General features: G+C 41.5%; 1 protein-coding gene across 2 annotated transcripts; it reads right to left on the bottom strand.

Annotated features, from left to right (window-relative positions):
• Nucleotides 1-7,815: 7,815 nt before the first annotated feature.
• LMAN1 (lectin, mannose binding 1) lies at nucleotides 7,816-39,224 on the bottom strand. 2 transcript variants are annotated; one of them, XM_061615600.1, is made up of 14 exons: nucleotides 38,823-39,224; nucleotides 34,437-34,591; nucleotides 34,246-34,353; nucleotides 32,558-32,619; nucleotides 31,215-31,314; nucleotides 30,240-30,363; nucleotides 26,466-26,524; nucleotides 26,147-26,167; nucleotides 25,287-25,419; nucleotides 24,065-24,258; nucleotides 23,898-23,968; nucleotides 15,469-15,622; nucleotides 13,026-13,147; nucleotides 7,816-10,650 (listed from the first exon to the last, which is right to left on the bottom strand). In XM_061615600.1, the coding sequence occupies exons 1-14, from the start codon at nucleotides 39,058-39,060 to the stop codon at nucleotides 10,614-10,616; spliced, it is 1,578 nt and encodes a 525-aa protein (XP_061471584.1). In that variant the 5' UTR covers nucleotides 39,061-39,224; the 3' UTR covers nucleotides 7,816-10,613. The 2 variants fall into 2 exon arrangements, with proteins under 2 accessions (XP_061471584.1, XP_061471594.1); XM_061615610.1 differs by lacking the exon at nucleotides 26,147-26,167 and having other exon boundaries at nucleotides 38,823-39,223.
• Between the last annotated feature and the right edge of the window lie 32,865 nt (nucleotides 39,225-72,089).

The following is a 72,089-nucleotide window of genomic DNA, read 5'->3' on the forward strand; positions in this document are numbered from 1 at the left end:
CGACAAACAAATTAAATATATTATTATTATTATATTATATATTATTATGTTAGACAAAGATGGACCAAAGAGATTTGTAGTGGTGGTGGTGGTGGTGCAAAGGGGGAGGTGAATAGGAGTCATCACTAAATGTGAATCAATCCTTTTATCCATTAATATTGTTTTATCCCATTGGACTCTGGATTTTAGTCTACTCTGCTCTTTCAGATTCCTCAGTGGTTTATGGTTGGCTGTTGGAACATTGTGCCAAACTTACAATGGATTCTCTCTATATATTAAAGAACAAATTTCCTGACATTCAATCATACTCTGGCATGTAGAATCATGTAAATCAGATGTGAGGAACCTTTGGCCCCCCAGATGTCGTTGAACTACTGCTCCCATCGTTCCTGGCTATTGGCCATGCTTGCTGGTGCTGATGGGAGCTGCAGTTCAGCAACATCGGGAGGGCCCAAGACAGTGGTCGACCAGTGCTCATTGTGATTACTGAGGCGGAAGGCAGGGAGCCCAGACAGTAGGTGGAGCCAGAGCCAATCAGAAGTAGAGACAACTAATTCTAGTTTTGCCCCCAATCCTCTTTCCTGATGAGTTTTACAAAGGTAACATTGAGACTAAGGAGGAGGAATCTGACACTCAGTGCCATCCCCTGGAATGGTTAGAAGTAGGAAGGAAAGGAGGCGAGGGCTGGCTGAAGGCAGACTATGGTTGGTGGGGCACTCCCCCATTTACCCAAATGGACCAGCCTCCACTGGCCAAACAGTCCCCACACCTGATGCAAATAAAGGGGGAAATGAATGCAACCTATGCTGACATTAGCATGTGATGTGGATTCTGGCCGCCATTCCTTCTAAGCAGGGGAGCCACATAGGCAATAGTGAGTAGAGCTGCTGTAGCAGACTGAACATGCGCGAAGACACAGGTCTCGCAAGAATGCATAGAGGGGTGTAGCTAGTATGTGTACAGAGCATCACAGTGGCATAGAATAATTGGATGAGACTGTTGCTATGGCTATGACAAATGTAGGAGTATATATGACTGTATCCAACTGCCATTTTTTAGTCAAGTTTGCTCCAGTGAAGTGCTTTGCTGAATAAATAACCTAAAAACAGGCTTTGGCTTCGTTATTGAATCTCCTCCAAAAAGAACCTAGTTGTAAATTTCACAACACACGACTTTGACCTATTTCTCACTGAGGTGGTAAACCTGTCTCTGGGCTGTACCAACCTCAGAGCAATCATCTGCAGCTCACATGGTTGAATGGCTCTTCATTCAAAACATAATCCTGCCTACCACACTGAAAACTCCATGTCAGGGAGAAGCTGTGGTTCTTTATCAGAAGGAAGATTCAGCCATGATGTAAGCCCCTCTCTTTTAGTCTGAAGTGATACAGTCCAGACCCAATAATATTCCTTTAGTCAGAACTAAGCCTCTCTCAGATTTAGGGAAACGCAAAAATATGCATAACTAGCTGGTGAGCCAATCTCAGAGAGAAGCTGGAAATCATTTGGCAGTGGTCTAGCTTCCTCCAAGTGATGCAATCTGCATGTTAGATACACCATCTACCAGGCTGAACAGCGAGGCATCTATCAATCTTGTCCTCCCTGCCATTTATTTGTGATCCCTTGGGTGAATGCCACTGGGTCCAGTTGAGTAATAACTCCATAAAATCTGATTACTTCCAAACTGGGACCACCACCCCATCAAGACCAGGGCCAAGTGATACACAAAACCTGGCCTGGTAGTGGCCAAGGCTTCCTCCCCTGTAGTCATGGCAGTTGCTGCTTATCACCAAACCCAGATCTTTGTGTACTGATGCAAGCTGATGACATGAAAGGGAAAGTGGCAAAAAGACAAGCTATGAAGGAAATGATTTTGACAATACAGGAGAAAAAGAAATATGCCAGAAGTGAAATAGTCAACAAGAGGAATGGGGACATCTGTGCACCTCCAGATGTTGCTGGTCTCCAACTCCTGTCAGTCACAGCCAAGGCGGCTAACAGGTGGGTGGAAAAGATCCATTTCCATTGCACCCAGGGACAGTAGGGGACACAGACTCTTAGCTTTCTTTTCTTCTTTTTTAAGAAGTTTCTAAGTGTTCTGGAAAAAACTTTTTAGACCAAAGTTTGATCCACCGCCCTCCCACAATTTATGTGAAATGAGCTACCTAGCTGCTCCAATATCTGCCCTTTTAGGTTTTTAACCAATGAGTGAAGTCAAAGCTGTGGTTGACAAGTGATTTGTTGAACACCTGGCAATAGCTAGAAACCTTTGCAAGTGCTAAAAAGAGCTGCCTTTTCCTGATTGCATATTGATTAATGGTGTGCATGTGCACATCACCTGAGTTGAGTAAGCTTATGGCTTGCAGCAGCAGCACATGTTGCCTGCCTGCCCACTTTTCTCTGTGCATTTCTAGCACAGGGTCCAGAAAATCAAAGACGTACCCACAGCACAGAAGGATCCTGGTAGGCATGCACAGTCAACAACTTCAGTAGTGATGATGATAATAAAAGTGTATATGAAGGGTTTTTCTAATTATTTGCAAAAAAAGCATATTATACATTTTATTTATCAAATCATTTTTGTACAGAAATAAAAACTGTACATGTACTTTATGGTGCCATTACAATGTGTTATAGATTTCTAAACATAAGGAGTCATGCAAGTTTAAATTTTCCTGGGCTGCTGAACAGGGCAGTTTGTCTAATTCAGAAATGTTCTGCAATGACCAACTGGTTTTGACAATAAACTAGTATATGGGGTGTATCTGTTTTTACATCTCCAGTGTATGTGTATGGAACATATCCAACACCTGTGAAATAGATTAGGCTGATCATTGGCTCAGTCGAGCTGCACATTCTTAATGGTGTGTGTGTGTAAGCTTTTTTAATTTGCTGTAAAATATCAGGACTGTGGAATGTTGCAGTTAAAGCAAGTGGGGGGCTGCCTTTCTGCATGTTTTCCCCTCTCACTGCAGAGTTTGTGAATATGACATATGTTTGCACCTCTCTTTTCTTCCTGCGTCCTCCCTTCCCTTTCTATCTTTGCAACAATACTGTGCAGTTGATTAGGCTGAGAGTTGGTTCAGTCAAGCTGCACATGCTTAGAGTCTGGGTGTGTTATTTTTATTTATCAGGGTTGGCAAGATGTTTTGTTGTTGGTATTTTGCTTTAAAATATCAGGAATATGGAATGTTGCAGTTAAAGCAATGTGGGGTGCATTGTGCATGCTTTCCCCCCTCACTGCATGGTTTGTGAACATGACATGATATATTTGCACCTTGCTTTTCTTTCTGGGTCCTCCCTCTCACTCTTTTATCTTTGTAATCACCCTGTGTGATAGGTTAGGCTGACAGTTGGTTCAGTCAAGCTGCACAAATTGGAGACATTTTACGCAGAAGTACAGGAAGAAATTGATCACACAGCAAAACAAGATGTGCTGATAATCATGGGGGACTGGAATGCAAACGTAGGAAACAGAGAAGAACTAGAAATTGTGGGGAAATGGGGTTTAGGAGATAGAAATGAAGCAGCAGAAAGACTTATTGAATTTTGTGAAGCCAATGATTTGTTTCTTGCAAACACATTTTTTGAGCAACTGAAAAGATGACTGTACACATGGACATCACCAAATGGTCAATATAGGACTCAAATTGATTATATAATTGGTAGCAGAAGATGGAGAAGTTCCATACTTTCTGCAAAAACAAGACCAGGAGCAGACTGTGGTACAGATCATGAACTGGTAATATCGAAAATCGGAGTAAAGCTAAAGAACAACAACAATGGAATCGTAATGCCAAAATACAATTTAAATAACATCGCAGAAGAATATAAAAATCAAATGAGGAACAAACTATGGATTGAAGTCATAGACATGATCAGGGAAGAATGCAAAAAGACAATACCTCTAGTTAAAAAGAGAGAAAGACCTCAATGGATGACTGAAGAAACTCTTAAAATGGTTAAAGAGAGAAGGAAAACAAAAACAAAAGGAGATAGAAACATGGTTAGAACCCTAAATGCTACAATACAGTGACTAGTATGTAGGTACAAAACTATTACAATAGTTATTATATAGAAATAGAAGAGGACAACAAAAAGAGTAGAACAGGAGCCCTATTCCAAAATATTAGAGAAATTAAAGGGAAATTTGAACCAAGAGTAGCGATTTTGAACAATCAAGAGGGGAACACACTGACTGACTGAGATGAAATTAAAGGAAGATGGAAGCAACACACTGAAGAACTCTGTAAAAGAGATGCCAGGATGACAGATTCATTCACGGAGGAACCATATGATGAAGAACCAGAAATTTTAGAATGTGAGGTGAAGGCTGCTCTTAAAATACTTGGAAGAAACAAATCACCAGGAACAGATGGCATACCAATAGAGTTGCTACAAGCTACTGAGACTGAATCTGTCCAAATTTTGACAAAAAATTGTCAACAAATATGAAAACTAAACAATGGTCCACAGACTGGAAGCGTTCAATTCCAAAGAAAGGGGATCCCAGAGAATGCAGTAATTATTGAACTATTGCCTTAACATCCCATGCAAGTAAAGTAATGCTCAAGATTCTACAACAAAGGCTCTTACCATATATGGAGCGAGAAATGCCAGATGTCCAAGCTGGATTGAGAAAGGGAAGAGGCACCAGAGATCATATTGCAAACATACATTGGATAATGGAATGAACCAAGGAATTTCAGAAGGAAATCACCCTGTGCTTTATAGATTACAGCAAAACCTTTGATTGTGTAGATCATAAAAACCTATGGAATGCTTTAAAAGAAATGGGGGTGCCACAGCATCTGATTGTCCTGATGCACAACCTATACACTGGACAAGAGGCTACTGTAAGGACAGAATATGGAGAAACTGATTGGTTCCCAATCGGAAAGAGTGCAAGACAGGGGTGTGTTTTTATCACCCTATTGGTTTAATCTATACTCAGAGCATATCATACAGAAAGTAGGATTGGACCAAGATGAAGAAGGTCTGAAAATTGGAGGGAGAAATATCAATAATTTAAGATATGCAGACGATACCATACTACTAGCAGAAACCAGGAATGATTTGAAACGAATGCTGATAAAAGTTAAAAAGAAAAGCAGAAAAGCACAAAAGCAGGACTACAGCTGAACCTCAAGAAGACTAAAGTAATGACTACAGAAGATTTATGTAACTTTAAAGTTGACAACGAGGACATTGAACTTGTCAAGGATTATCAATACCTTGGTAGATTCATTAACCAAAAGGGAGACAATAGTCAAGAAATCAGAAGGTGGCTAGGACTGGGGAGGGCAGCTGTGAGAGAACTAGAAAAGGTCCTCAAATGCAAAGATGTATCACTGAACACTAAAGTCAGGATCATTCAGACCATGGTATTCCCAATCTCTATGTATGGATGTGAAAGTTGGACAGTGAAAAAACCTGATAAGAGAAAAATCAACTCATGTGAAATGTGTTGCAAGAGAGCTTTGCGCATACCATAGACTGCAAAAAAGACAAATAATTGGGTGTTAGAACAAATTAAACCAGAACTATCATTAGAAGCTAAAATGATGAAACTGAGGTTATCATACTTTGGACACATAATGAGAAGGCAGGATTCACTAGAAAAGACAACAATGCTGGGAAAAACAGAAGGGAGTAGAAAAAAAGGAAGACCAAACAAGAGATGGATTGATTCCATAAAGGAAGCCACAGATCTGAACTTACAAGATCTGAACAGGGTGGTTCACGACAGATGCTATTGGAGGTAGTTGATTCATAGGGTCGCCATAACTTGTAATTGACTTGAAGGTACATAACAATAAATTTTTAAATGTTATTTTAATGTTTAAATGTTATTTAATAATTATATGAAAATTATGCTTTATGAGGGCACAAACTTTTAAAGGCAGATTAAAAGTTTGTTAAGTACATCTTAAATCCAGACTGTGGATTCAAAATAACTGTTCATATTGGTAATATATGTACCTAAACTGCAGTTCTTGCCAATTGCCAGGGGATGGGGGTGGGCAGGAATGGGGCAATCTATATACTGTGTACCAGGTCCAGGAAATCCTGCTGGCACCTCTGGTCACAGCCAGCACAGCCAGCAATCAGGGATTATGGGGCGATATACTCTCGCAACATCTTGCTCCCCCTTCCCTGGGAAAAGTGACTGATAAAATTGTTTGGAATCACTGGATGATGTTCAATGGCCAAGTAAGTAGTTCATGTTACTACTATCCTTGTATCCTTGCTGCTTTTTATCTGTACATCTTCAAAGGGGTGGATATATATAATTTGAGTTAAACTTTAATGCAAGATTAATTAACATATGGTTTTGCAGCATATGCAATTTTCTTGGAGCAGGGACATTTATTTATTTATTTATATCCCACCCTTCCTTCCAGCAGGAGCCTAGAGTAGTAAATAAAAGCACTAAAAACACTTAAATTATAAAAACAGACTTTAAAATACATTAAAACAAAACCTCTTTAAAAACATTTTTTAAAAGCTTTCAAACATTTAAAAACATTTTTAAAAAGTGTTAAAAACATATTAAAAAGCAATTCCAACACAAGATGCAGACTAGGACACGGTCTCAGTTTAAAAGGCTTGTTGAAAGAGGAAGGTCTTCAATAGGCACTGAAAAGATAGAGAAGGTGCCTGTCTAATATTTAAGGGGAAGAAATTCCACAGGGTAAGTGCTGCCACACTACAGGTCCATTTCCTATGTTGTGCAGAACAGGGCAAGGCATTTGTGTTATAACCCACACTTGAGGAACAGCACATAAATGTGCCAGCTTTTGGGGATAGTTTTAATAACTGCTTGCCTCATTTCCATGCGAACAAGCCTCCCACCAGAGCCACCCTTTTCATTGAGACATGTGGAAGGAGTCATTTTTAGCTAATCCCTTAATCCACTTTAGTACTTTTCTAATTAAAGCACACCCAATTTCTTACCCAAAAAAAAGTACAGGATGTTCAGTAATCCAAGCTTATCACTTGTTAATCAGCATGCTATAAGACAACATCTTGGAGAAGGCTGTCATAAAATGGTTTTGATTTGCTTAAACATACTGATCTGGCCTCCCTATCTTCATTTTAAACGCAGTGCAATAACCTCTGCCTGTCTAGGTTGACATCTACCATATATAGCACTGGGCTAGACAGACTAATGGTCTGAAAAAAGCAGCTTAATGTGGAACGTACTCCTCACATTTGTATCTCATACACTGAATGCTGCCACTAACAAAGAGGGCATTGCTAATTTGGCTACCACTTTTGAAATTTGCAGAAATAATTGACTCCTACAAAAGAGTGGGGGACCTTTTCCAAACTGAGGGTCACATTCCCTCATGGCCAACCTTCCAGGGGTCATATAGCAGAGGCAGAGTGGGCAGCATAGATGCGACTCTTATCTTTGTACACTAGGCTACATTCCTGCCTCCGGAAAGCCAGGTTTCTGTACACCCACATTACAACATGTCTCTGTCCAGGCAAGAAGCACTGTTACAATTCAAGGACATTCCAGCCATGCAAAAGCACCCAAGGACAGCCAGTGAGAAGCATGGCCTGGGGAGAGTCACAAGGGATGGACAAAGAGATCTGAAGATTTCATTCAGCTCACAGGCTGCAGATTCCACTGCTGACCTACATCTTGAAGGCTTTTGTGGCGACTTGGGACAAACAAATTAAATATTATTATTATATTTTACTTTTTATGCAGATAATTCAACACCTAATATGAAGACTATGCTAAGGATCTTGCTTCCCCTTCCCACCGCCAATAAATCTTTGCCAAATTAAAATGTCAACAAAATTTGCTAAAAATATGTATTTTATTCAAATACATTTCCAATTTCCTTAAGTGCTTGAATTTTGAGACAACAGGACAGCTTTTCTTTTTAGCATACAGGAGTTGACAATACAAGTTATCTTCAGCAGCGTTTCCATAAAACAGTAGATTTCACCTACAGAAGGTGGCCTGTACAGTCAGAGCATTCTGCACTTACTTGAACTTTCCCCATCACATTACCGTGTGCAACAGTGATTAATATAGCACCAATTGGATGCGAGTTGCTTTTTAAATTGGGTTTGAACGTTCATAATATATTCTGCAGTCTAAGAAATAGTATATACACCAATCAGAAATGCAAACACAAATATCCTTTTAGAAAATGTGCTTGCATTAGACTACATGCCAGAACAAGGAGAAGTATGACTGAGACGAAAATGTGCTTGATCTATATCCCATTGAACTTCAAGTGGGACTAAGTTCATTTTGAAGTAAGCGTGCCAGGCAGGTGTGCAGAAGTGGCAAGGATTATCTAGCAAATTGCTACTTTTTTGTTGTTGCTAGAGCAAAGTCAAGATGCATCAGTTTGGAACACCACCTTGTGAAAGGGGGTTTATTTTGGGCGCCTTTTTACTCCCCATTCAAGACAAAGGTCAAAATGCTGCAGCTTTAAAAAAAAAAAAGGAAAAAAGCATTGCTCTGGTATTAATCGCCAGGCTACATGTTACTTCAAGTTCTGGTTTTATCCCATCTGGACACAAGATTACAACACCACCGGTTGCTTCAATATTTTAATTCTCAAATTGAATGCATCACAGCTGGGAGTCACATTATATTGAAACAAGAAACAGATGCAATGTACAAGCAGATTCTCATTTCTTTAGCTATACTTTAAAAAGAAACATTCCACTGGAATAAGTTCTTTCAGCATAAAAAGCACTGAAAAGTCTTTCTGCAGTAGAAGCTGTACCTCCTTTGGTGCTGGTGGGAGCAAACCTTGAGAAGATCACACTTTTTAAAAATGGTAGTTTTCATGTATTCATTTAGTCCAAGGCACCTGTAAAAATACTTGCTGGTGTGAATCTGAGCAGGCTCAATGCCCTCTTGTATGGTTTTGGTTGGCTTAAAGCGATGCTGCTGTTTATATGTCTTTGTTTGCAAATTGTGTATTGAAGTTTTGAGCAGCAGGCTGTTCAACAAGCTGTAAATAAAAACTTGATAAGAAACCGCTACCATTTACAATTCATCACATAATGCTGCCAATGTCATGACAGAGAGAAGGGAGGTTATATTTGAGAAGGAGAGTACTATTGCATAGATTTGTTCAATTCTTCAAAGTTGACATGGGTAATGCCTTTAACACATGTAATACTGAATATGGTAGACTGTTGCTGCCTTTTGGGAAAAAATATGTTCAGGTCGGTTCCGAAACTGTTCTTCTGTTTGCAGCCTTCTGTGAAAGGAAGGGAAATTTTGCCAATCCCTCGTTCACTCTGCTGCCTGTAGTGCCTATCTCCCCACCCCTGCCCCCCCAAAAAACCTCCTCCAGAAGGTTGGGAAATCCTCCAGAAAAGTGTGGGAAGTGATGTAAAGGGAGAAAGGGGAAATTTGCAAAAATCACCCCCTTGCCCTTCTGTAGACAGCAACTTCTGCTGGATCAAAGACCTTACCACAACTAGAATAGGATTGGTCACAATTCTCAGTTTAAAGTCCAGTATTGTTAGAAATACAGTAATTTAAAGGATATTAGAGGTCTACAATTTCTCCTGGCCATTTAAAAATAACTTGAAGGCAACATGGGCAAATTATAAGATGTAAACAAGGCAGAATAAATCCATATTTTCCTTTGGCGGGATTCCCAAATAATGTTTACACAATAAGGCTGAGAGGCACAAAATACTTTAGGTGCATTATAAACAAGACTGCTTTAGTAAAAATAGAAAGTATTAACTATGTGTCAGCATGTAAGAACACAGTTATTGTGTATGCACAATGCTCCCAGGTGAAGACATGCAACAGTTTGGAGAACAATCTGAAGGGGCCACTGCAAGATCTGCATGGTTTTCAATACTGCTCAGTGACTATTTTAAAAGGAGACCATCACAATATCATGTGCTTTGAATGAGATGATTTTTTAGAAGTCATGCAAGCTAAGTTCTCTTCGCTGAAGAGAGGTTAAAGAATACTTTTACGAAAGTATGGTCGGTGTCAGAAGAACTGTACCAAAACATGCTTGAAAGGACCACAATTTTCAGTAGATTCATTTTCTCTGGTTGTCTCCTCACAAGAAAATTCTACCCAGCATTGGTTCATGGGGTCATTGTTCTAGAGACTTCTTAATTAAATGCCTCCACTGATCACTATCTCTGCACAGTGCAACATACTAGGCTGATATTGTCCACACTATGAAAGAAAGTTTTGCAACCTCTTTCCATAAAACAGAAGCGGAATGCAATTTTAAGTTTTCCAACCCCAAATAATTCTGATATGTAACAAATATTTTACAGCATGTACTCCTGTTCCCTCCCCCCCTCCCTCAAATCGGATAATGTAATCATCAGTGTGAACAGGACCATGGCTCCAGTTCTGCCTGGGAAGTATCCTGACATCAGAGTTAAGGGGCTTATTTCAGCTTCTATTGGAAACCCAAGGCCTCATTTCTGCTTCAGCATTATTGCCAATTTTACATTTTATCTGGAATTCAGTGTATTCAGTAAAACACTCAATTTAAAATATTGAAGCATTTTAAACACTAAAGCTTCCCTCATTTGCAACTCATGTAAAAGTCTGGATGCACACACTGAATGCACACTGACTGGCCATCAAAAGAACTTCTTAGCTGCCGCTTCTTGCTGACTCCTGCATACAGAACCAAAAAAAAAAAAGGGGGGGGGGAAGAGAAATCAATTAGCTAAGCTGAACACAGGATGCTTTTTGCTAGTTTTTCAAGTATACAAGTTACGCACTGAACCAAAAATTAAATTGGCACACCCTTCCTCCAAATCCCTCTCCTATCCTTAACTTCCTAGTCTTCTTGTTGCCTGAATTAAGGTAGGTACAAATTCCATACTTATTAGAATGTTCACACAATATGACATAACTTGATCTTTCTTTATTTTAACAGATCTACCTATAATTGTCCGTGCATTGCCTCTGAATTCAGAATTTGAATTCAGAGCAGAAGCGCAAAGATCCGCCAGAGTGTTATGGCACCAGTTTGAGTTCCCTCTTTTATGGGTTAAGTCAAGAACCAGACTCTTTGCAAAATAGGCATGAACTACCTCCAGCTTAATCTGAAAAAATTAAGGCATCTCTTCAGACCTGCAGGCCAAGTGCAGGTAGGTCAAGACCCATTTTCAAGTTGGTTTCAAAATAAAATTTGTGGAAACGTGGCCATTTCCCACTAACATCTTGGGTTTTTTAAGAGCAAACTAGTTGTCACGCTATAGCTGTAAGTAGAGACTGTTTTTCTGTTGCAGAGCATCCTTGGAAAGTGGAACTTTCCAGCAGAGGAGGGATATGTGTGAACGTGTGCTGGGAGGGGTGGTGCTGGAGGTTGTGTTAACTCTTCCTCTGCCAGCCATTTTTCTCCTGAAACACCCCAGCTGCCATGCAACATGTTGTTTAGACCTTAAGACTCTTATCCACTCATGCTCTACAGCACTTGGCAGTTTCGGCAAACATAATCTCTGTGTTATGTTGCGTACCCTCAGAATCAGGCCTGCAAAGCCATTTGAAGTGGCCCACCAACCTCCATCTTCCTCCCCATTGCAGCAGTCGACTGGGAGAGCCTCTCGTTTCCTCCCTATGCAAGTAAATGGAGGGATCACACCATTAACTTGCATGGGAAGTGGCAGGAAAGGGCACACCTCAGAAAGAGTTGGTGATGGAGAAATCTCACACCCCCTTCCAGTAAGGGCCCTGTTAGTCCAAGGGTCTGTGATGGGATTGAGGTTCTCCACCATCCCAGCCATTGGCTATAGCCTGTTCCTGCCTCCCCCCCCACAAGTATGAATGGTGAAGGTCTATGTGTGGTTTAGTGGGGTATGTGTGGGAAAACAGTGGCAGGTTCAGTGGCTACTTTGGCCTCCATCACTGCTGGCATGTGGCCCTCAGAGAGTTGGCCAATCCTCAATGCAGCTCTCAGGCCAAACAGTGTTGCCATCCTTGCCCCAGGGCAAGAAAAAGTATAGGCAGTGCCAGTCTTAAATTCTGACATGAAAGATCAAAGCAATTGCTTCTTTGTTTTGAGGCAGCTTACTTTGAACTTTTGGGAACCCTTGATTTTGAGAGGTGTGTTATTTGCAGCAGCTATGCTTGTGTTGCAGATGAGATGTCATTTCCTCTTTCCTCAACCTGAAGATTCCAACAGTGGACACCTTTGCATATTTTTATTCTTTACTACAGAATTGGTTTATATTTTCTGATATAGGCAGACTGGGGGAAAAGATAAACAAGACTCCTGAAATATGGAAACACAAATATTATGTAATACTAAGGAGCCTGGAAATGAGGGCCACGGAGAGGATCTGTGCACACACAAACTGAAGACTTCTTACTATCTGAAGTCCCGCTCAGGACGTCAACACTTGCCAAAAAAAGTTTCTAAACATTTATGAGCAATCATGAGAACAGAAACTCTTCTTTAAACATTGTAAAGTCAGGAATCCACTCAGGTATGATTGCTGCTCGTAAGTGCACCTTTAAACCTGGCAAAAGCCCACTCCTGTCAAAGCTCTGGAGACGTATGGGGCTCTCCTTGACATCACAGTGAGCTTCAGAGAGATTTCAAAAGCAGCAAGAGGTGCCTCACTTTCAGAGTTTCTGAAACTCAGCAGAACTTTAGGATGATCTGTCTTCTCATTGAGCTCATAACTGGGGGAATATGGGCTTGCCCCCTGCAGTTGTGCTGGACGTCTGAGGAACTCCCAGCACTAACAAAACTCACTGTAACATTGCAGAGAAGACCTGGAGGGCAAGGTTGAAAGAGGCAAGTTTGGCTGGCTACTGTGGAGCTACAGCACTGATGACAGGGCAAACCAGCCCTCTATCTCATTGACTGGGAGAGCCTATTGGTTCAGAGCAGAGATGCTTCTACACATCCCTTCCTGCAGTTACTAGTGCCTGCTTGGGGTGGGCAGGATTGTTTTACCCTTTTGAGCTACTGGTTCAATATGATTCTGGCACCATGTCATCAGTGATGTTTGCGAAATACATTTCAAAAAGTCACTTACCTATACATGATGTAACCAATGAACAGTAATGTTTGGACTACTACAAATATAAGGAAGTGTGTTGTTGATAAACATGACGGAAACTGTGGCAACTCTGGGCATTTGGGTTTTTCATTTGATGGCTAGAAAGCAAGATAGTAGAGAACAATTTTTCAGCAAGTGTAATAAGCAGGAATATACTCAAATATGCATTCTTTGTTTTGGTAGGGAAGGTTTCCTCAGTCTGCTGAAGAAAAGCCAAGTAACACTTAAAGCTGCAGTGCAGTATATGCAGATGCACAGGAGGGAGCCAGCCTTAAAACAGGCAGAGAGATTCTGGGCACCGTTACAGTACTGACTTCTGGGTTTGGGCATAACATTCTCTCCTCCTCACTATTGCTGCCAGATGCGGCTGTTTCTCCGGTTATCTGTTATCTCCTTGCTCACTGGGAAATAGGCAAGAGAGCAGGCCTGTGATAGATAACATCTTTTCACAGCCACAGTTTGCTCCTTGGGGGGGGGGCATGGGCAAACAAAGCAACAGGAAGCCAAAAGGAAGGAGCAACAGGGAACCAGGGGGCCTTGGCAGTGTGCCTTCTGCAGAGGTGTGAGCGTGGGCAGATGTCCAATTATGCCAACACACGACACTATTCAAGGGTGGTTATATGTGCTGGCAAATGTTGCCGTTTGGATTTTTAGCCTCCGATCTCAAAATGACTCAAGACAGCCCTACCACAGGAAAGCAGTGAATATCTAAAAATTGTTTTAAAATAAAAGTTTAGCAAAGCCTGCGATGCCTCAAGTATCTGATGTTATATACTCAATTACATCCCCACTGACCCTTTCAAGAAATATGCAAAAATGACTGGATAAGAAACCAGGTGAAAAAAAGCAGACAGGCATAGTCATTTTATGCATGCTTACTTGGAAGCCTAAATGAGATTAATGGAAATTGCTTCTAGGTAAAAGTGTGTACAGGCTCAATGCCCAAGTCTGCAGATCAGCTGAAACACAATGAAGCCATTTATCAAATGGCCTGAATAATTGCCACATGAAAGGTAGCTCTGCTAAAAGAACTAGTCAAGTCACATTAACTTCTGCTCTCCCTGTGCCAACTCAATGTATGCTTCAGGAGGATTTATTAGCAGTTTTCTGCTAAAGTTACATCCTGGAATCAAGACTGGATTAGGGACTGTGTTGAGTTGTCCCTCTAAAGGCAAAATCCAATTTATGTCCTGAATGCATTGATCCTCATCTCGACTTTCCAAAAGACAGAAACATCTGTACCAAGTGCTTCTGTGTGGATGATTTTGAGGACAGCTATATAGATCTCATGGAAGATTTAGGACAGGCTGCAGAATCTGCCTTTCATATGAGTTACCGGCATATCCAAATGGCTTCCACATGTTTAAAGCATGCTAACATCATCAGACAGTATGGATGAAGGTCAAATAATCCCTTGTCAATGCTAAGAATGACCAACAGGTATACATTTGTGTATGGCAAGAGGTTTTCCCAACCTTTTTTCAGGTCATTGGTGCATGTGACAAATGGACAGCGTACCCCCACAAAAATTGGGCCCGGAGATAATTATTTGGTTACCCTCACATAAATACCAATTGTGATGCTAGTTTTATCTGACTGGCTTAAGTGAAAGAGTTAATTTGTCCAAGACATGTCTTGCAGGGCTATGCACAAAAATATCTGCCTTGGAACTTGCCTCAGTGGCTCAGGTGAGGGTTGCCTCAGCTTAATCTAACATGATCCGAGGTGAAGCATGGCCTTCTCTTGCTTCCCATAGCATCAGATGTCTTCCCCAATGACTTACAATGGGAAAATCATGAACACCTGTATACTTTTTTTTATTCTTTAGCAGAATTGGATAAAATCGGCAGGCATAGTAGCCCTTTTGAGATAATTAAACCCTGTCTAAGTTCAGAAAAATAGGTGTAGGGCATTTTGTACTAGACACTTTTAGATTTGTGAGGCATGCTTTAAAGGTTTGATTCCTTGTGGTCTTATGGGCCATTTGCACGATTAGCATGATATACAAGGTAGAAGTGTCCCTAGGTATATTTCAGAAAAATAGGTGCACGTGTTAAGAAAATATCATAAAAGCATTGTTTTCTGCTCAATTTGCACCAAAGTCAAAGTCTTTCTACATTCTTCCCAAAGCTGATTGGAAATAAAAGGAAAGCCCTAGTAAAATCATTCTCAAAGGTAACCTAGAGATGCCACTCATAGAACACCCCATTTTGGATCCTTGGAGCCAATCTGCTTTGCCTCAGATCCAAGCCTCTTCAGATTCCGAGGCGGTCCAAATCTGAGGCAGGACCTTTGTCCAAGTCAAATGCACAGCCCTAACATTTTGCCAGCCCTTTTCAAGATTACAACACTCCCTTGGTGGCAGCATGCAGACCTAAGTGGAGCAAACAGCTTGAAGGTGCAACACAGACTGCCGTACCACGTTCCTCTGGACTAGATGTTCAATGTCTCTTTTCACTACATGGAGATGCTCCTTGATATCATTGAAGTGCTGGGTTGTTTCATAGATTCCACCAGCAGAACCAGGATGCTGAATGCTGCTGGCTAGCCTCAGTGTTTCGCCCATAGAGTTTCTGAAAAGAGAAAAATCCATTCTCAGTGGTGGTATTTCCCCTCCCAAACAGAGGTTCTTTATCTTTACTACAGTAAGTAATTAAGTATCAAAAGCTTCTTAAGCCTGCCCATGACTGCAAGGCTAACAAAGGCAAACAGCTCTCCTAGCACCATTCGTTTTGTCCACTACCTAATAGGGCCAAGGACAAGAGGGGGAGCAGAGGGCCAAGCCAAGAGTTGCTTTCCCCCAGCAGCAAGCACTCTGTTCAAATCATCCTCTTATCTACCTCAGATGCTTATTCTCACGTAGAGAGCTAAGCTGCAGCAAATGGGAGTGAGAAGCTCAGGGCCAAATTCTACCAGGACCACCACTGCTGCCAAACCTGATGAAAACGTGGTTGAAGGATCCTTTTGCCTATGCCGCCTGTGCAAACCTCACTGGCTGATCAAGACTGCTCAATTCAAGATCCAGTTTAAAAGTCAGTTGCCATCCAGGGGTGCACACAAAGCCTCTTGTGTTGACTGGGTGTAGAAAGATTTGGTCAAACACCTGCTCCACATCAAGGTATACTAGAACAGGTGTTAGAAAAGACCTCAAACCAGCCCATATCATCTGCATCTCTAACACAGGAATGGGGACACTCCAGATGTTGTTGGAGTCCAGCACCGAGATTAGCGTGTCCAACGGTCAGGAATGACGCAAGTTCAAGTTCAGCAACATCTAGAGGAGCACAGGTTCTCCATCCCTGCTCTAGCAGGACACAATTCACTTTTGAGAGCTACAGCTTTAAAAACAGATAGCTTTCCCGGAGTACAGTCATAGCCTAACCAAATTGGCTTCATTCACCACCCACCCACCTTCTAATCTGCTGAATTCTATCAGCTCTCTTCCAGTGCAATCCTACAGATGTCTGTTCAGAAGTCCCAGTGAGCTCAATGGGGCTTACTCCTAGGTAAGTGGATTACAGTCTTGATCAGAAGGCACAGTTGATTGGGAGGTATAAAAAGGCCTAAATAAAATAAAATTAAATCACTCTTAAGTTTTCAAAATTCTTTTGTCCTACAAATGACCATGTAGCTGTGGAATGAATGTTCCAGTGTAAGCTTTGAACTACCGAGCTCTGAACAAAAAATATTTTGTAGTATCTCAAGGCTTATACTGAACCAAAGTATCCCAAAGCTTTAGATAATGTCATAACTAAAGAAGCTACAATCTGTCTAAAGCAATAAAATATGCTTTAGGGATAACTGAAGATTTAAAGCCATGGCCCATGATTACCTTTGTGACAAATTTCATTTCCCACATGCATCAGTGCAATACACAGAATTATCTTGGAATACATTCCATTTTTCCTGTTACAGGAAAGAAAATTAAAGCCATAAAAAGTGCAGATGCTGTAACGTGATATTAGACATCTAAACTGATTGGATAAGGGAGGCAAGCATGTTCTTTAATCAATATGTTCATAGAAGTTTTTCTTGTTGCAATGCCTCTTTCCAGTTGCAGACAGGATTAATGTCTACAGCTACATAACATCATATGAATGATAATCCCTTTCATTGTTAACAGAATAATCAAAGTCTATGTCCTGAATGTGCTTCTATTAATTTACTTGAACATTTACATTTTCTTGGACAAAAGATTTTACAGCAACTCTCCGTTCAGCAACTTAGTCTGCTCTCTTTAGTAAAGCTCTTTATTCAGCCGTATAGTAAAAGTGATTGCAACTTTTAAGTAATTAGCATGGATTGAAATCACTGCTTTGTGTAAACATCCAAATGTACTACAAAGCTTAGCTTCATTTAAGTATTGCTCTGTGCTGAAGTTATATTCAACATAAATGCTTCATGCTTTAAGCAAGCATTAAGATACAACAATCTCAGCTGTTACCAGTTGTGTAAGATTTAAATTTGCAGAACATTGATCTGATCTGCCTCTTGAACCCTCCTAGAGTCCAGAACCTTATGTGTAGAACATGGGTTGGGAACTATGATCCCCCAGATGTTGCTGGACTCCAGCTTCCATCAGCCCCAGCCAGCATAGTCAATATTCAGGGCCACAGGTTCAGAGGAAGCTCTGGCATAGCAAATAGGATTTAACTTTTTTTTTGGGGGGGGGGGCTCAAACCTGATTTAGCCACCAAGATCACTAGATGAAAAATTTCTCTTGGTCTCATTTACTCCACACTATTATTCCAAAGGTAGGTGTTTACTTGCCATAAGTACATATAGTTCAGGAACAATATTTGTTTCATACTTAACAGGAAATTCCCAAACTAAAAATATGTTCTAAGATTAAAATCAAGTACCTCATCTTCTTGTCAGCTACCAAGACTAAAACTTTGAAATATAACCACTTGAGATAAGGCAGTAAAAATGTAAATGTTATGGATCAAAAATCCCAGTAAGCAATGGGCCACTTTCTCTGTTCAAAAGGGAGGTGGACCAATCTCTTCTACTGGCTACCTATGCCAGAAGTCTTTTCTAATGAAGAGATTGGGAAATATACAAATCTTGATATGAAAATTACATGGACAAGCAAGTCTTTTCCCTCTGGTGATGAGCGCAAAGGCGGGGATGTTTATTTGTTTTTGTTCTTGATCCACAAGACATTCTTTAATCTCAAGATGAAAATATTAAGATGAAGTTGCACAAAACCTTTCTTAATAAGTAGTCACTGAAAGGGCAGGCTTCTGATGTTAAGAAGGAAATTTAAATTACCTGTCCAGTATAAAGACTTGTCAAGAATATTAAAACGAAAGCTGTCCCCAGAAAACAAGGGTGAATATAGAAGTACATTCTATAATCTTTATTCTATAAAAGCTGACCTACTTAAGTACACTAAAGGAGACATCCTTGAACTATTAATTCACTAATAGGCAAAAACCCTTGGGTTTAAGAACATACCTATAGTCAACAGATATCAAACTTTAAAAAGCAGGGAAATTGGGCAGCTATCGTGAATGCACTATACCTGACCTCCTCTCTATTGTACTGCCCTACAATTAGCACGGAAGAATTTGGTAAGACGTGCCTCTGAACATACGGTGAGTGGTGGCAACACCTGCCACCTCCAAAGAATTACATTTTTGTATGTTTGTTGGTGTTCTCCTTACTTTGCTTCTTTTCTGTGTTACTACTGTTTCTACAGAGATTCTAAACTAGAAAATTGTATTTCTCTCACTATTCATCTCAGAAATCTGTGTCAAATTTATTTTTATTAATTTCAAAGCCTTTTTATTGGTCGATGTCATATGATGGTGAAGACAGCCTTTTTGTGTTTCAAACTGGAGGTTATGCTCTATTTCTATTTTGGGTGCATTAACAGTTGGATCTGAAACCACAGTTTGATGTAGAATCACACTGATTACACTATGTTGCTACTTAAGCAATGACTGTAGCTGTTGGAAAAACACAAACTTGGCCTGCCCAAGATGCATGTTTTCAGCCTGCTATGCTTAAACTATTCCACTTAAGGAAAGGAGGGCATGGCCAACTAAAAACATAGAGCACACCTAGAATTTTGCTAGAATATATTTCACCTCCCACTGTTTTAACTTGTGCAAACTGAGAAGCTCATGTCCATTGGAGATTATTCTGCAGAACAGTCAGTGCCATTATTCCACAATTGTTTTGGGGGCTTTTTTAAATGTTTCAAAGTGTTGCTGTACTTCACATATTCACAGAAACAGAAGCAAAAGAGAATGGTTTACTATAGGAAGGAAATGGACTGCCTTCAAGTCAATTGCGATTTATGGCGACCCTATGAATAGGGTTTCATGGTTTTACCATTACCTTCCTCTGAGGCTGAGAGGCAGTGACTGGCCCAAGGTCACCCAGTGAGCTTCATGGCTATGTGGGGATTCAAACCCTGGTCTCCCAGGGCGTAGTCCAACACCACACTGGCTCTCAATATACTATTTTAGTACTCAATACTATTATAATAGAGTAGGGCCCCACTCATACAGCAGGTTACGTTCCAGGCCCCCGCCAAAAACCAAAAACTGCCAGAAAGTGGGGCCCTACTGTATTCCAGCTGACAGTGATCAGTTGTAGCGCGCGGCCTCCCCGCACTGATCAGCTCTAGCACACAAGCTCCCTGCACTACAGCTGATCGCACGCTACAGCTCATCAGCCAGAGCACAGGGAGCTCGCACACTACAGCTGATCGCTGTCATCTGGAGCTCCCCACACTACAGCTGATTGCCCCGCTGGCGCTGCCATATTAGCAGAATGCCGAAAAGCGGGGCCCTACTGTACTCAATATACTACTATACATTACTACAGGAAATGTCATAAAATTGCAAAGTAAATCAAACATATATAAAGTGACTACATGAACGATATCAACTGTTTTAATATTGTTGCTTCCTCCCTGCTAAAACAAGATCAGCACAGCACATTGTTTCTGTTATCTAGGCTGATTGCAGGTGTTGCTACCACTCACAATATGCTCAGAGGCACATGTTACCAAATTCTTCCAAGCTGCACAGGAAGTGGACTGAACTGTGAAAGACCAACCCAAATTGTGTATGTAATTTGACAAATTTGTAGGGCAGTACAATATCTCAGACAGGTCAGGTCTGCTGCTCCCCCGGTGCATTCACCATAGCTGCCCAATTTCCCAGCTTTTAAAAGTTTGATAGAAATATCTGTTGGCTATAGGTAAGTTCTTAAACCGCAAGGTTTTTTGCCTATTAGTGAATTTCTCTGCTTTTTAATCCGGGAGGTAACAAATGGGATCCTGTGCAAGTTTGCTGAGAACGGATTGATCATTTGCATGCTTATTGAATTTAGTGGGATTTATTCCCATGCAATCATAGCTAGGATAGCTAAAACTGACCATGGGAGAGGAGGAGGGGGAAGGGACAGTAGAGGGAAGGAGGAAGGGGAGAGAGGGGAGTAAGAGGAGAAGGAGGGAATTGGAAGGGGAGGAGGGAAGGGGGAGGGAATTGGAAGGGGAGGAGGGAAGGGGGAGGGAAGAGGCAATAGGGAGGTGATGGGAGGGAGGGGGAGGGGAGGGCAGGTTTGATTGTTTGCATGCTTATTGAGTTCAATGGGATTTACTCCCGTGCAATCATGCTTGAAAATGAAATGGACTGCCTTCAACTCGATTCTGACTTATGGCGACCCTATGAACAGGGTTTTCATGGTAAGCGGTATTCAGAGGTGGTTTACCACTGCCTTCCTCTGAGGCTAAGGCAGTGACTGGCCCAAGGTCACCCAGTGAGCTTCATGGCTGTGTGGGGATTCAAACCCTGGTCTCCCAGGTCATAGTCCTAGGACAGGTAAAATTGGCCTAGGGGGAGGGGAAGGTGGAGGAGGGGGAAGGAGGGGACTGGAGGGGGAGATGGGGAGGGGATAGGAAGGAGGAGGGCAGGTTTGGTCATTTGTATGCTTTTTCAGTTCAGTGGGATTTACTCCTGTGCAATCATGCTTAGAATAGGTGAAACTGACCTAGGGGAGGAACAGAGAGGGGAGGAGAAGGGCAGAAAGGGGGAGGAAGGGGGAGGGAGGAGATTGGATGGGTGGGCACTGGGCAGAGGGGAAGATTGTGAACAGTATCATTCTTTTTTCAGGGTTTCTACAGCAGGCACATGTAGCCTCGCACCCAAATTTAAACCAAAGCTATCCCTGGCCACATCCTCACCAGGCCTTTATTTCACTTTGGACAGTCATGGCTTCTTTCAAAGAATACTGGGAAGTGTAGTTAGTGAAGGGTGCTGAGAGTTGCTAGGAGATGCCCTGTTTCCCTCACAGAGCTTCAATCAGAGTTGCTGACTGTTAAACCCCTCTGGCCACTGGAGCTCTATCAGGGGAATAGGAGTCTCCTCTCAGCACCCTTCACAAAGTACACTTTCCAGGATCCTTTGGGGGAAGCCATGACTGTCTAAAGTGAAATAAATGTCTGGAGTGGATGTGGCCCCCTGATTAGCCAAGCCAAGCAGCTGTGAGTATGGCTTTTAGAACACTGACAGTTAGTTCTTACTGAGCATGCCTGACATTATCATTCAGTTCAATGTTAAATTTTTTAAATTAAAAATCAGCCAGGCATTTTTTTTAACTTTTATAAACTGCAGAACATGAAGGTCAGACTATGGGGCAAGGTCAGTAATAGGATTACACATACTCTGTGAACATGGCTGATTTTTAATTAATTTCAACAAATTATGAGAACTCTGACAGAAAAAAGTCCAACAGTGGTCTGGGTTTTCTCTCTCTCTCTTTTTACACCTTGAACTCTTGATTCTTGTGTATCACCATGAATATTGAGAGGATTGTTAACCAAGCGTTTCTGAGTTCAGGACTATAAGTTTTGTAAGGTTTTGTTTTGAAATGAGCTTATGGGAAGCATCAGAATGGCATGAGGGTATTTTCAATTTAACATTGTAGAATGCGAAAAATCCATGCTGGCTATAGTATACAGCCACTCTTGAACATTTCTTACAGTATACAGCCCAAGAACATTTCTTACAAAATATATTCTCTCCCCACTCCTCCCATTTTAAGAACTGAATACAGGGGAAACACAACAAGCTCGCAGCCATTCTGAGCCTAAGCTCCTTGCTGTGAGCAGCCTCCACCAATGCAGCTGTCAGAAAATAACTGCTTGGGTAGGTGCTCACCCTGTCCCCAGGAACGTGCGCCTGCACTTGGTCCTTCCCCTTTTGGAAGTAAGGGGCGAGCACCAGCTTCCTGGCTGAAGCTTTACAGTGGGGTAACCAACTTGGTGCCCTCTTTGAACTACTAATTCCAAGCATCCCTGACCATTGGTCATGCTGGCTGATGGGGGTTGGGAGTTCAGCAATATCTGGAGGGCACCAAGCCAGACACCCTTGGTTTAGAATGCTTCCTATGTGGAACTATACAGAGGCCACAAACAGTAGCAGATGAGAACCACCTTTTGTTCAGCAAAGTAGGTGGGACTCATTCAGATGCTCTTCTATAACCATCAACCCCAAAGCCCTCTTTTTGCACCAGTGAAAGATATTCACAATGCTGCTGCCAAAACTGTTGGTTTTGCAGGCTCACATCTGGTACCTCTACTGCTGTGTCCCAGAGAATTTACCTGATTTCAGTTTACCTAAACATGTGCTATTTAAATGGTAAACTCTACAATCTTACTGAAGCATGTTTGCTAGCATTTTAAGAGTGCCCTGGTAGTCTGTAATAACATACAACTCTATATTGTATAAAATGCTTAAACAGAAGAAATGATGAACAGAAAGAATATAGATAGAATGGAGTCATATAAAAATAAAAAGTTATGAAGCTTGATAGGCAGCATAAAAATACTTTCAAGTCAGGGCTAGTCAATGCAGTGCCCTCCAGATGATGTTGGACTACGACTCCCATCAACCCCAGCCAAACATCTGGAGAGCATCAGCTTGGCTACCCCTCCTTTAAGTATATATATAAAAAATTAGCAAGTCTAGCAAAAATTCTTATACCCATAGATAAAACTTTATGGAGTGACTTTATGGAAGATGTATCTCTTGATTTCATTGCCCTATTTTTTCTGCAGTTCATTCAAAATTCCTCAATCCGGTTCTTGAGGGGGAGAGGTAGTCAGTTTGAAATGCAGAAAATCTATTTTCTGTTCACTTCTTGCAATAAGGTGACCTTGTGGCAGTATTCACCTTGGCAGCTTCTAAAGGGGAAGTACTTCCACTGCCCTCAGAAGCTAATGAGGGTGGTGTCCCAGGAGAGGGCATTTTCTGTTGCAGCCCCTAAGCTGTGGAACTCCCTCCTTAAGAGGTGCATCTGGCAACTTAGCTATACAGCATATGGCAAACTATGAAGATATACCTTTTTACCCTTGCCTTTGATACTTTAAATGTATATTTTTAGGACCCACCCTATTTTTTGTGATGCTGTGCTTTTAGTTGCTTTTAATGAGGTATTTTAAACAACTGTAACCCGCCCAGGGACCTCAGAGTGTAAGACAGGTAATAAATTAAAATAATAATAGTAATTTCCTACCTTCTCAGTATATGATAAATAAGCTAGATTTTATTGCTATTGTGCATATTTTGTTTTAGCATAATTACTACTTTCTTTCTTCTCTGGTGACTCATGGTTGCAACAACAAAGATTAACTGACCAAAGATAACATTTAGCTGTTTCTCAAGTATGTTATGAAGAGTAAGGAAATTGATGTCACCCTGTTTATCTATATAGTTCCCACCAGAACATCAGTTCTGTATCTACCCCAGACAATATGAAACCTGAAGCAGAAACAAACTGGGGTTGTTATATCCTTCCGCACATGTGTGTGTGTGTTCATTCTCTTACTTCATTTCATTGACTTGTCTCAGAACCTCCTCTTGAGTTCTCACGACATTCTCAAGCCCTTGTTGGGAGACCTTAAGTGTGAAAAAGAAAAGACACAAACCCAAGAGCGTTAGTGAAGAACAACATGGAGAATGGAGTCACATATTGTCAGCAGTGCACTTTGCTACCTGCCCTTGCTGGCCTGGGACACCAGCTCCTCTTTTGGAAATCTCTTCTGTCACCGCAGAGACATATCTCCTCTGCTCATCCAGAATCATGTCCAACTGTCTGTTGAGTTGCTTTATTTCAAGATGAATCCGATTTTGGCCTTCAAAGATTTGCCTAAGCTCACGATCGCTCACTGTCTCGTAGAGATCATCCGCTTAATAAAGAAACAAACAAACAAACAGAAAGGTCATTCTAGTTATACATTATCAAAGGGTCACAACTACAGCTATCACTTTCCCTTTCAAACCATTTCCAAAGAATTTTTCTCTACCCAAGTACTAGATAGAATTCCTAGTATTCCAATAGTATTTTACACATTTTCTTCCCACTTCATAAGAATAACTACTATTTAGAAGGCAAGGTGGAGAGGACACACCGAATGGGATGTTTTCCCAACAGCAAAGAAGTTTCTTCCAAATTTTTAATATTATATAGCACTCCAAAAAACCATTAGCCATATACGTTGGACAAGAGAGGGAATAAAACCACCTACTGGGGCAAGGGATGCCACAGGGACACGATCAACTCTATCTGGACTCCAAATGAAGGAAATATGCAAAATTTTGTTCACTGCAAAATGAAGCAATGTAACTGGACACCTCTTCAAATTTCATACAGCTCCATGTGTGATAACTCTGGAGCTACAGCAATTTCAACCCAATTTTCATGCAGACAATGGCCTGGTCTGTAAATCACATTAAATCATAGTTAAAATCATTTAAAGTAAATTAAATCATAAGTCATAATCAACTTGAAGGCACATAACAAAAAAAAATTAAATCACAGGGACGTTATTCTTCTCTGCTGTTCTCCAAATCCAGCTTGTGGCTTGTTCCCTCCAAACCAACCATGAGTGGAAGCCAAGGTTTGTTCTTGGCTTCTGCTCATGGTCGGTCTGGAGAGAAACAAGCATCAAACCCAGATTAGATGACACACGCCAGTCTATGGCTTGCTTCCTAGCAGCAGCAGAAGTGAAATTAAGTGCCCGAGATTTCACCAGCACACTGCTTGTTCACATTAAACCATAGTTTACTTTAACTATGGTTTACTGTGATGTGTGAACCAAGCCACTATAGCAGAGAATCATGTTTTTTTAAAAAACAAATCAAGATTAATGCATCACTAAGAAGGCAAATGCTGAACTTGAGTCATGCCTCTTCCCCCATCAAACCAGCCACTTACTAGGCTGCCCTTGCATGTCAGGATGCTCCTTCTGAAACTCCTCCTTCTTTTTGTCCAGCTCTTGTTGGAAATGCTGAAACTCTTCTTGGTATTTCTCTTTATCCTTTTCAGGAATTTCGGTATCAGGGGGAGGCTATAAAATCAAGTTAAGAGAAAATTATTTAGAATGACATCCTAAATAATTTCTGGCAAGATGTTTGGTACTTTGCTCTCCGAGCTACACACCCCTACCACTGATTGCCAGAAAAGTCAGTGTCTGTTCACATGTTTTTCTTATAAACTAAGAAATCTCCAACATATCACTTCCCTCTGGTTTGTTCTCACATGCTAATACACAACCATGGATTAATCAGCAATCCACACAAATGCACTTACCATCATTTAATCATGCCAATTGTGTGGACAGAAGGCGCATGTAGGAGACCATATCCTTAAAACACTGCATCATATCAGTTCAGAGCAGGTGCCACACCCAGTTTTGCATCCCGTTCTCATGAGCATTGCTCTGGGCAAGCAATTCCATCCCAACTACAAAGGACTCTATGCATGCATTAGAGCTCTGGATTCGTGCAACTGTGTTTTTCAAACCTCCCAAAGTGTGTGTTTTTGTCCAGGCCAAATCAAAACTCTAGAAACCTTGGGAAAAGGATTTCCAAACCAGCATGCCACCAGCTATTACTTGGAATCCATCATATTCATGAATATGATATTTAAGTCTTGTCGTCAGTGACATGCAACTAAAAAATTATGGACAGCTTCCCAATTCATTAAAGCTTAAGGACATCCATCTTAAAGAACCAATGTGAAAGTGACTTCCCAACTAAAATATGTCACCTTTACAGCAATGCTTTCCTCCTTACCCAAAGATTCAGCATCAATGACTGAAAGTAAAATTTAAAGTAATACATTAGAATTGAACCACAAATAGGCAAATAAAGCCTACTGCAAGGAGATGGCTCTCAAAATCCCAACTTATGTTTTTTAAAAAAGCATCCCCAGTTGCAAACAAAACATTCAACTTTTGTTCCTTTAAATATTGGGAAATGATCACTCTGCACACTGAGTGAAGTATTATCCACTGCTGGCATGAAACGGAAAAACTCACTTCCCACAAAGCCCCCCTGAGCACGCACACACACATCTCATGGGATGGAGTTTTTATTGTCCAAGGATACCTACCGCTACTTTGCCAGGCTCTGTCAACTGGAAAGTCAGGAAAGATAAGACATCATGGTCATCTGGACAAAAAAAAAAAGCACCCCAAACATATTAGCTCCAATTGTTCCAGCACAGTAGAATGAAGTCAATATAAAGGAAAGTCCTTCCTTCATCGGACCCATGGCACATCCAGCAGCACTGCACATTCAGACTGCTGGGATGCATGTGCATATATGTATTGAGGGCTTCAGCATCAGCATTTGGCATGGTGGAGTAAGTGCTAGAGCCCCATGGTGGAGTATACCACCACTGTATTTTTAAAAAATACTTTAAAGACCCAACAGTAAGCAGGGAAGTGGTGGCCCAGGCCGCTACATTTAGGGTAGAGGCCCAGAGGCACTGGGGGAAGAGGGAAAGCCACCCAGCCCAGAGCTTCTCCACTCAATACTGGGCCCAACCTTAAAAGATGGCATGGATGGCAGGTGCCATCTGGTTGTGTGGACAGGGAAGCAGGCCCTCTCAAATCTGGTGCCAGGTTTGTGTATAACCACCACACTTACCACAACTGCTGCAGACACCAGTACAGGGTCAGCAAGCACAGTGCCCTCTGGATTTTCTTGGACTACAGCTCTTAGAATCCTTAGCTGGTGGCCATGCTGACTAGAGTTAGTGGGAGTTATAGTTCACAGAACATCTGGAGGGAACCACCTGCACTACTGCAATACATCAACCTCAGTGACCATGGCCAATGGTCAGGCACAAAGAGAGTGGTAGTCCAATGACATCTGGAGGACCATGGGTTCTCCACCCACGTCAAGCACACCATGGAGCATGACAGTGCTTCCCTATGATGCATGCCCTACATCACTGGGAGTATGAGTACATATTCCAATCGTGGGAGAAAGGGCAATCATGTAGGCATTTCTGGTTTGAATACTCACATATTGCACCCAGTAGCATAGAATCACACACCACTGAGTGAGGGGAGAAAAGTGGGAGTAGAGCCTTTCACATCTACAACCTATGCCCCTTCCATGAGGGAGAAAGTTTAGGACTTGGGGGGGAAAAAACTCTGCATAAACTGGTCATGTGAATTTGTCCCCGGCTACATTGGGCAAGGGTGACAGAGAAGTTTGACAGAACTATACAGCTTTAATAAATTATAAATGAAGTTTCTAGATTTGCTAGGTGCTACCATCCAGTGGGAAGACAGACCCAGTCCTCAGAGTAGGTGATTTTAAGTATGCATTCACTGCACATTTAAAAAGGGCAGTGTGGTATAATTGTTAGAATGTTGGATTAAGACTTGAAGGACCAAGGTTCAAATCCCCACTCAGCCATGAAGCTAGCTGGGTGACCTTGGGCCTTACCTCACAGCGTTGTTGTGAGAATAAGATGGGGAGGGAGAGAAGCATGTACCTTACCTTGAGCTCCTGAGACAGAAAAGTAATTCACTAATAGGCAAAAAAAACCCTTGCGGTTTAAGAACGTACCTACAGCCAACAGATATTTCTATCAAACTTTAAAAAGCAAGGAAATTGGGCAGTTATATGAATGCACCAGGGGAGCAGGAGACCTGACCTCCTCTCTGACATATTGTACTGCCCTACAAATTTGTCAAAATGCAAACACAATTTGGGTTAATAACAGTAACAAGTCCAACAGGGGTCTGGATTTTCCCCCACTCATTTTACATTTTGACCTCTCAATTCTCTGAGCGTTTTGTGTATCGCCATGAAAACTTAGAGAGTTGTTAAGGAAGCATTTCTGAGTTCAGGACTGTAATATTTGTGAGGTTTTGTTTTGAAATGAGCTTATGGGAAGCAGTAGAAAGGCATGGGGGTATTTTTAATTTAACATGCGGAATGCAAAAAATCCATGCTTGCTATAGTATACAGCCACTCTTGTGGCTGTATAATAAATTAATATTTAATAAATAAAAGCTAAACAAACTCTTGGGCATGCAGAACTTATTGTGTTTTGGATCCCCGCCACGGTGTTAATTCCAGTAGTTCAGTCCATGTTTAACCAGCACAGCCATTGGCTGAAATAATAACACTATGGCTGGGATCCAAAGCACAACTAGTCCTGCATACATAAGAAAGTTTTCGGATTGCCATTTCCTCAAACAGCAACCCTGTGCCACATGGCAAAATGATTTTGAAGCCTATATAAAGGGAACTTTTGGTGGTAACTAACTCATAATTTATTATGTACGTGTTTGATTTTATTTTTGTAAGCCGCCCTGAGTGCCCTATTATAGAGTAGAAGTGCGGGATAGAAATATTTTAAAACAAATAAATAAATTAAAAAAATAAAACAAGGAACTTACAAGCACATCCCAGGGAGCCTCCTTAAAGTTAAGACCTGCATCCTATTACCTTGTGCAGAGTGTTATACATATGCCTTCTTCCTGGAGCTGATGCTATTGATTCCTTCCTCTCAATCTTGAAGAAAAGCTCACAAAGGAGTCACTCCCCCCTTCCAACATGGAACTGGTATGTACAAGTGCCAAGAACCAAAAGCCATTCAACTGAAATGAACACAACGACTTGAACTTGTATGCCCTTGTCCGTTTAATTCCTTCCTTCCGCAGCCTTCCAAAAATCTAGTGCGAGTTATGGTTGTGGCTTCTCCTTTTACTAAGTTTGCAGACATTCCACATTTTATCAAACATTAATTAATAGTTGTCATGCCAGCTTGATCCCCTTAATTATTTTCCTGGGTCACTTGTAGCAAACAGTTAAACTTTTTGTATATTTTCCCATCTCGGTGACCTGGTGATTTTACAGCCCAGCTGTATCAGCTTGCAGCAATTTGGCACCTCTCTATCAGTAAGAGGGGCCTGGTTCCGCCAAGGCCGTAAAACTCCTTCGGCTTGTTATGAGAAACCAAGAGGAACGGCGCCAGGTGCTGTGGGAACATCATTTCATCATTCCTTTGATGAAAATGTTAATTAAGTGATTGTCTTCGGCTGAGGCAGGAATTTTCTCCATAAGAGGAGGCCTCGGACTCTGGGCTGTGTTCCACTTGTGGGCACCACCTTGCTTATGGTGATGCTCTGCGGTGGCTCCATTATCCAACCTGACTGGCAGACCCTGAGGGGAAGAACGCTAACTTCAGAAAGATCTGAAGCTTTGTAAGTATAGCTGAGGCAGTTAGCTTTGTTATTTTTATTTTGTGCCCAGAACCTTTTGTAGACTGTTTTGTTATATACCTTGCCCCTTTGGGTGTATGGTCCTAGGATTTGATTTGCTGCTCAAAAATCATTTGTATGTACCTTTTTATCTTTTGTACCCTTTTATCCCTTTTCTTATTTTTTTCTTTTAATAAACTTTACTTATTTTAAAGCAACGTGTGTTTATTCCAGAGAAGGGGCTCAGTTCCTAATTTCAGTCCTGGCTACTTGACCAAACTACCGTGTACTAGAGGAACGTTTTCACCTAAGGCTTCTGAAGGGGCCAGGAGGGTATCTAGCCTCTGGTCCTGAGAGGCTCAGGTGTTCAGTGGGCTCTGGGGGTCCCTTCACCCCAGAGTAGTTAACCAATAGAAGGGTGGTGGCAGTACTACCGTGCAGGGTTGGTGTAAGCATACACAACCTTAGCATACCAGGATTGCTAGGATCAATTGCCCGAGGCTGGGGATTGATTCCTGGGACAGTAAAAGTAGGAGGAGTGGAACTCCCTGCTTTCACTACAATAGTAATATTAATTAATATATTAATATAAATATTAATTAATATTAATTTACCCCAGACAATTTTTGCTAAAAAGGAAAGGAAGTACTAAAAATCACCTGCAAGTCCACCAGTTGCTGCAGAGATCCCAAAGTATCCCTGTGAAGGAAGCACCATATCTTCCACCTTGGCACAAAACTCATAATCGTCTCTGTCTGGAGTAAAGCCATTGTTGATCAACACCTAAAGAAAAGGAGATGTGAAGTTGGGAAGCTGCCTTATACAGAGTTAGGCTGATAATCTTTCTAGCCCAAATATGTCTGCCTGGAGGGCCAGAAACACTACAAAGCTTTCCCCCAGTCTTACCATCTGAGACGCTAAATGTATGTCCATTACAGACATAATTCCTCCATTACTCACTCTTAAACATATGGCACTATACGACTGTGGCACCAGAGGCCAACCAGCTTGTTCCTACATCTTAATGTCTCTGTAAATTCTGTGATAAAATTGTAGTTTAAAACATTATCTAAGTTTCCATTAATTTGCAGCATCAACATAATGTGCTACTTCAAAGCTCTAGTGCAGCCTATTTGTTGAAAACTCCACATCATAAACCTAGAGGCATGATCAATTATAAGAACATGGAGCTTTTTCCTTAAATTGTTCTGCAAGATGTGATAAGCCAGACTAGCAGAAAGCAAACTAATGGAATACAAACTCTGATAGTACAAACTACTTGGCCCCTTCTAACATCGACACATCTCACTTTCATAACAATCTTTTCCAGCTTTTATAGCTATAAGAAAGCATGCAGGACCAGAGATTCCAGCGTTAAGAAGAACAGAGAGAAGAGTATACAGGCGGGCCCAGCTTATACGGCAGGTTCCGTTCCAGACCCCCACCGTAAAGCGGAAATCGCCGTAAAGCGGAACCCCATTGAGTATAATGGGGTGCGTTGCGCAAAAATGCTGCAAAATGCTTTAAAACGGGGAATGAAAGCCACTGCATTAGCGGAACGCCAGGAAGCGAAGCACCAGTAAGCGGGGCCGTACTGTAATGAGAGGAATATAGGAAGAATTCAGAGTACATACGGTCAGTGTCTTTTGGTAGTATGTGATCTTTGCTCGGACAGGGTAAGGCTTGTTCCGAAAATCTCTTTGACATGACGCCAATGCTTGCGTGGAACCATCACTTTAAGAGAGAACATACAAACGTAAGAGCCTGAAATGTAGCAGAATATGTTGACATAGTGACTAGAACAAAGTTTAAGCAATCTAATCAAGACATGAAATGTGTATAACTACCATTAACATATACTGTAAAAACAGACCACATGCACAGAAAAAAACCCTCATATCCAGGAATTAAAATGGGCTTGCAAAACCTGGTTAAGACTCTGAGAAGCCTGAGATTGTATTCAGCTAAGCGCTACTCAGAGTAGATCCATTGATATTAATGAACCTTAGTCGTGTCTATTAACTTCAATGGGTCTACTGTGAGTAGGACTAACACTCAACACCACCCCTGGTTATTGTTAGCCATGATTTGCATCAGTGCACATGCAACCATAAAACACGGACGGAATGGGGAACCCCATCCACAGTTCCCCAATGTCAGCAATAGTGGGCAAACACTCTTGAAAAATGACAGGCCTGTAGCTGGGCATAGCAGGCTGCTTTAAACCGAGTCAGACCTTTGGTCCACCTAGTTCAGTATTGTCCATTATTATTATATTTAGTGCCTTCCCTCACCAGCAGGTCCCAGGACAGATTACAACAGTCTAAAATTCAGTATTAAAACAAATTACATTCACAAAAATAGGGAAAGTCCTGAAAACCTGTAACAGGCGGTAGCAGCTCTCCAGCGTTTCAGGCAAGGACCACTGCCATAACTGGAGATCCTGGGGATTGAACCTGGGACCTTCTGCATGCAAAGCACTGCATGAACTGAGAACTGGGTGTGCTCTAGGTCATCCTCTCAGTTTGTACAGTGTAATGCTAAGGGCAGAAAAAGACCAAGAAGAGAAGTTAATCTATACTGTGTACTGTGACTAAGCGCAAAGTATGTGGGGAAGCAGTGAGCAAGAGCACAGGGTGTGGAAGGGGAAAGGGACTATTCTGTGCCAGTATGTTAAAAAGTCAACTGGGAAGGCTGATGATCTCTCGGGTGGGGGGCAAGTGGTATCCTGGTGACCAGGAAAGAGGCCAACTGAAGGACTGATCTGCCATGTCTGCATTGGGACCAGGGAAGAGCTTCTCAAGCCAGTTTGGCACATGGTAATCTTGTAACTTCACTCACTGCATTTTAGAACACACTGCAACCCTCTGACTAGCTGAGATAAAATAAAAATGAACAGACAGAATTTGCTTAACATAGTTTTGTCCTAATTTATAAACCTTCCAAATATGTTTCTGCAGACAAACACACAACTTACTTTTGATGGTCATAATGGAGCTTGCCATTGTTGCCAACAATAACAATTGCCGGGTTGTTTTTCTGAGGGGAAATGCACATCAATATAAAAGTCTCTCTCAAAAGTCATTTTAAGTCTAATCTGGAGCTTTTGTGGCTTGAAATGTTAGGTGACTCTTCTCAACAATGTCCAGAAAACTAACAGAAAAGTACAATCCTTTGTGAAGCTCAGACTCCAAGATAAAGTACTAGTCATAGTTCAGTACATTAATGAACACCTGATGTAGACTTTTCATATCTTATCAGTGAATACACAATGGCAACTTGAAGCATTAGTATTCACTCTTCACTAGTAAGCAAACTAACAGTAAAATACATTGTTCAGAAATATGTGAACAGCCAAGTAAAGCTAAACAGCTTAACACATGGCTAGAAAAATCAAAACCAAAGTCTTAAGAATTTAGTGCAACAGCACTATTTCTAATGAAGTAACTCAAACATTAGAGATGATTTTTTTAAAAACCACAGACAAAATCTACCTATCAAGTAACTGTGCCACACCTCTCTGGCAATATTAACACCAAAATTTACCAACATGAGGAATCTGGTAAATCCCACATCAGGGTGGCTGGTCAAGGCCCTTAAGCTTTTTAAGAAAAGCCAGCTAATTTTCATATAGAAGTTTCCACACTTCATCAAGAGGCAGGATGGCTGATTCAGAGGCTCATTAAGAGAAGCTGCTCTCCATCCAACCCCAATTTCATGATTTTTAACTGAATTATGATTATGTTTGAAAATAAAATCCAAACGTTATTGCAATGAGCATCATCAGCCTTATTAAAATGAACCTCTACAATTCAAAGGTAGTATTCCTCTGAATATCAGTTGCTGGGGAGCAACAGGGAGAGAGATAAAGAGAGCGGTACTGCCTTCACCCCACTTGTGCGCTGCCCACGTACCTGGTGACCAATGTGGGAAGCAGAAAGGTGAACGACATGGACATTTAGCCTGATCCAGCAGGACTTTTCCTTTAATACTAGCTCAGTAGGGAAGATGCATGAATTCATTCCCTTTCAACGAGTTCATATGCAAAGTTACTTTTACATTATCACAGTTGGGCTGGAAGCATCTCGCACATACTTAACTGCATGCACTTCACTCTATCTGCACAGATGATGGAAATTATGCATGTTAACTACTGAGCCTTGTACGTTTCCCTAGTGGTGCTAAACAAGTCCCTACTCTGGCTATGACAAGCAAAAGGGTCACTTTGTTTAATGCAACACTATCATTACAAAAAAAATTCATTTTTTCTTTTCTATCTTTTTTCCAACATACCACCCACCCTACGTAGAATACCAACGTAAATAATCAAATTATCTTCAAGGAATCCAAGCATCGCTTGCCTCCTAATCCTCTGAACAACTGTACCAAGACAGATATTCACAGGATCCTGTGCTAAGGTTTAACTGCTGGCGACAAGACACAATTTATGCACCTGCTCCGCAAAATATATTTTAGATGGCAATCCTATGGAAGATGGCATATTAATTTCAGTAGGATTTGCTTCTGGATGGAAACAGGCTGTAAATTCATACAACTTTACTATCCAGGTGCCCATTTCTTAAGAATGTCAAACAAAATAGGGCTACCATATGAACTACTGTCTATATTATTTGCTGTACATATTCTGTATGACTTTCCACTAACCTTTGCATCATTGTCAAAGGAATCAAAGAAGATGCCAACACCATTCCAGTTATCCGCTGCTCCAAAAACAGGACCATCTAAGCCTTGGTCTTCTGTAAACCACACTGCCTATTTAGAGAAATTCAAATCTAAATTTTAGGTGCTCAGGTATATGCAAATTATTTGCCTTCAAAGGCAACCATTCTACATACCAGTCCATCAGCTCCTACTCGCCCTCTCCCTGTCACTCGGAAAGTCACTTCAATCTCCCAGTATTCAAATATAGACTTGCTTTTTGTCCATACTGATCCCCTCTGACTTTTTAATGATGGAGTTATTCTTATTTGATCAGCACTGGGTATAGCATCTAAAAGAAAAGAAACAGATTATTTTTAAAAAGTCGTAACTGTTTCAAGAATGACTGTACCAAAAAAACCAAAACCCCACCATCTCCATATGCAGAACTGTGTGCACTCAGTTGATGACCATATGGGGGAAAACAGCATGTCTTCCATTCACAGTGCCTTGTACAAGAAACAACCACCAGTAACCAGAATAAGGTGATTTTAAAGCCTTCTGATTTCTAAATATTGCTATTCACATGGATACTGTCCTCCCATGTCACAAATTTAAGACTTGGAAGGTCTTAACTCTTGTCAGAAAGTTTTTGAGAACATCTACTTTGAAGTGAGTTACACATATGGCAAGACTTAATGGCCTTGCAGGCCCCTTCCAACTCTATGATTCTATGACTCTTGCCTCAATATTCAGCCTGTGCTGTATGCGAGGACGAGGGATGTTGGACACATTTTAAAATTGTGAAGAGGGAAGAAAAAGGGACACGCACAGCCATCTACATTAAAACAAAAAAAGTATTTTTATTATTTTTTTTAAAAGAGGGGTCTGCTATGCCATTACAATTAAGAAAACTTTGAAAACATTGTGGAACTGCTTGACATAATTTATTTGTAGGAGCATACACAACCATTCAAAGGAGAGCATATTCATTTCTTATCTGTCACTGTGGCTCTGAGGCAACATCCAATAGGCAAAGAGAGTGCACACAGTTTATTTTCGTTCTAGGATAACATACTTAGCCTCAAGACTAGTGGGCCAGAGTCACACAGGCCAAAGGAATCTAGACCCTAATACAAAACAAACTAGCAAGTTTGCAATATATGGTGAATGAGGACATTGCTGTGCAGTAAGGACTGAACTACACCATTTTAAGCATCAGGTGCTAAAAAGACAGCATTGCCTTATACATGACCACAGCAGAGATCATGCTCTGGAAAATAAAACAAACATGCACTAACATCCCTTCCCACCCCCAGTATTATATTCCACTACAGAAATAAGTACTTTGCAATACACTAAACAGATTGTGTTAGTTGTAAACCAGTCTCCTTTGTGTCCTGGAAAGCTAAGAAAATAGTGTGTGTTTTGTTTAATTATTTTCCCCAATTCATGAATTTTATTTAATTCATTTTCTCCAATTACAAGCCTATTGCGCTAAATGTGAACTTTTGCTCAGTGCTCACTAAATCAAACGATCAAATGCTGTCCTGGGCCCCTACTGGGAAGAAGGGCAGGATATAAATTAAATAGTAAATAAATAATTAAAAATGATCGGAATATCAGGAGTTATTTGCCTCATGTTTCAAATGCTGGTTTAATCAATGACAGAATAGTCAACATGGTGTTCTAAAACACTGCAGGCTGGTCCATTAGAAATACAGACAAAAAGCAACCATAGCAATAGCGTAACACACTCACTAGGACCAACTAAAGAGTGAATCTAAACTCTTCTTAGGATAATTTTTTTAAATTTTAATATATTTTATTAACATAAAATGAAATAATTGGGAGTGGGGTGGAAGAAATAGGACTTGCTGGGCACAGAATGAATTATGAGCAGGCCTTTAATTTCTGTTAGTTGTGACACTTCACCGTAAAGATATAATTGTTTCACATAAGGTATTTCCATAAGATGATTTGACTAAAATAAACAAATCAAGCAACTGCATGAGAAATTTCAGTTTAAAGTGATGTCACATGTTAAAAGAATATATTCACTCTTAAACAGTATAGTTTGGTAATTCTTTTAGCACCTGCATCATGTACCGAGTTAGCACACGTCAACTCACACTTTGAAATCTGATCTTGTAACCTCAAGTTCAAATATATGTTAGCTACAGAAAGTCAAGGCATGGTATCAAGTTGTTAAAGCAAGTACTGATTTTCCCTCTCAACAAATTGTCACTTTTGCCACAGGCTGAGAAGTTTGGCAATCCACTAATAGCAGATACCAAGTCCTCTGTTAATTAGTATGCAGTAAGGAATAACCACCATCATACAGTCACGAATCAAGATTACAAACATGAATTACAACTCTTTCTATTAGACAGACTGTTTAAAGGAAAACAGTAGGTTCCTCATTATAATAAAGAGGCACAGGGGGTAATGAAATGACCTTGACTCTCTGAACAAACAAGGGACAAAAATAAAAGTTTGCTTTTATTTACATTTAAAGAAACCTGTTCCAGGGACACCTTTGTGGTTTATCTAAGCACCATATGGCATGATGTATCTCAAGGGAATGAAAGATGCTACTAATCACCTACCTTGAAAAAGCAACACAACACAGTAAACAGCTCTTTAATGAGTATGCTGCTCCATCAGCAAGCAATGAACACTAAAGTTCTTAAGGTAGATTGTGCAGATAGCACTCAGGAGCTTACAATAAAATATGACTACTTGTGCCTATAAAGGGAGAGGCTAATAAAATCATGCCCCAGTATAACGGAAAGCTGGCAATAAAGATTTGGAGCTTCTTCTGGGAGACGGAGAAGAGAAGCTGTGCTCAGTAGTCCCATTAGCAAGCCTATCCTCTTGGTTACCAAGGATTTGGAGAAGGGGTGGGAAACAGGCATGGACCTGTACCAATAATCCTATAAAATTATTATTATTTATATCCCACTTTTCCTCCCACTATACACTTATAAAGCAAAAGGGGTAGGTGATAGATACTTGCTGACACAGAGATGGGGCAGCAGTGGGATGTGTCTGCCTGTAAAGCCATGCCTCTCGCCCCAAACCCTATAATTCCTCTAAGCAGAAGCCAAGTCACTTTTATATTCTACAGAACACACAGCACAATGGTGATGCTAAATAAATGGAAAACAGCAGTAGCAACAGGCTGAGGTATCCGATTCTAGGATATAGGAAGTAGAAAAGGCATGCATCTAGAGTGAATAATATTATCTAGGGCAGGAGCGGGGAAGCTGAAGCCCTCCAGATGTTTGTTTATTTATTTATATCCTGCCTTTCCTCCCAGTAGGAGCCCAGGGCAGCAGGATCACAATGCCTATCATCTCTGGCCATCAGCTATGCTGGCTCCAGATGGTTAGAGTTGTAGTCCAACAACATCTGGAGGGCTACAGGTTCCCCACCCCTGCTCTAATATGCAACAGGTCTGAAAATAGTGGCACCAGGCCTCCCATACTCATCTCATTCACCTAATAGAAGACACGAGGATGTCTATGGCAGCCTTGGATATTATCACTAGCCTGGTAGCACTAGCAGACCAGGACATGCATGCGGGTGAATAAATGGAATTCCAAGCAGATGAATGAATAGGCTGGTAGAGAAAAGAAAGAATATGCCATCCTTCCTCTGCAACCAGCTATGAAATAAAGCCCATGAAGTCCCCTCTACTGAAGTGCAGTACAGAAATGTCCCTCCTCTGCAAGCCTCCAACAGGCAACTATATCTTTTGTATATTAGCAATTTTAGAGGGGCTTATTTACAAGGCAAATAAACTAACCATCACTCTGAGCACCAAAATTTTTGTGTGCACACAGAAAACTTAAGCAATGCGATTTAAGATTGGAAAAAAAGCATTCTTAGCAGCACTTAACATTTAAGATATAAGTGATGCATGCCAATTGCTCCCAAATATGCACTCTTAAAAGCAGTGGGTCAGAATAGGGTTTAATATTCTTTGCAACGATCTCAGCACTTGGAGGTGAACCGCCGTCTTCCTTCAGCCCACTTGACATACAGCTGATAATGAAGGAGCAGCACACAAGCAAATCCCAAAATACCTGGGAGGTGGGGGGCGAGGAAGAATACATATAGGTAGATATATACAACTAATTATTCCATCTCATACGCTGGAAGCCTCTCTATGTCTACTATTGAGAACAAGAGGAGAAAGTCCAGAAGGGCCACGTGGCAGACCTACAGATAAAAGAGAATAGGATAGGAAATGAACCTAAACGCCAGAGAGGCTCTTAAGTTTCCTCCCTATTCGTCGCCCAGGGCGTCTTAATTGAGTTTCTACCGGAGCATGTCAGCTGAGGGGGAGGGGGGGAACCAAACGGTCCTCGACCTGCAAGCCCTGCCACGTGTCCCAGGTGCATGGAGATAGGCTGTGGATACTCGAAAGCGAAACAGCTGCACTCTGCACATGCTCAGAGGCCCCACCGCTTTTGTTATTACTTGATACGATTCAGGTTCAGAAGCCGAGACTTGCATGAAGCGTTGGTCATGGTGCACCCTTCCCCACCCGCGGACCTCTGCCCACTGGTACTTACTGCCCGTGTGCATCCAGAAAGGCACCGACCCGTCCCCCTGCACCAAGTGCGGTCCCTTGAAACTGTATTTATACTCGAACCGCCGATGAGGCGCCGTAGAACCAGCAGCTCCGCTTTCCATCTGGCCGGTAGCATCTGTAGCGGGAAGCCAGCAGCTACCCATACAGAGCAACGCCGCGAGAAACAACCTCCCACCGGCCCCCACCAGGCTATCCTTCTGCATCCAGACCGCCGCCATCTTGGTCTCAGCTGCGTGCAAACCGGCTCGGCCAACAGGGCGCTACCTGATTGGCCGAAACACCGGAGGGGAGGGACCTAACCACGGCCAAAGGGCAAAGAACGCAGCTGCTTGTGTGGGGCGTGGTCTCGTTTTCCTCGTCCCTCTCAACCGCAACTCAGCCCCTCCCATAAGAGGAGAGAATTGTGCGGGGGCGGGGGCGGGGGACGCAATTTCAGAGCGGTAATTTCAATAGTGGTTCCGCCCACTTTTTCCTCGCGTCCTTTAAATATGCACCAACTGTCACCTCATCATCACCTCATGAACATAAGAACACAAGAAGAGGCCCATCTAGTCCAGCATCCTGTTCTCACAGTGGCCAACCAGGTGCCTGGGGGAAGCCCGCAAGCAGGACCCGAGTGCAAGAACACTCTCCCCTCCTGAGGCTTCCAGCAACTGGTTTTCAGAAGCATGCTGCCTCTGACTAGGGTGGCAGAGCACAGCCATCATGGCTAGTAGCCATTGATAGCCCTGTCCTCCATGAATTTGTCTAATCTTCTTTTAAAGCCATCCAAGCTGGTGGCCATTACTGCATCTTGTGGGAGCAAATTCCATAGTTTGACTATGTGCTGAGTAAAGAAGTACTTCCTTTTGTCTGTCCTGAATCATCTAACATTCAGCTTCTTTGAATGTCCACGAGTTCTAGTATTATGAGAGAGGGAGAAGAACTTTTCTCTATCCACTTTCTCAATGCCATGCATAATTTTATACACTTCTATCATGTCTCCTCTGACCCGCCTTTTCTCTAAACTAAAAAGCCCCAAATGCTGCAACCTTTCCTCGTAAGGGAGTCGCTCCATCCCCTTGATCATTCTGGTTGCCCTCTTCTGAACCTTTTCCAGCTCTATAATATCCTTTTTGAGATGAGGCAACCAGAACTGTACACAGTATTCCAAATGCGGCCGCACCATAGATTTATACAATGGCATTATGATATCGGCTGTTTTATTTTCAATACCTTTCCTAATTATTCCTAGCATGGAATTTGCCTTTTCACAGCTGCCGCACACTGGGTCGACATTTTCATCGTGCTGTCCACTACAACCCCGAGGTCTCTCTCCTAGTCGGTCACCACCAGTTCAGACCCCATGAGCGTATATGTGAAATTAAGATGTTTTGCTCCAATATGCATAATTTTACACTTGTTTATATTGAATTGCATTTGCCATTTTTTCGCCCATGGCACGCTCTTCCCTTATATAAGTCCCTTGTGGATGATTTCTGATAGGGGTGGGTAAATAACAGAAACTCTGCAAAATATATCCCAGGTCTAAATAAAAGTAATCACACAGAAAGGTTGATCTGATGATATCAATAAATTCAGCCTCATCAACTATTGCTAATAATATCATAATCCACACTAAAATCCATCAATGCAAATCAGAAAAATTCCAAAAATAATCTAATCTAAGAAACAATCATTTTCAAACAATTTTTAAAAAGTAATGTGTTAATCCAGTCTTATCCCAATTAAAAATGCTGCTCTTTAGTTATATTTGGAATTTTGGTACCATTGGTTTTGCTCAGATTTCATTGTACATGGATTGCTATTAAGGATAGCTGATGATGTGGCTAAGATTGTAAGCCTATGCATGTCTACTCAACAGTAAGTCCCATTGAGTTCAGTGAGACTGATGTCCTAGGTAAATGGGCATAGGATTACAGCCTCAAATTATTTTAATCATTAGCTCAAGCTTTTTGTGATTATGGCAGGTAGATAGCTAGTGCCAGGTTGTTTAGGGCACATCCACACCATATATTTAAAGCACATATTTTCCCCAAAAGAATCATAGGAACTAGAGTTGCCAGGCTCAGGGCCTGAGAATGATTCTGTATCTTTAAGAGAAAAGAAAATTCAGCCAAGTGCAGGTGAAATTCTCCCCCCTGCGTGAACTAGAAAAGGTCCTCAAATGCAAAGATGTATCACTGAACACTAAAGTCAGGATCATTCAGACCATGGTATTCCCAATCTCTATGTATGGATGTGAAAGTTGGACAGTGAAAAAAGTGGATAAGAGAAAAATCAACTCATTTGAAATGTGGTGTTGGAGGACAGATTTGTGCATACCATGGACTGCAAAAAAGACAAACAATTGGGTGTTAGAACAAATTAAACCAGAACTGTCACTAGAAGCTAAAATGATGAAACTGAGATTATTATACTTTGGACACATCATGAGAAGATATGTTTCACTAGAAAATACAATAATGCTGGGAAAAACAGAAGGGAGTGGAAAAAGAGGAAGGCCAAACAAGAGATGGATTGATTCCATCAAGGAAGCCACAGACCTGAACTTACAAGATCTGAACAGGGTGGTTCATGACAGATGCTCTTGGAGGTCGCTGATTTATAGGGTCGCCATAAGTCGTAATTGACTTGAAGGCACATAACAACAAAAACCTAGGTTACAGCTCATGGTTTGTCTGGAGAGAGCTAAACCACTATAGTTCAAATAATACACTAAGCTAAAACATGGCTTAGCTCAGCATAGCAGCTGAACAACTGGAGGAGCAGCAAAGTGGCCATGACCTCCTCTCTGTTTGCTCATTCATGGTGGCCTAGCAAGATCTCTGATTCTGAACATTTAAAATGTTTGTCGTTTAAAAGGTCTGCATGAGGTGACTTCCGGGAAGGGTGACTTAGCCTGTGCCTGCTTTTGAGACGGGCTCCTGCCTCAAAAGAAGCTTATTCAGATATATCAGTCAGATTTTTTTTTTTTTGACTGATTAAACTTCTCCCGGGTAGGGAGAAACGAAGAGATTAACCTCAAAGCCTATTTTTGTTGGGACGACCAGATCTCATTAATTTATGGGACGAGGTCCAGCCGACGAAGGTGGGACGGATTTTCAACAACAAGCTCTATCTGATAAAGCGAACGTTCATCTTATCTTCTAAGAGAGAACGCACTAACAGGCAAGCACCCTTCTTTCTATATTTTTCTTTTACTTGACTTAAATTGTTGCTGTTTAAAAGAGATTTGCCAGATTGATCGGTTTTTGACATCTCACTGGGGAGCCATAACTTCTCTCTGCTACTCACTAATTAATAGCTTATCTCTGTTTTTGTTGCAAAAAGCTGTCCTGGATTTGCATTCTAAAGATATACACAGAAGAGGGATTTCTATTCCAGATTTTTATTTTGAAGAATATTATATTGTCTGAGACTACTCTCTTTTTGGTCTATTTTATTTTGACGAATCTGTTTCCTGACGACCGCCATTAATTGTTTCGATCCTGGGAACTGCATTTTGTTTACTTAAGCATGGAGAGATAAGGCTGTCTGCTCTGTTTATACTGTGATGTCACCAAGTTTGGAGTATTAACCCAATTGTTGCTGAAATAAGAAGTGGTTTTCCTATATTTTTCTTTTAAAATGGCAATTAAGAAAGTGGCTGAGAATCTGGAAATAACTATGTTTCAGAAAATAATGGATGAGATTGAGATAACGAAACAAAACCTGCGACAGGGCTGTAAGGAGCTGAAAATTGAATTGAGTAAAATGAAGCAGGAGATTAAAGATATAGGGGTCCCTGTGAGAGAGGTGACCCTGGAAGGGGTCCCTGTGAGAGAGGAGACCCCGGAGATTGGAACAAGCGTGGAACAGGAAAAAGATTTGGAGTCTATGGACTTTAGAAACAAAATCTATTGTTTGGAGACACAGGAGATTAAAGACATAGGGGTCCTTGTGAGAGAGGAGACCCTGGAGACTGGAACAGGGGTCCCTGTGAGAGAGGAGACCCTGGAGACTGGAACAGGGGTCCCTGTGAGAGAGGAGATCCCGGAGATTGGAACAAACGTGGAACAGGAACAAGATTTGGAGTCTATGGACTTTAGAAATAAAATCTATTGTTTGGAACTCAATGTTATCTCTGAAGAAATTAATGAAGATTCTAGAGATAAAGTTATCAATGGCATGGATAATCTTCTGGACTGGAATGATGTGATGGAGCCCAATATAGAGAAAATCTATGGAATTAACTGCAGCCATGTGACAATGGAAAAACTTTCAAGAGATGACCCAGTGTATTTTGAAAAAAAGAACAGAGATATGATTTTACAGCAGTATTTCAGCAACCTATTCAGAATGGATGGCAAGAAAATATTTGGGATAGAGGTAATTCCCATCAGACTCTTACTATATGACTATGGCTTTGACAGCAAGATTATTATGGAATACTGATAATGGAAGATTGGATACTGAAATTACTGGACTTAACAAGACTACTGAAGATGGAAGATGGAAAATGGAACTAATAGGGATAATAGAACAATGGCTACTGAAATTACTGAACCTAACAGATTCTGATGTGATGGATTAATTGAAATGTTTATTTTGACTATGGTTATGACAATAAGATTATCATAATTAGTAATGAGATGGATTAATCGATATGCTTATCTGGAAAAAAAAATTGATAGATATATTTCTTAAAGAATTGAAACCTCTCTTTGACTTTTTGTGGAAAGAATAAAGTAATGTTTATGAGATTTGATGATTAAGTAAGATAACTATTGGAGGAAAGTGATTTTATAATATGACTTAAGAGACAGGATTGTTATATATTATAGACTTATAACTGATTTGATCTTTGACAAATGGGAAGTCAATATTTTACTCTTTATTTTTTATTTTTGTTTTTTTTTTTTCTTTTTTTCTTTTTGTTTAACTATTTTTGATTTTGTTTTTTGTCTTTGAATGTTTTATGATTTCGTCTTGTATGTTTTATGAAAATCTGAATAAAAATTATTGAAAAAAAAAAATAAAAGGTCTGCATGAATAAAAAGGTCCTTACCAGGTATGGAAAACATATAAAGATGGTGTCAAGCAAGCCTTTCTGGGGAGGCTGCCCACAGTCTGGGTGCCACTGCAGAGGAGGCCCTATCCCCAATAGCCACCTACTTCACCTCATTTGGTGGAGTCACACAGAGAGAGCAGGACCACTGTTCATCTTATGCATAATGGCCGTCGAGAAGCCTCTGGAAATCTTATATGAATGGCATAAAGATAGTAGCCCTCTCCTATCATTTGCCCCTAATCTGTGGCATTTGGAGGTACGGTCCATCTGGACTTGGAAGTGTTTGGTATTTTAAAAATATGTGAAATAGGAACAGTTTCACAGGAAGCTCCATTTAGCTCTCATGATTCATAGCTGTTGCTAGACCATCAATTTATCTCACTCTTTCAAGCCATAAAAGCTAGCTTCCATCAATCAATGCATCTTGTGCAGTTGAAGTTAATTAGGAGTCTTCTTTTCTTTTGTCGGTTCTCTACCTACCTACTGACAATTGATTTCACTGAGTGAACTCAGATTCTAGTATTAAGAGAGAGGGTGATAAATCTCTCCAACAGGATTGTCAACTTTCAACTAGCCCCTACAGCTATGTCTTTATCAGCAGCTTGAATGTGTACAACATAAGTGGCTAGAAGATAGATTGGGATTTACTGGTACTGATTTTCAGTAGATTGGCAAATCTCACTCCTATTTGTTTAACAGCAACAACAAAAAGCCTCCCCCCCACCCCAAATCTAGTTGTGCAAATTTCTGATCTGATAGTAACTCAGATATAGATTTGCTCATGTGTGACTCATGGGGTATGATAACTAGCTCTGCCTCTCTTGAGCTACTGTTTTGCACTTGGCTGTGATTGGTGGATCATGGGATTCTAGATAAAAATGAAGTAGATCCCACAAGCCAGAAGTCAGAGAAAAGGGCAAAATATGTTGACAAGAAGTGTCCATTAGGGACTCTCAAAATGATAATTTATAAAGTACTGATGTTATTCTGTTACTGCAGAGCATCCCACCTGAGAGATTTTCCCCAGTGTGCAAACTGCAATATTTTGTCCTTAGGAAAACTATGTTTTTCCTTAGACCGTGGTTAGCATGTTTACAGGGGATATGAGTATTTAAGTGTCATAAGCACCAACTGGATAATGCCTGTGACATCAATTATTCCAAGTAATATAATCACACCTGTTTGCTTGTGCTGGTTTCTAAAAAGGTTCTGTTTTATGTAGGGATGGGTGAGAAATTCGATTCACTTCACATTTCAAACAAAGTCAATCAAATTCACACTTTCCAAAACAATATGAGTGCTGAAACACAGCCATCCTTCAAAATTTTCACTTATTTGTATTTTGCAATGCAGTTTGCCAACCAAACAATGTTTACAAAAATGCATTTGTTAGGGGAAATTGTGCATGAATATATGAGTGACAATAACATACAAAATGCATTATATGATGAGAAATTGCTTGCAAAAATGTGTACGTCAAAACTGCCTACAACGTGTGTTCATTAGGAGAAATTCACACTAAAATGCTGAATAATTTTCATGAGGATATTGCTGCAGAAATGAGAACTGAATTTAAGATGCGAAAAATGAGAAACTGAGAGAATCGAAATTGACAGATCTTCCCATCTCTAGTTTTATGTGATAAATTATAGCATTCATTTTCATTCATTCATTCAGAGAGTGTGTTGTGGAGTATTCATTTCAATTCTCCAAAACCCCAGTACTTCCCATCACTATATACTAACAGCATTTGTCACCAAAATGACATGATCTACACCCAAGGAGGAGACTGGAGGACACCGAGACCTGCAGAAGTACAAAGTAAATGTGTGTGTGTGTGTGTGTGTAACCAAAAATAGCACAATAAAAACTAAGCATGCTCAGTGGCCAAGAAATGCTGGCTTCCTGCTGGGGGGGGGGCAGAAAAAGTGTGGGAAAGGAATGGAATATCCTGGAAAAAGGAAAAAGGAGCATTCTACATTGCATTTTTATAGATCTCAGTTGTGTTACTGATCAGCAACTAGTTTTGCCAATGGATCGCTAAGAGAGGAACAGATTTAGCCCAGGGACTTTCAGTTGCTGATGTCTAACTTATGTATACATTACATTTCCCGACAGAAGACTACCTATACAGATGCTTTAGCTAGCACAGGAAACCAGCATAGCTATAATAAAAATTACCAGAAATGAAATGAAAAAGAAATAAGAACTGAATAACTTTCCTGTTTTCTAAGTCTGCAGCTGACATGGGTTGATAAATGTAGGACTGACTTTTAAATGGGTGACCAGATGTTACAGAGCGCAGAGGTCCTGCCTGTGAATAACTGCATTGAAGGAGGAATTTCAGTAGGTGAAGCTCTCATGTTTCAAGGATCATGGTGCAAGTAGTACTGCTGAAAGCAGAAACATTCTCTTGGTGTAACTTTCCCCATTGCCAGGGAAGTTCCAGTTGGTGAAACTGTTTCTGCAACTGTTAAAAGGGACAGAGGCATCTGGTCTGGACCTAGAAGAAACCCTAGATCAGGGATGGGCATGTTATTGGATGCCAACTCCAAACAGCCCCAACCAGGATGGCCAAAGGTCAGGGATTATGAGAGTCATTGTCCAATAACACCTGGAGGGCCACAGATAGATAGAAAAGTCTTCTATGTAGATTTGAATAGACTCCTAAATGTAGGACTGATATAAGACTAGGTGAAGCAAAAGTATACTTTCCCCATCACTGCATCTTCATGCTTTGAAAAATGCCCAAGCACAGGGAGGAGGAACCTGTGACCCTCCAGATGTTGTTAAACAGGACTCCAACTCCCATCAGGCCCAGGCACCACAGCTAATGGTCAGGTATAATTTGAGCTGTAGTCCAAGAACGTCTAGAGGGTCACAGGTTCTCTTTCCCTGCTTTGGCACTTTGATTCTGGATGTTGTGCAGCATTTATTCATGGAGCCTCTACTCACTAAAAAGGTGGCTGGCAACTCCACATTTAAGACCTAGCAGCTAGAAATATTTTAATTGCTATTGTTAGATCACTAGCAGGCTCTTTAAAATTCAAAGGCACATTAGCCTTCCACATTTAAAGATGGCGATCCTTAACTTTCAACATTTCATTACAGCAACAACTTTATTTGCTTTCAGCCATAGGCCATAGCATAACATTAAACAATACAACAAGATACAATGACATTTTGACTCTCCTGAGATATGAAACAAATTAAAATTCAGTGCTGTTGGTTTTTACAATATTGAGCTCTAATATGTTTTGCAGCAAGCGCAAAATTGGCTACTGCCAATGTGGTCGTATCATAGCTGTCCGATAACAAGTCGGCTATTAAAATATCGGGGGAGAGGCCGGCTCTAGGGTTAATAAAGGATGCTAAGAATTTGTGCCTAGGATCATTGTATAAGGGACACTTTAGCATATAGTGAACGAGGTCTTCAATCTCTTTATTTCCACAAATGCAATAACGTTCAGTTCTCAGCACGCCTTTATGTCTGCCCTCCAAGAAGGCTGTATTCATAGTCTGAAATCTAATTTCAGTATAGACTCTACGTTTCTTCGGGTTAGTGAGACTGGTAAAATAAGAGGCAATGGCATGGTTTAGTTTGAAGGAAGGGAACCATTTCGAGAAAGGAGATGCCACTATATAAAGCCTATCTTGTACCTCGTGGAAATTAAAAATCCAATTACTCAGTTCCTTTGGAGAAAATATTAAAAGGTTACTAGGAGAAAGGTTATAAGAGTCAATTAACGTTAGTATGGTATGGGCCCAACCTCCAGTTTGTATTTGTTCTAGCCAACATAATTTAACAATTGAAAATTCATCTAAGTGGATAATTTTCCTCCAGAACCTTAATGCCGCCCAGTCTATTTTGGCTATCAGTGGGGAAAGACCTGTTTCAGCCCTCACGTGGGCAGAGGGGGCTCCTCGGGGGAGGCCCAAAATCTGTTTCAAAAATAAATTTTGGAGGGGTTCTAAAGTTGACTTAAGGGCATAACCCTAAATTTCTGCCCCGTATAACAATTTGGGCAGGGCTTTGACAGTAAAGATTTTTGTCATCGGGGCAATTAACTGACCACCACGGGTATAAAAAAACCTTTTTAATTGTCCTGTTATTCTGGCGCTTGCTAGTTTAATATCCTCCGCCTGGGGTTTCCACGAAAGGTTATTGTTAAGGATTATGCCCAGATATTTAAAAGACTGGCCTTGTTCTAGAGAGACTCCGTTTAAGGTCCAAAGGCTTTTGGTCTTCCTGTTCTTCCCACAAATCATGATTTTAGATTTTGAATGGTTTATCTGTAGATGGTTTACCTGGCCGATCTTGTTTAAAGAAAAAAGGGCCAAATCATCTGCGTATAGTAACGCAGAAATTTTTTTGTTGCCAATTGAGGGAGGGAAAAACTTGAGTGAGGATAATGTAGGAATTATATCATTAATGAAGTAATTAAAAAGAAAAGGAGCCAAAATGCATCCTTGCTTCACCCCTTTCAAGGATGGGATTTCGCATGATAGAGCGCCGTTTCTGCCCAAGCGTACTCTTAAGCAATTAGACTGATGAAGGGACCTAATTAGCCATACCAATCTTTTATCTACATTAGATTGCCCCAATTTATACCACAACAACTCTCTATCCACTGAATCGAATGCCGCAGCAACATTTCATTATAGGATTAGCCTGCTTACATTTGGATGGAGAGCTCCTAATAACTTTCCAACAATGATATTTAACAATAGCAGGGGGTTGGAAATATAATGGTCCAAGTCATGTTTCTCCTGAAGCGTGTGTGATTGTTGCCTGTTCATAAAATGAAAACATTTGGCATTGTCTGAAAAGTGGGATTAATAGGTGAAGAAGAAGAGGAAGTTGTTAATATTTAATAAAACAAGAAATGTTATTAGATACCTATGACTGTACTGCAATTAGCCCCTTAATGACCTGTTTGCTTTGATTTTTGTCCCACTGGTTTAGTGAATAATAACTGCTCAAAATGAGGTTAACAATACAATCCTACACATGTCTACTCAGAAGTAAGTCCCATTGAGCTAAATGGAGCTTACTTCAAAGTAGGCAAGTACAGGATTGCAGTCTAAATGATGGTAACCTTGCTAATATTTCAAGATGGCTTCCAGATGACCTATTTGTGTGGTAGGAGCATGCTGCGCCCCCTTTAGCAACGGGAATAACACAGCCAGACACAGATTTATGGGTGAAGTAGGGCCACAACTTTATTGATAAGAGCAAGTAAAGTGGGGTTGGCATGGCAGTAGGGTCAAGATCCGCTTCATTCTGGCAGCCCATGCTGGAGGAATGCTGAATCAACCAACAAGCAGTTGGGAACTACCCTTAGGAGTTGGCTTGCTTTAGACCCAGGTGGGGTGTGAACCCAAGGCACCTGTGGTCCCGCTGACCAACCAGTGGGAGGAGTTGTGAGCTGGATCAGGCGGCGCCCCTCCCAAGTTAGGGGCGTGGCCATCGTGTACCCCCACTGGACTCCTTATGGGAGTCCCCCTTATGATTGATCCTGCCCAATGCCATTTCCACCTAAAGTTGTGACAGAAGTGAGTGAACGCCTAACAATTGCACAGCGAACCACTGAGGGATAGGTGAAATAACCTGTTCAACCATTGGGCCAGATTCGTTGAGAGGAAAAATTCCTATCTGGCCCTGTCAACCAGCAACCCAGATAAACACAGCTCAGTGATGCCCTAAGACTGAAGGAGGGTGGGTGGGAAAACCGGCACACAAAGAAAGAGGCCAGCTCTCAGGTGACTGGGGCCTTTAAAGGCCTGGGTCAGGCTCCACCCCTTGGCTGCTCTCGCAAGACTGCCTGGGATTGTGGGTGATCTCGTGAAAGCCAGGTCATAGATGGAAGGGTTCTAACTCCTCCCTCCCGTTGCTCCCCCACTGGACTCCTTATGGGAGTCCCCCTTATGATTGATCCTGCCCAAAGAGGCCGTCTCTCAGAAGACTGGGGTCTTTAAAGGCCCAGGTCTGGCACCACCCCTTGGCTGCTCTTGCGAGACTGCCCGGGATTGTGGGTGATCTCGCAAGAGCCAGGTCATAGATGGAAGGGTTCTAACTCCTCCTTCCCGTCCCTGCCTGGGGAGCGCTCCACCCCACAATTAGCACCCCGTGTGGAGGCTCAAGGCTTGTCTTATTGAACATGTATCCTGATTAGTTCGTGGGGAGATTAGGTGACGTCAGGTATTTATTGAACATTCATCCTGATATGGTTTTGGGGAGATTAAGGCTGTGAGCACACTAGTTATCAATAGCAAAGTGTTTCCATTGGCCACAACGGGTTGATCTGCTAATCAGCTATGAAACCTGTTTGAAGATTAATTTTTTAAAATGCACCCAAGCTGATCCCACCAGGTTTTACAGTAAAAAAGGGGCGGGGTTTCACTAGCGTTGTGTGTCCCTGTTTACAGAAAAGAGAGGTGAAGTCACACTGAAACCGGCGGAACAGCGAGTGTGTCTCTACCCTAGGTGACATTGTTTATTTATTGAGCATTCATTCTGATTGGTTTGTATGAGGTTAGACTGCTTTACATAAAACAAGTGTTATCATACACTTTCCCTTCACTTTCCTTATCGCACAAAATACAATTTGGGCTGAAAGTGGATTTGTTGCAAGAGCTTCAAATCAACTCTAATTGCACAACCTGAATTTACTGGCAAGTGACTGAATCCCACGTGAAAATAATGCCGGTTTTGAAGTGCCCCTAGTCAGTGTGGTATTTTCCCATTGAATAGGATGGGAATCTACTATTAGCGATAAACATTTGTCTAAATGACTTGAATACCAGCATGCAAGAGCTTTTTTGACTCTGTGTTGACGTCATCTACAACCACTGCCCTTAGTGGTGGAAAATTATTTGCGATTCTCCATAATTTTTACTAGGTTTCATTTATGGAAAGAATAGTGGAGACTGATGATGCCTTTGAAATAATTTGTGTAAGTACACATCCTCAGATGGAGCGCTTATTTAAATGATTTTTGTAATAATATATACAAATATATATTTTGCTGACTGGCGCTCTGGACCACTGCCCCAAAGACCTTGACAGCACCGCTGAGTTCTTTCTTCTCAGTGTTATACCCTGACTCAATTGTGTCTCGGATCTCCACTGTCTTAATGTCACAGTTGACCTCAGCCTGGTCTTTCCTTCTGACAACTCTAAAGAGCAGCTTCGCAAACTAAGTCAGAAAGGAACCAAATAAATCTTGTCCATGTTTGTCAACGGACCAACATTACCAACCCGTAAAGGGAGGGGAGGAAAATCAACTACAACTGATCTGAACCAGGGTTAGGTGCAATTTCAGCCAGTCTTTCAAAGCAGCCCTCCATAGTTCTTGTATGAACCTACACAGGGCTAGCCCTACTATTAGGCAGAACGAGGCAGCCACCTCAGGAATCTGACTGTGGGTGTCATGAAAGGGGAACAAACTAGTACCTATTGAATGGATTATTATTTTATCTTACTGTATTATATCTTTTTCTGTAAGGCATATGGTAACAAGCGGGGTGTACATTTCTTAAATAAATAAATACTGCCAGGGAGGAGGGCTGTGAGGTTTTTTGTCTCAGCTGCCAAAATAACTTGGCCAGACTTAGGCACTTTGAACCTTGAGTGGCACTGGAGGGACGGACTCCATTTGCTGCTCTGCCTGAGGCAGCAAAATGTCTTAGGCTGATCCTGAACCTGCCTACCATCTGAAAACTTAATTGGAGAACTTCTTGGAGGGCTTCTACTTTCAGAAGTAAGGTGGACAGCTACCAGAGAGAAGACCTTTTCTGTGGTTCTGCCCTGATTGTGGAACTCCCTCTGAAGGAACACTTGCCTGGTGCCATCTTTCTTGTCCTTCAGAGGCCAGAAAACGTCTGTCCTATTGGCTTATGTAATGTTATAACACTGATTAATACAAATGGTTTTTACTTTTTAAAAATTGGTTTTATACACCTGGGGCTGTACGTCCCCAACTCCCCATGGTTAAATAGAATTTGCTTAAACTGCTTTTATCTGCTTCTAACAATTTGTTGGGAGAGTTTAGAGGAGGTGCGCCCAGCGATGTTTCCTAGGAAGAACCAGAGCATCAAGAGAAGGGAGGAGACTCGTCCCCCTCAGAGAAGCACCCACCTGCAGAGCAGGAATGCTTGCAGGGACAGGGATTCTCAGGAGTAGCTGAACATTTCAGCCTCTCCTTAAAAGCCTAGCAGGTACGTGGGGAAACTTGCTCCTTCACAGCTCCCTTACAGCCTTCAAATTCTTGTCACTGATCTTGGGCTTGCGAACCCTGGCCCCTGTGCCTAGAACAGACCTATTCCTGCTAACCCTTTGCCTTGTAAGAGCTCCTGGCCTGTACCTGACTCTTCCCTGCCTCTCAGTCTATACTGTAAATCTGCTTTAATAAAGTATCACTTCCTTACTTACATGTAAATGCACCTGCTGTCATTTTTGGGTGGGAGGCAAGGCCATAAATTCCACAATAAAATGATGTACCTTACACCCCAGATGCCAAAAAGAGCTCCTGCTTCTCCACCACCTTAATTTCTAGATCTTCATCTTTGGTGGTAGGGTGGAGATTTGGTGTGTTCTCTTACCCATGAGCAGATATCTTGATTTTGATTACAATGTTAAGTGCCGGAGACAAATGAACAATGTATCCAGTGCCATAATTAATTTACCTGATATTTACTTAGTTAATTTGTTCAGGACAGATTAACTCTGGGCTGGAGAAGCTCAACAAGGGAAGTGAGTGACAGGCGCAGTCTCGCGGTGGATGGCCTCTCATTGGGAAAGTTCATCTTCATTCTGAAAGAGACGCCTTCAGGGATCATGTATTTTGAATTCCCTGTGGATTTGGTGTCATCCTAGCTTGACCAGCTCTGGAAGAACATATTAACCTCCTCTTGTGAGTTTTAGAAAACCATTCTAATTTAGCAAGTAATTAAGGGTCACATGTAGGATAAAGAGCTAGATAATCTTGGATTACTGCACAGGAAGCTTAGTTTCCAAGGCAACCCTCCACGGGAGGGGAGTGTTAATACTGAGGTCAGTCAGTTAATGAACTGGGAATGGTGACTGCCTAGAAAACATGTTAGAGGCATGGAAATGGAGATAACAATTACATGACCATTTAACGGTTTAATAATGGAAAACAAAAGATTACAAAGCCGGTTGCCACAGAAAAACATTGGCGACAAAAGTTTGCAGTCTAAAAGGAGCAATCTGCTAGGCCAAGGGAGGCTGAAAACAGTGGTGCTGGGCACAATCCCACATTTTTGAACTCAAAGTCATTTCATTCGTCATCTGCACATTTTGCGACAGTCTTAGTGCGAGGGAAAACATTACTTGCGTAAGCCATTGTTTTCCGACCCCTTAACCTGTAGAGTATTTATTTTCTCTCCTGAGGATAGTCCTGCTGACCAAGGTTGCTGTCACAAGCAACTGCATTTAGGGTTGGTGCCAGAGTGTTGGCCTTAGAACCAGGCTGCATACAGCTGGGATGCAGGAGAAATTTGATTCAGTTTTGCATTAGGCAAACCTATCTAATTGGCACTGTCCACAACAACACGCAAATGGAAACACAGCTGCCCTTCAAAATTCACGCTTTTCCAAATTTACAATGCAGTTCTCCGGCCACGTCTACAAAAATGCTTATATTAGGGTAATTGTTTATAAATATGCATATACAAAATAGCTTTGCAAAAATGTGTATAATAGGCAAAATTGCATACAAATATGTGCATAGTGGGATAAATTCACACTAAAATGCTGATGAATTTTCATGAGGGCTCTTTTTTTAAAAAAATTGCAGACTGATATGGAAATGTGGAGAAATGAACTTAAAATTGGAAAAATGAGAAAGAAAGAAAGAAAGAAAGAAAGAAAGAAAGAAAGAAAGAAAGAAAGAAAGAAAGAAAGAAAGAAAGAAAGAAAGAAAGAAAGAAAGAAAGAAAGAAACTGAAATTGTCAGATTCACTCATCCCTAATATACAGTCAACAGGATCATGGGGTAAAACATTTTCTGTGCTATATTATTTTAGTTTAGGGGAGGAGTTACATATTTCAATTTTCCCCTGGTGTGTGTGTGTGTGTGTGAGAGAGAGAGAGAGAGAGAGAGAAACCTCACCCTGACCCTGTACATAGAAACTAGTGTGTCAGGAGCAAGGGCCTTCTGCTCAAGGAGGATTCTGCCCCCCAATAAGGGACCATTAAAATCTGCAGTGACCTTCCCACTCCCAGCTGCAACATATGCTACCTGCAGTCTTAATGGTGCTTCAGCACCTTGGACTACTCCTTGAAAGTTCAGACTAAAACCCAGAGTGGATTCCACTGCCTCAATGACATGGAGCCACCAGCTGCCACAGACATTACACTATTAACAGATTCATACAGTTGCACAAAGCATCTGAAAGCAACTTTGTATACACTGCGAGTTGCATCCAATGCTGCACCAGCAAGGTTCCTTTTGCACAACAGGACTTGTGTTTCCTCTCCCCCTCCCCTCTCCAGTGCATCCTCAAGTTCTGTTGCGTGCACAAAAGTGTCTTGCACCAGCGAAGCTTCAGCACTGCATACAGCCCTCGAGGAGTCATAGATCAGCAGCTCACAGGGCACATCAGACTTGTAAATGCAAAATGCGGAGTATGTTAAAATGTGAACATAGAGAATATTTAGCTGAATTGCAATGAAGGGAAAGATTGGAAGTGTGGTTCGTCTCAATGTAATTTAATTATGCTACCAGGCACTTAAAGAGAGAACACTGGCTATTAAGCAAATTAATTTCATATAACTGGACTATACTAGAGAACAAACCTGTATGCCAGCATCGTTCACTGGTGAATTCTTCACATTGTCATATATCCCCAGTCTTGGGAACAAGCTATGTCAATTTGTATGTTACCTATGGAGGTAGGCAGACACTGTAGTTTCTTTATGCGATAATTGACAAGAAACTTGGAGCAAAGTTTCCCTGATTCAAAGCTGTGGCTAAAATGGTCCCAAAGATAAAGATGACCAGTTTGAAATCTCAAAATCATGATTTAAAGAGCACCCAGAAAAGAAAGTGATGCTACCAAAATGTGATGCAAAAAGAAAGGTGCGCAAAAATATACTCATTAACAGTAGTTGCCCCCCCCCCAAATTTGGAGCTATACAACTTTCTTTTGGGGGAATATTTTGCTGCCAAGAACTTTCATTAATACATTTTCTGTGCACCTTACAGACCGATACAGGAAAGGGACCATCTAGGGCTCAGTGGTAGAGCATAAGCTGTGCATTCAAAAGAGCTCGATCTCCCATTTTTTTCGTTCAAGGATCTCAGGTTGCAGAGGGCTTGGAAAGACCCTTCCTTGAGCCCTTGGAGAACCCCTGCTCCTCCAGTTCACTGTTTGCATACCTTTTTTTGTCCTCCATGAGATTACCAGTCTTTGGAGGTGAACAGAGGACTGGACCTGGGTTCACTTCCATGGATAATAAATGAGTTGTATCCAATGCTGGTCCTACTCAGAGTAGCCCATTGAAATAAATGAACTTAAATTTGTCCTGTCCGTTCATTTCAATAGGTCTACTCTGAATAGGAGTAGTATCAGATACAGATGATTAAATTTCTGTTCCACCCTTTATTTTGCAACAAAGCAGCAAAACAATACAATTAAAATTAAAAGCATTTCCATTGGCCACACCTGGAGGGGGAATGGGTTGATCTGCTGATCAACTGTGAAGTCTCTTTGAAGCTGAATTTTTGAAAAAACACACTCAAGCTGCTCCCACCAGGCTTTACAGTAAAAAGGGGTGAGGTTTGACTAGCGCCATGTGCCCGTTTTCAGAAAAGGGAGGCCGAGATGCACAGGAACCAGCAGAACAGTGAGTGTGCTTCTGCCCCCAGTCTAAGGCAGCTTCATGTGTGCCTACATGATAGAGACACCTACCCACTCACCACAGCCACAGGACCTGCTGTGCTAGGACTTGTGTGTCTCACAACATGATGTGGCTAGTAATCAGCTTCTCAGCCTTCAGTTCTCAATATTTTCACCCCTCCTGTACATTTTCTTCTGGCTTCTGCTGGACCAGAAGAACGGGAGAAACAAGCACCTTGGCAGCTGGTAGAGAAACGTAGGACACAACAGCCAGTCCGCTGTGTGTCTCAGCACAGATCCAGCTGAACAAACAGTTTAAAGTCCCATTATAATCTGGAATCATGTCTCGCTCTGTTTAATGTCTCCACTTCCACTCTAATGAAAACAATAAAATGTGCACACAGTTTCTATCTGTAATTGCCTGATCTTTTTGTTTGGTTAATAAGCAATTGGTCATGTAGCTTAGCCATTTGGTAATCAGATTATTTCCCTGGAAAACAGTACATTGTAATACAACAATAACAGAACAATAATATTTACTAAGCAGAGAGTATTGAGAATATAAATGATTCTGGCTTTCATACCTCATAATTTAACTTCTCTGATTGGTTGCAAAGAATGTGTTCACATGCGTTTTCAAAGGGGAAAAAACACCCCCAATTTTCAAAAACAGACTACAAAAATGACCCCACCCTAAGTTAAAGAGAAAAATATTTAAGGACTTTGGGACTTTTCTTCCCAAATATTGGCTGTTTTTAGTTACCTTAGGCTGCAGTCCTATACACATCCTTGCAAGTCTGTTGAACTCAATAGGACATGCTTCAGAGCAGACAGGCATACAATTGCACTGTAGGTTTATGTAATGATGAAGCTGCCATATTTGGCTACAATTTGAACTGTCTTAAGAAAGATGTTCAGACGGTTCTTCTGATGTGGGCAGGAGAGCTGCTTCCACCATTGCACTGGCAAAGTCTTGTGATCTTCCAGTCTTGGAGTTCAGAATCTACAGGTGGGTAAAGGGTAGAAGTTGTCCTTTGTAATGTCTGGGGCCTAGCAACCAAATGGGATCAGTGTGGTACACACAAAATCTGCTCAAGGTTAAGATCAGGCTAGAAAAGCAGACATTAGAAACAAAGACCAAGGTGTAGGATAAAGAAAAACAGGAGCCAAGTCTAGAGCAGGCAGTTGGGAAAGATTGCAGTAGGCAGTGGTGGACGGTGGTTCCATGTCAGTGGAACAGTGGAATCCACTCCGGGTTTTAGTCTGAACTTTCAAGGAGCTGTCCAAGTGTAGCCACCAACCACCACTGGCAGTGGGGATATTTTGCTTGTTGGCCATAGTTCTCAAGAAAATGTCCAGACATGAGGACTTATATAGTTAGTAGTTGGGAACCTGGGCCCCTCCAGATATTGGTTGGACTCAAACTCCCATCAGTCCCAGCCACCATGGCTTCTTTTGAAATGCAAATAGTTTCAGAGAAGCTTTTTTTGTCAGGACAATGGCAGAGAAAGAGTTAAACTACACCATTACCACCACCACGTCCAGGCCTTAGGCTCTTCAAGCCTTCTTATGCAGCTGCTATTTACACACAGTAGTGTAGTGGCAAATTCAAAAGAGCAGGGTCCCTTCATGTTAGTCATAGCCACACCCCTCCCCCGCTTTTTTTGCTGCTGGATTGAGAACGAGATATTTTTAATACCTTCATCCACAACAACAGACATCCCTAGAAGCCAATCAGCATGACAGGAGAGTGTTAGTTACTGAGAAGAGACTTCTCAGTGGCTGAATGACCTCCTTTCTCTCTGATTTGCTCCAATCAGCAGGAAAGGACAAAGAAACATGTTAGAAGATTCCTCTCAGTAGCTAACACATTCCCCTTTTAATCAGAGCTTGGAAAAGTTACTTTTTTGAACTACAACTCCCATCAGCCCAATCCAGTGGCCATGCTGGCTGGGGCTGATGGGAGTTGTAGTTCAAAAAAGTAACTTTTCCAAGCTCTGCTTTTAATGCTGATTGGCCTGTAGGATGCTGGAGACATAGGGATCCTGTTGGGATCCTGCTCTCAAAAACTTAAGGGGTCTAAAAGACACACCCCCCAAGCCCCTGGAGGACTACACCCCTGTAGTCACAATGAAAAACATACCATATCAATTGCATCCATTGCAATTAACCTAAAGTCTAGTTTGGCTTTGAGCCAGCAAAGGAGGATGGAATGTAAGGAAAGGCTGGAGATGGAGGCTCAGTGAAGGTAGAATGTTATTTGGAACCAGAAAAAAAGGCCAGGAGTACTGGAGGAAGATGGTGGAGGAATTAACTCCCTTTCCAAATTCTCAGGCTGCTAGGACATTTGTTCTTATCGCCTTAGCTCTGTAGTCCCTCTCGTGACAAAAAATAGTGAAAATGTCAAAACGCTTTGGCCCAGAAGCTTTGTCTACACTCTATGTTTTGTTCCTCTTGTGTTTGTTTGCCTTTCTGTTCCTGGTCCGATTACTCCACCTGGTGGCCTAAAAGTCAACACACACTGTCCCCTAACTAAAACAAGTGAGAGTCATCATGGCTGCATATTGCAGGGAAGGGAGGTGGGAATTAGAGAGCAGAGCAATCCATGCAATCAAAATAGCTCACTCATATCTAAACACAAAGTAGAGGAGGGGGATTTTTATAAAATTCATTTGAACCTCATTGGATTCTTAATCAGAAAAGATGTCTGCAATAACATTTAAAAATAGTTTATTTAGCTGGGCATAGATTAAGGAACATATCACCAAGTAATTGCCCGATGGAACAAGAAAGTTGTGCACACAACAGCACAGGCAATGTCTCTGTGGCCCCCAATGAACTGGCTAGGTGCATCTTTTGAGATGGATGATAACCACATTCCCACCTTGGAGGGTCAATGCTTATTCCACATTACTAGTTTCATGTGTCTAAAGCTGGAATGGTGCCAATGTGGCTTTTGCGCTGTTTTGTTCAGTGCAATTCATAAGTCTGGAACAGCAACTAAACAACTAACAAAACCTGCAACAGAAATGATCAGAAACAATCTGCACAAGTGCCACTGAAATGAATGGACCTTTTGTGCAAACCTCATTAGTTTCAATGGGGCATTGTACTCACTATTTCATCTAATTCCTAGCTGTCTCATCTTACTCGATTTCTATATCAGCTTGCTAGCAATACCTGTAAGTTTTTATTAAGACCAGAGAAACTTTTAATTTTCTGTTAATTCTTGGATCATGGATCCACTCCACTTGTAATGCTAGGTTGAGCCATTTAAAAGAAAAAGAAAAAAGAAACGTATTTTACTTTACAATACATCTTAACTTTTGCTTAATCTTTCAGTAAACCTGTTATAGTTGTTTAGGGAATTATTTCCTCTTTGCCACTCACCGTTTTAAAATCAGTTCTAATATCGATATGGTGACCCACTGCCCTTGGGTCAAAATGGACAACTGATTTTGTTCATGATTATTTTAAGCAGGGTTTGAGCCAAGCTAGCTTAGACATCTCAGAATCCCTTTGACCACTGGTGGCCAGAGAGTTAAGAATATTACAAAGCAAGCGACCTGGAAGTGAACCATGCAAAACCATGGGGTTTGAACTTTGGCTTTCAGAGTGCATCCTTGAGAAATAATCCAAGTGATCCACCAGATCTTCCTCTCCTCTCTAGCTACCCTCCCATTTGAAAGATGAAAAATGCTATTACGATATTCAGATGGCAATTTCTTGTGCTTTTGATTGGGTGTTGCACTAAATGTCTTGGAGCACAGGAAGCGTCTGCTGGAATAGCAGGCACAGCACCCCTAAGGTGCACATGGGAAGTGAGTGGTATATTACAATTGTCCCCCATAGTTGTGAGAATTGGTACTACCTTATGATCTTGTGAGTCCTTCAGATGTACTATAGATTAAAACTGGGTACCTGAGAGCCTTGAATTAACTTCTCAGTCTAACTCAAATTAAACAAAGAATTGGTTCATGCTGACTAGCAGGGAAGAGTAGCAGCTATTGGTGGTATTCAGCTAAACTTTACTTAGAGCGGACCCATTGATATTAATGAACATGACTAAGTTAGGTCCATTAATTTCAATGGGTCTACTCTGCATAACACTTAGTTGAATACCACCCTATGTTTGCATTTTTGAGCTGGACGTTGAGCTGTGATCAGGTTGACATTTTCAATTGTAATCAATAATATTTTATTTCAGTCAGTTATCTAGTTTTTACAGTGGGAGAACCTTTAAAAATAGCATTTTCCCAAGAACGCTAAAGTGGTGCAATCTACTCTACTACCTCGTTCTATTGCATGTGCAGACAAGGCAGAAGTTAATTCTTAAAATATAAATAAATAGAAGAAAATCAATCATATTTTCACAATTAATATCAACATCATTCACACAGCATATACAGTCATACAAACACCTATACAGAGTCATATGCAGAATAAATTGTAAATTGCTTGGAGACCTTTGGGTAACAAGCGACGAACAAGTCTAATGAATGAATGGATGAACAATGGCTATTAACGACTGCAGAAAACTATTAGACTGTTGTTCATGAGCTGGTCTTCTGTGAAATTAATTTAGATAAGATTGCAAAATTACATACCCTTCCATACCATTCAGAAATCCAGAGCTTGGAAAAGTTACTTTTTTGAACTACAACTCCCATCAGTCCAATCCAGTGGCCATGCTGGCTGGGGCTGATGGGACTTGTAGTTCAAAAAAGTAACTTTTCCAAGCTCTGCAGAAATCATCAGGGCAGCAGTTTCTCCCAGTTTGCTGCTATGCACATTTTTGCAGCTGTGAAGTAGATCTGCAACCATTTCAAGATCAGGAGAATTAATTACACATAACAATGCTATTTTGGGATTTGTGGTTGTTGATTACCGATCATTTCATTGCTTAGTTTCAAATGTTTTGTCCAAAAGGTTTGAATTCTTAGACAGTTCCAAAAAATAAGCAACAAATCTGTACGATCCATCTTACAAAGTTGGTCTCATTCTTTGGCGTCCTCCATATGGCAACCAGCACATAGGTTTTGCAACCTCTTTGCCATCATCTCTGTACAACCTCCTGTCTTCTATGATTCCTTGTGACAGGAATATTGTTAATACTTTTTACATCCTTTTCAAAAGGATTTCATTATTCAGTGCTTCTCAAAGAGAACCTGAACCACATTTATTACTTACAGAGTGATGAACATGATGAAGAGCGGTTCAATTTGTTTTTCAATTATTACTACATTGTGCAAAGTTATTAGATCTTATTCTTGTCATGATGCTTTAGTCTTTCAGCTTGAATTCTCACATTATGTTTATGCACAGCAGGGAGCCAATACAGTGCTCTCCAGATGTTTTGTATTGCATCAGCCCCTGCCAACAGGGCCAATAGCCAGGGATGACAGAGCGGTAGACTAAAACTTCTGGAGAGCAACATATTGGCCTACCCTTTGCCTGGAGCATCTTGGCAGATGGGCAGCATAAATTAGGGCAATACATTTTATTTATTTATTTATTTATTATTTTATTTATATCCCGCCCTTCCTCCCAGCAGGAGCCCAGGGCGGCAAACAAAAATGCTAAAAACACATCAGAACATCATAAAAACAGACCTTAAAATACACCAAAACAAAACAACTTTAAAAACATTTTAAAAAAAGCTTTAAAAACATCTTTTAAAAAGGGTTAAAAAACATTGTTTTTTTAAAAATATATATTAAAATGCAATTCCAACACAGACGCAGATTGGGATAGGTCTCAACTTAAAAGGCTTGTTGAAAGAGGAAAGTCTTCAAAAGACACCGAAAAGTTAATGTTGCCTGCCTTATATTTAAGGGGAGGGAATTCCACAGAGTAGGTGCCGCCATACTAAAGGTCCGTTTCCTATGTTGTGCAGAACAGACCTCTTGATAAGATGGTGTCTGCAAGAGGCCCTCAACTGCACAGCACAGTGATCGACTGGGTATATAAGGGGTAAGACGGTCTTTCAGGTATCCTGGTTCCAAGCTGTATAGGGCCTTGTACACCAAAACTAGAACCTTGAACTTGGCCTGGTAGCCAGTGCAATTCTTTCAGCAGCGGGGTGACATGTTGGCGATACTCTGCCCCAGTGAGCAGTCTCACCGCTGCATTTTGCACCAGCTGCAGCTTCTGGAACAACCTCAAGGGCAGCTCCACACAGAGTGCATTACAGTAATCCAGCCTGGAGGTTACCAGTGTGTAGACAACAGTGGTCATGCTATTCCGATCCAGAAACAGCCACAGCTGTCTTACCAGCCGAAGTTGGTAAAAGGCACTCCTAGCCTAGGGTTGCCATATTGCCCGGTTAGCCGGGTTTTACCCAGGACCTCCAAGGTGGCTTTCTCTGAAATGCTACCGGTTCCACGCGCAGGACCAGCCAGACAGGCCCAGCTTCGCAGTCTCAATGCGTGGATGAGACGATGGTGTCGGGTGGAAGGGTTTGGATTTGTTAGGCACTGGGGAACATTTTGGGACAAGCCGGGCCTGTACAAAAGGGACGGGCTCCACTTGAACCAGAATGGAACCAGACTGCTGGCACTTAAAATTAAAAAGGTGGCAGAGCAGCTTTTAAACTGACTGAGGGGGGAAACCCGACAGGAGCTGAGAAAGGTCCGGTTCGGAATAAACCTCCCCCCTGGGATAAAAACCAAAGAAATGATGAAATTTTAAAAGGGGTAGGCCTAGAAGTAGGCATTGTGAGAGCAGGGGCACAGGATATAAATTCAGAAGAGCAAAATTACCACAGGCCTAACCACAAGTGCCAAAGACACTTGAAGAGGGACACTGCTTACAAGTGCCTGTACGCTAATGCTAGGAGCCTGCGAACCAAGATGGGAGAACTGGAGTGCTTGGTCTTAGAGGAGAGCATTGATATAGTGAGCATAACGGAGACCTGGTGGAATGGAGAAAACCAGTGGGATACGGTTATCCCTGGATATAAACTATATCGGAAGGACAGGGAAGGACGTATTGGTGGCGGAGTCGCTCTATACGTTAAAGAAGGCATTGAATCCAGCAAGCTCGAAACCCCAAAAGAGGCAGACTCCTCCACAGAATCGTTGTGGGTGGTGATACCATGCCCCAGGAGGGACTTAATACTGGGAACGATCTATCGTCCCCCTGATCAAAATGCTCAGGGAGACCTTGAGATGAGATATGAAATTGAGGAAGCATCCAAACTAGGAAATGTGGTAGTAATGGGTGACTTCAACTACCCGGACATAGACTGGCTGCATATGTGTTCCAGTCATGACAAAGAAGCAAAGTTTCTAGATATTCTAAATGACTATTCCCTAGACCAGTTGGTCATGGAACCGACCAGAGGGACGGCAACCCTGGACTTAATCCTCAGTGGGGACCGGGACCTGGTGCGAGATGTAAGTGTTGTTGAACCGATTGGGAGCAGTGACCACAGTGCTATTAAATTAAACATACATGTAACTGGCCAATTGCCAAGAAAATCCAACACGGTCACATTTGACTTCAAAAGAGGAAACTTCACAAAAATGAGGGGATTGGTAAAAAGAAAGCTGAAAAACAAAGTCCAGAGGGTCACATCACTCAAAAATGCTTGGAAGTTGTTTAAAAACACTATATTAGAAGCTCAACTGGAGTGCATACCGCAGATCAGAAAAGGTACCGCCAGGGCCAAGAAGATGCCAGCATGGTTAACGAGCAAAGTCAAGGAAGCTCTTAGAGGCAAAAAGTCTTCCTTCAGAAAATGGAAGTCTTGTCCGAATGAAGAAAATAAAAAAACACAAACTCTGGCAAAAGAAATGCAAGAAGACAATAAGGGATGCTAAAAAAGAATTTGAGGAGCACATTGCTAAGAACATAAAAACCAACAACAAAAAATTCTATAAATACATTCAAAGCAGGAGACCATCTAGGGAGACGATTGGACCCTTGGATGATAAGGGAGTCAAAGGTGTACTAAAGAACGATAAGGAGATTGCAGAGAAGCTAAATGAATTCTTTGCATCTGTCTTCACAGTGGAAGATATAGGGCAGATCCCTGAACCTGAACTAACATTTGCAGGAAGGGATTCTGAGGAACTGAGACAAATAGTGGTAACGAGAGAGGAAGTTCTAAGCTTAATGGACAATATAAAAACTGACAAATCACCGGGCCCGGATGGCATCCACCCGAGAGTTCTCAAAGAACTCAAATGTGAAATTGCTGATCTGCTAACTAAAATATGTAACTTGTCCCTTGGGTCCTCCTCCGTGCCTGAGGACTGGAAAGTGGCAAATGTAACGCCAATCTTCAAAAAGGGATCCAGAGGGGATCCCGGAAATTACAGGCCAGTTAGCTTAACTTCTGTCCCTGGAAAACTGGTAGAAAGTATTATTAAAGCTAGATTAACTAAGCACATAGAAGAACAAGCCTTGCTGAAGCAGAGCCAGCATGGCTTCTGCAAGGGAAAGTCCTGTCTCAGTAACCTATTAGAATTCTTTGAGAGTGTCAACAAGCATATAGATAGAGGTGATCCAGTGGACATAGTGTACTTAGACTTTCAAAAAGCGTTTGACAAGGTACCTCACCAAAGGCTTCTGAGGAAGCTTAGCAGTCATGGAATAAGAGGAGAGGTCCTCTTGTGGATAAGGAATTGGTTAAGAAGCAGAAAGCAGAGAGTAGGAATAAACGGACAGTTCTCCCAATGGAGGGCTGTAGAAAGTGGAGTCCCTCAAGGATCGGTATTGGGACCTGTACTTTTCAACTTGTTCATTAATGGCCTAGAATTAGGAGTGAGCAGTGAAGTGGCCAAGTTTGCTGATGACACTAAATTGTTCAGGGTTGTTAAAACAAAAAGGGATTGCGAAGAGCTCCAAAAAGACCTCTCCAAACTGAGTGAATGGGCAGAAAAATGGCAAATGCAATTCAATATAAACAAGTGTAAAATTATGCATATTGGAGCAAAACATCTTAATTTCACATATACGCTCATGGGGTCTGAACTGGCGGTGACCAACCAGGAGAGAGACCTCGGGGTTGTAGTGGACAGCACGATGAAAATGTCGACCCAGTGTGCGGCAGCTGTGGAAAAGGCAAATTCCATGCTGGCGATAATTAGGAAAGGTATTGAAAATAAAACAGCCGATATCATAATGCCGTTGTATAAATCTATGGTGCGGCCGCATTTGGAATACTGTGTACAGTTCTGGTCGCCTCATCTCAAAAAGGATATTATAGAGTTGGAAAAGGTTCAGAAGAGGGCAACCAGAATGATCAAGGGGATGGAGCGACTCCTTTACGAGGAAAGATTGCAGCATTTGGGGCTTTTTAGTTTAGAGAAAAGGCGGGTCAGAGGAGACATGATAGAAGTGTATAAAATTATGCATGGCATTGAGAAAGTGGATAGAGAAAAGTTCTTCTCCCTCTCTCATAATACTAGAACTCGTGGACATTCAAAGAAGCTGAATGTTGGAAGATTCAGGACAGACAAAAGGAAGTACTTCTTTACTCAGCGCATAGTTAAACTATGGAATTTGCTCCCACAAGATGCAGTAATGGCCACCAGCTTGGATGGCTTTAAAAGAAGATTAGACAAATTCATGGAGGACAGGGCTATCAATGGCTACTAGCTGTGATGGCTGTGCTCTGCCACCCTAGTCAGAGGCAGCATGCTTCTGAAAACCAGTTGCCGGAGGCCTCAGGAGGGGAGAGTGTTCTTGCACTCGGGTCCTGCTTGCGGGCTTCCCCCAGGCACCTGGTTGGCCACTGTGAGAACAGGATGCTGGACTAGATGGGCCACTGGCCTGATCCAGCTGGCTCTTCTTATGTTCTTATGTTCTTATGTTCTTACCCGTATTCTCTCCATGCCACCAGGTGCCTGCTTAGTCCATTAGGTGGCTGGGATTCTCAGCTTTAATTTAAAAAAAAATTAAGTTTCTAGGTTGTCCGGTTCTCGAGATATACTCAAAACGTCAGCCACCGCCCCGACTGTTAAATCTTTTTTTAAAACAAATATGTCCTGTATAGCACTTCGTAGCTGTAACCCCACCTGTTCAGGATTGCAGCCAATATGTGAAACCAGGGTTGTGTTTGGCTGACCTGAGGCAGTGTCTAGAAAACCTCATTGCAATGCCAGAAAATGGTGGTTCCCCCCCCTCCGTTTATCTGAAAATCTCATAAATTGGGTAAGTATATACATTTCAGTTTTCTTTCCTCTTGTGTGCAGGAGTCAGATCCTGGGCAGTGTTTTGAAAACCTTCCCAATACTTGCTTTTGTGGAGGTAAAGGAAATGCTAATCCCATATGCCCAGAGGACTTACTTTTGAGTAGACATGGTTATGAATGTGCTGTAAATTAATGGGACTTTTGAGTGAATGTAAAAAAGGATTGTGTTTGTGTTCTAAATCTTTCTGTTCCTCTCCAGTCCTATTTTAAAGCAATTAGGCAGGGCTTACTTAGGTATTACAGTTTTTATTATGTAGGAAACTAATACTGATTTTTTAAAAACTAATACTTATTTTTCTGCAATGACCAACTGGTTTGACAACAAACTATTATATGGGCTGTATGTATTTATACATCTGCAGTGTGTGTGTCGTGTGTGTGTGTATGGAGTCTTTCCAACAACCCTGTGAGGTAGGGTTGGTGATTGGAAACCAAGGCAACTCACAATAAGAAATAAATCCCTTTAAAATCCAATAACCATAAAGCAAGAATAAACAGTTGGAAAACAGCCTAAAGAGGCATGATTCTGAATTTTGGGTTGGGTGAATGAAGTGTATTTATTTATTATTTGATTTATATCCTGCCCTTCCTCCCAGTAGGAGCCCAGGTTGGCAAACAAAAGCACTAAAAGCACTTTAAAACATCATAAAAAACAGACTTTAAAATATATTAAAACATATTTGAAAACATTTTTTAAAAGCTTTAAAAAACATCTTTTTTAAAAAAAGAAAAGGCTTAAAAACATATTAAAAAGCAATTCCAACACAGACTCAGACTGGGATAAGGTCTCAACTTAAAAGGTTTGTTGAAAGAACAAGTTCCTTATCACTTGAGGCTGTAGTTCTCTGCACACTTCCCAGTTTGAGTAAGCCCCATTGAATACATTGGGACTTGCTTCTGAGTAAACAAACATCGGATTGCACTATAAATATCTTTACAGATTGTGTAATTAATAAACATATTTGTGTTGACGTGTGTGCGTTGTTGCGTGAAACAGCATACATTACGTTGGAGTTAAGTTGAGCAAGAAACTTCTTCAGAACATTAGAGCATGTTAAGAGTCTTTTATTAAGACATTATGGCTTAAGGCTTAAGAGTAAATACATGTAGAGTTTCTTCAGTCACCCCCCCCTCTGGGGGTAAACACAGAAGAGAACCTCTCAGTTCAGAGGCATAATGCAGAAGACACAACTTACAGACTCTGTTAGAACTTTCCCAGTCTATCAGATGGTTACCATAGCAACGGCCTTGGCAGTCCGTTCCCAGACTGGGCTAAGACATAACTCCCCCTAGTTACAGTTTTGCAGACTTGATGGAAAACAGACTCAGTGACAGTGCAGTTCAATGGTCAACAATCCCCCCATTTTCCCATCATGTCTGTAACTCATTACAACAATACATTTCTCCAATACATCTTGCAATACAGTTTACATTTCAGTACATTACAGTACATTTCAGAACATTTAGCTAGAACTTTATTCAATCAAACTTTGGCTCATTCCAAGCCTTGTCACCAGTTTGCTAAATTTCTCCTCACACAAAGGCTTGGTCATTATGTCAGCCACCATGTTTTTAGTGTCACAAAATGTTAGGTTAACAAACCCCTGCTGCACACAATCCCTTACGTGAAAGTATCTGACACTAATATGTTTTGTTCTTTTGGTATGAGCTTCTGATGTGGCTATCTTGATGCAGGTCTGATTGTCTTCATATACAGTAATCGGAAATTGCATATCAATGCCTATCTCCTGCATGAGCATTGCGAACCATTGTAGCTCATTACAGGCCTGTGATAGAGCCACATACTCTGCTTCTGCACTTGAGGTTGCCACCACATTTTGTTTCTTGCTACTCCAGTCAATGCATGACCCGTGCCACATCACAACTATGCCAGAGGTTGACTTATGACTGCTCAGTTCCCCTGCATGATCTGCATCCACAAAACATTCAAGACCTCCTGTCTTTGCTCCTGACAAAACCAGACTCTTTGTCTTCGTGCCTTTCAGATAACGCACTATCCTTTTAATCCCTTGCCAGTCAGCCTCTGAAGGATGCTCTACCTTCCGGCTTAAAATGCTGACTGCATTACATATGTCTGGGCGAGACACCTTCACCAAATATTGCAATTTCCCTATTATGCGCCTGTACTTCTCAGGTTCTGTACAAGGCGTCTCCTGCACATTCTGTTGGAAAGCCACAACCATTGGAGTCTTCACAACATTGCATTCTGTCATGTTGCATTCTTCTATGATCTGATTTATTTTACTTTCCTGACTCAATGTTATGCTTCCGTCTTCTGCACGCACAATATCCGTGCCTAAATAGTGTGTGACAGGCCCCAAATTATTTGTGTCCACCTGCCTGCCCAGTTGCTCATTAAATTCTCGTTCCTCTTGCTGCTCATGATAAAAATACATGATGTCATCAATGTAAACTGCACAGAATGTGGTTTTCATCCCCTGTCTCTTTATATACACACATGGATCTGCCTTGCATCTTTGGAATCCCATTCCATGCAACACTCTGTCCAATTTCTCATTCCAGCAGCGTGCACTTTGCCGCAGTCCATATATTGATTTATGCAGTTTACACACGAACCCTTCCTTTGACACAGAACCCGGAGGCAGTTCCATATATATCTCCTCTCTTAAATCACCATGTAGGAATGCCGTCCCTATATCGTAGTGATTTACACTCATGTTCTGCATCGCTGCCAGCTTCAGCAGCACACGAATGGACTCATGTTTCACAACCGGGGCAAAAACAGCATCATAATCTGTCCCATGCTGCTGGGTGAATCCCTTGGCAACCAAACGTGCCCTGTACCTCTGTACTTCCCCGGAACTTGCTTTCTTCTTCTTAAACACCCATCTGCAACCTATGGCCTTTTTCCCCATAGGTAAATTTACTAATGTCCACGTGCCATTCTGTTCCATGGCTTTCAATTCTTCCTGCATGGCCTGTTGCCACTTATTTTTCTCTGCCTCAGGCATCAGCCTAATTTCATTAAATGAGATTGGTTCTGCACATTCCACGGGCTTCATTTGAATGGTTAATGCCGACGGTGTCACAACAGCAGTCTGTTTACAGCCCTGACTGTCATTCTCTTTCTGCCCCATTAAACTTAAGGCATCAGCACACTTCACACCCACGGTCATTCTAAACATCCCTTGTGTCATAAAACCCTGACAGACAACTTTGCCTCTTCTCTGTATAAAACATTTTTCTCTATCAAATGTTAAACAATACCCAGAATACACCAGTTTTTGAACTGATAAAATATTATGAGCCAATTCCGGAACGAACAAACATTCTGACATTATCCCAAGTTTATCAAATCTCACCAGTCCACGGGCTTCCACCCGTTTATGTGATCCATCAGCAAGTTGCACAAAATCTTGCACTTTTTCTGAAGTGTAAAACAAACTTCTGTCTTTGATTAATATATGGCTTGCCCCACTGTCAAGAAGCCAGTTAACAGGTGCTAAATCTTGAGACTTCTGTTTACAAACAAAGTTCACACTTCCCTGCTTCAAGCCTCCGTCCCTGGAGTTTCGCTTGATTGCACAGTCTTTTCGGAGATGCCCACGAGCCCCACAGGCAAAACAAGACTTTAACAGCTGCCGCTTGTAATCCTGTTTGCTTTCGGCTGCCTCCTCCGGTTCGGCACTTTTCTCCTCTTGTCTCCGCTGCCATTCCTGAGACAAATCCTGCAACGCCTCCCACATCTGTTTAGCCGATGGCTCATCTCTCACACACATCAGTTGAGAATCCGACAGAGCCAAGATTATAAATGTCTGCGCCCTCTGATCTTTGCGCTTCCAGGCCGCGGTCAATACCGCCGGGGGTGGTTCATCTATAATGTCCCATAAATCCTCTGTTATCAGCAAAGCCCGCATCCTCGGCTTCCAGCTGCCATAATTCTTTTCCGTCAATCTTTCCATTGGCAAGCCTCCCCCAGACAGGTTTACAGCCATGTTGCTCACCTCCGTCTCGTACAATCAATCAAGCTGCCCTCTGGAACTCCGTCTGCCATTCAGACCAGCAACTTACTCCCGTGTAATGCGCTGTGGATCTGGGCCCATAACCCCTGTTGACGTGTGTGCGTTGTTGCGTGAAACAGCATACATTACGTTGGAGTTAAGTTGAGCAAGAAACTTCTTCAGAACATTAGAGCATGTTAAGAGTCTTTTATTAAGACATTATGGCTTAAGGCTTAAGAGTAAATACATGTAGAGTTTCTTCAGTCACCCCCCCCTCTGGGGGTAAACACAGAAGAGAACCTCTCAGTTCAGAGGCATAATGCAGAAGACACAACTTACAGACTCTGTTAGAACTTTCCCAGTCTATCAGATGGTTACCATAGCAACGGCCTTGGCAGTCCGTTCCCAGACTGGGCTAAGACATAACTCCCCCTAGTTACAGTTTTGCAGACTTGATGGAAAACAGACTCAGTGACAGTGCGGTTCAATGGTCAACAATTTGATAGTCATGTTTATATAAATATTTCTTCATACTGTGTCCCAATAAGTATTTGATTTCACACTATGGTTGTAGATGATTTTTTTCTTCTACATTTTAAGTGTGCCCTTCTTCCTTGGGGTGGTCATGGTTCTTCATTGTTTTCATCCTGAGGGGAGGATAGGCTGAGAGATAGTGAGTAGCACATGGTCACCCAGTACACTTTATAGCTCATTTCCATTTTGAAAAATTAATTAAAACGATTTACATGCAGGCAAAGTTGATTAAGTAGATCAACACATTTAAAGCACATCCAACTCACATTTAAAGCACATGACTAAAGAATCCTGGGAAGTGTAGTTTCCCCCTCACAGTTATAGTTCTCACCACCCTTAACAAACTGAAATTCCCATGATTCTGTGGTGGGATTCATGTGCTTCAAATGTGTGTTGAATGTGCTATAAATGAATGGTGTGGATCTGCCCTAGGTATGATATGCATTCAAGAGTGAATTGCAAAGAACAATTTTAAAAGATACTTTTTTAAACAGAGGGAGGGTTGTAGCTCATTGGTGGGCATACGCTTTGCATGCAAGGTCCAAAATTCAATTCCTGGAAAAGACTATTGCCTGGAATCCTGGAGAGCCAATGCTAGTCCATGTCATGAGTACTGAGCTAGATGGTACGAAATGGCCTGAGTCAGTACAAGGCAGATTCCTTGGTTCCTAAAAGTGGGAAGAGACTCAAGGGCCACAGTGACTGCAACATTTATTTATGTATTTTTATTTACAACATTTATATACCACTTTATTGTAAAAAATCTCAAAGCGGTTTACAGAAAGAATTAAAACAATAAAATTATTGGCAAAAGCGTTAAGGACAGATATTTAAAAACATTCAAAATAATAATACCAACAATGAGTTAAAAACAGATTTAAAAACACAATAGTTTCCACATGCCTGGAGAGACTTGCCTCAAGAAAACTGATTTTAGCAGGTGCTGAAAAGAGGCGTCTGCCTAACGTCAATAGGCAAGGAGTTCCAAAGCATAGGTGCTGCCACACAAAAGGACTGATTTGTTACAAGAGCAGAAGTATTATGTGGCATCCATAACATGGAAAGCACAGCTTGAACTTGGCCTGGTAGCAAATCAGCAACCAATGCCGATTTCAGAGCAGAGGTATTATGTGCTGATAGGATCTCACTCATGTCAGCAATCGTGCTGCAGCATTCTGCATTAACTGCAGTCCCCAGGTCAGGTTGTGCTGCATGGGGATTTCTGTGACCTTGGCTGACTGGCTGCTAGGATTTTTTTAGTTTGGGTTTTTGGTTATGAATCCTGACTGGTTGTGGAATGCTGAGTTTTCTGCCTTACTCATAGGTATCTTGTTGTGGTTGGTATGGTATTGCATTTAGGAAAGTGTTACTGCCTTTTGTGTTGTTGTTTTTTCTATTTGCATTTCACTTATCTTTAACCTCACTCCGTTACAGCCATAGAAGCAACAGCAGTGGTTCCATGTGCTCAGGTCAACCCCCTTAAACCCATTGATGATGCACATTGTCGGTTGCATGACAGTTTGTTTCTTGCCTAATAGTGGTAAAAGAGAATTCACATATTTGGAAGTGTAGCTACAACTGTTGTTCCCAAGCTGCTGCCTATGAAAGTAG

The sequence above is a fragment of the Rhineura floridana genome, chromosome 1 (genome assembly GCF_030035675.1).
Source record: "Rhineura floridana isolate rRhiFlo1 chromosome 1, rRhiFlo1.hap2, whole genome shotgun sequence".
In the NCBI taxonomy this organism is placed as follows: Eukaryota; Metazoa; Chordata; class Lepidosauria; order Squamata; family Rhineuridae; genus Rhineura; species Rhineura floridana.

Excerpts from the sequence above, each read along its gene's own strand:
- LMAN1 (XM_061615600.1), bottom strand. The coding sequence starts at position 39,060 with ATGGCGGCGGTCTGGATGCAGAAGGATAGCCTGGTGGGGGCCGGTGGG. Across the intron at positions 31,315-32,557 it reads CTCCATTATGACCATCAAAA|TGATGGTTCCACGCAAGCAT; the intron begins GTAAGTTGTGTG and ends TCTCTCTTAAAG. Across the intron at positions 24,259-25,286 it reads TGACATGCAAGGGCAGCCTA|CGGATGATCTCTACGAGACA; the intron begins GTAAGTGGCTGG and ends TTCTTTATTAAG.